Source organism: Notothenia rossii (assembly GCF_949606895.1).
Source record: "Notothenia rossii genome assembly, chromosome: 3".
Lineage (NCBI taxonomy): Eukaryota > Metazoa > Chordata > Actinopteri > Perciformes > Nototheniidae > Notothenia > Notothenia rossii.
In genome coordinates, this window is record NC_136901.1 from 73,462,474 (window position 1) to 73,534,562 (window position 72,089).

General features: G+C 36.9%; 4 long non-coding RNA genes across 4 annotated transcripts; all 4 read left to right on the forward strand.

Moving 5' to 3' along the window:
• Window positions 1–9,470: 9,470 nt before the first annotated feature.
• LOC307034238 lies at window positions 9,471–13,669 on the forward strand. Its single transcript, XR_013806837.1, has 4 exons — window positions 9,471–9,698; window positions 9,913–9,939; window positions 11,530–11,624; window positions 12,226–13,669. It is a non-coding gene; the product is annotated as an uncharacterized lncRNA (long non-coding RNA).
• Window positions 13,670–37,838: 24,169 nt separating this feature from the next.
• Window positions 37,839–40,953, forward strand: LOC307033930. The gene is made up of 4 exons (XR_013806718.1): window positions 37,839–38,062; window positions 38,274–38,300; window positions 39,862–39,956; window positions 40,560–40,953. It is a non-coding gene; the product is annotated as an uncharacterized lncRNA (long non-coding RNA).
• Window positions 40,954–50,540: 9,587 nt separating this feature from the next.
• On the forward strand, window positions 50,541–52,824 carry LOC307030908. Its single transcript, XR_013805820.1, has 2 exons — window positions 50,541–50,617; window positions 51,211–52,824. It is a non-coding gene; the product is annotated as an uncharacterized lncRNA (long non-coding RNA).
• A 9,390-nt stretch (window positions 52,825–62,214) lies between these two features.
• LOC307034488 lies at window positions 62,215–66,191 on the forward strand. Its single transcript, XR_013806935.1, has 4 exons — window positions 62,215–62,438; window positions 62,650–62,676; window positions 64,235–64,329; window positions 64,930–66,191. It is a non-coding gene; the product is annotated as an uncharacterized lncRNA (long non-coding RNA).
• The last annotated feature ends 5,898 nt before the right edge of the window (window positions 66,192–72,089 follow it).

Below are 72,089 nucleotides of genomic sequence, written 5' to 3' on the forward strand. Positions count from 1 at the left end.
CAGTTTCAATGGAGTCATATTCATGTTTTATTTTTGTATTTTACTGTAAGGGGTGCAAGAGCCAACACTATTGGGTGATGAACTTACTTAACATGAAATTACCAATCTGCAATTCAGCTATTGTTAAACCACTTTTGTTTTCTCTTGATTACCTCTTTTACAAGGTAGACTTGGACAAGAATAGCGTTTCAACAATTTACATAAAAGAACATAGATTTGGGTAACATTGATACGATCATCTAAAACACTTGCACACAGTAATCTTAGTAGCTTGTTAGTATGCAAACATTTACAAATGTAAATCCAGTGAATAGTACAGAAGCACCAACTGAAACAGCCATCCCTGAGGCAATTACATGTTCTTTGTGAAGTGTTTGAAGCTTCGTCACCTGGAAACAATTCTGGTCTAACCGCACCTATTGCACCACAACTATGCACCACACCACAATACTTTTTTTCATTGAATGAATATCTAACATAACTTAGATTGAAAGAAGGGAGCACGATTTCCTGTAAATGTGGATTGACACGGAATGGAATACAGCCACAGTTTAACTGACTGTGAGAATCCAAGTTCAGCTTGAAGCTCACACTCAAACTGTAACTTCAAAAAATCACACATTGTTGTCTTTTGTTTCATGATTTTCTAAGTAAAGTAAAAATATAATTATGTTAAAAATAATAAATAATAATTTGTATTAATGGGCCGGCTGGACTTCAAAACAGAGAGTAGCAAGTTCGAGTCCCACTGCAGTCAGCATGTCGTTGTTTCCCTGGCAAGACACTTCACCCCAATTTGCTCCTGTAGGGATTGTCCACAGTATTGAGTATGTAAGTCACTTTGGATAAAAGCATCTAACATGTAATTATAATTATATTATTTATTTATTGTATTCTTGTTTTATTCAGTCCTGTGTGAATTGGCTTCTACTGCTTTTAAAAGTTCATCAATCGCAAAGTCATATGTTACTTGGTTAACATTTTTATTTTTGTTCTTGGCTTTTGAAACACTTTCAAAAGCGAACCTTACCTTTTGTGCATAAAAAGTGCTACTGTATATAAAATAAAGTTTGAATGATTGATAGAAATATCAATATGTTTTACAGTTACAGAAATACTGCACTAGAAAGAAGGTTGTAAACTGGTTAAAACAGTTTGCAAAAGTACATGAAACAGCCAAGTGAATTCAGAGTGTTACGTTTAATACACCTCTCACTTTCGTTTCTTCAAAAGTATGATGCATAGTTGTGGTGCAACAATGGGTGCGGTTTGAATTTACTTAACAAAACGTACTGACTTACCCTGGCCAAGGTGAAAACTGTTTGGTCTTGGATTTAGTGTAAACATATCAATGAAACGCCAGGTCCTCTGGTCTTTCTTAGGCTGTTCAACAATCATGGGCTGTAATATTAAAGAGCCGCCTAACTGTGGGTATTTGATATATTAATAGTATATTTTGACAACATTTCTGTTTCCTTCTATCAGTCCTTTCCACTTCCTTTAACGCATTAACAAGCTTATTATATACACACCCAGTTTATTATGATGTATCTGTTTAAACTGGTTCACTGAACGTGTTTATATTATTTGTTGATTAAGTGTATTAGTATTTGGGGTGAGATTCCCCAGGTGGCAGTTGGTCACTAATGTATTCCCCCAATAATGAAATCTAATCAAATCCAACATTGACAAGCACAACAAAAGGAAAGAGATGATTGGCTCACAGTTGTTGTGGCAACATCTGATTTATTTGTTTAAAGAAGCAAACCTCATTTAGTCAGCTGCTTGATTTGGAAGTTGGAAAAGAAAAGGGATTGAAAATAATTAGAGTGATCGTGAAGATAGTCTATTTTGATTCGCATCTTTAGACTCAAATGCTTTTACATTATTGGTTTTCATTCATAAATATAACATTACTAATGAAAGGTTGTAAGGGTAATGTTAGGAAAATATCACTCGTCACCGGCTTGAGCTTCAATATCAGGATAAATGTATGTATTATCCTTGCAGGAATGGAAGTGGTCATCACACACAGAGCTGCGTGGGATAAAGAGTTCCTATAACAGAGCCCTTCAAATGCCTTAAATACAAGAGAGGGTGTGTTACAGTCACAAGATGCAGAATACCGGTTCAAAGCAGTATTCAGTGTTTAGTTCAGATTAGCTAAGGCCAGGGACGTGCACAGGTACGGGCTAATGTTGTCCGGGCAACAGCCCGTTTGCCATTTTTGTCTGACCTGCCCCTCTGGAGAGAGCAGTTTTTATTTTATTTTCTATTGTGGCCGAATCAACATGATAACACACCTTTTCAGCGCTGTCATCTGCCCCCAGTCACGTGACTTCGTTTACAATCTGACAGCTGGAATCAAAGGAAAGCCCTCCGGCCTCATATGGCTATGGTGATCACACCAAATGCCTGCCTGGCGTTAGAGTATAAAGGACAAATCAGGGGACTTTACTTCCTCTTCACAGCGTCGGTTATTTAAAAAAAAAAAACTAAATATACTTGTTATTGTGCTTCTGTCTTTCTGTGTCTTTTACTCTGCTCCGTAAACTCCCTCGATGGGGCCGCTCGCTCTCTTTTAATGATCACCCTCTCACGGAGAACACTTCACTGTCCCGCTTCATTGTAGGATTTCTGCCATGTCTCCCCTTCAGTTTGACCATCTCTTTTATTAAGTTATGGAATACTAAATAAATAAGTAATTAGATATCTTACCGTTACTGCGCTCATAAAGAATGATAAGAATAAGAATAATGCGTATTGAACTGGTTTCATTCATTAGTGAGTTTATTTAAGGTAATTAGTTAGAAGCCCTATTTTATCAGAATTTCTGCACAGCATTTAAACTACATTAAAACAGAATTGTCATCATTTTTTCTTTAATAGTTACTAACATTAGATATTTTAATGAGATATGGACCGCACAACTAAAAATGTGCCTGAATAACGAATTTAGCAGTGGACATAAAAGGTCAACTGAGTGTCACTTGCAATGACAGTATTCTGTTTTTATGTTATGAACCTTTTACATTAAAAACAAGTTAGAATTTTCAAAAGGTCTTGTGTTTTTTTTCCGGGGGGGGGAGAGAGGCCCTTTTTCCAGTTTAGAGCAATAAACCCTCCAAATGTCTGTGCACGTCCCTGGCTAAGGCCCACGTAAGCAATACACATGACAGTCATATGTCTATCTCCATGTCTATCAACTCTTAAATCAGACCTGGAGGACAATGAGGACAATGGCAAAATGCATGTTGTCCTTTATTGAGAGATTCTCTAAATGATAGCCATACTGTATGACAACCCACAGCATCATCACCATCAAAAAGATACAGATCAAATAGATAATTGCTCTTTCTCTTTCATTTCTGACAGTTTTGTACATTTCACTTGTTATGGGCAAGTTTGAAAGAAATGTGTTTGCAAGCTTCAACCATAGAGTGTATGATTTATGTGAGTGGAAGTCTACTCTAGGACAATGGCCAACTCCTTTGTTAGTAGGCAAGCTCTGTATGCAAACCTTTTGGCTGTTATTCAATCGCACGAACAAAGACATGCTTCAATATATGTATTCAATATCTTCTGTGTACTGTTACAGTGTAGAAAGTACCTGATCAGGTAAAACCTCTTCATGACGTATTGAAAGACTGTAAGACTATGGTTATCCAGGTGTTTCTCAGAATGTCAAGCCCTCTCTACTCCTACATTGTTTGTCTTTTGTTCACTGAAACGAAGACGGTGCTTCTCTTGTGAATAAACTGGAGAGGAGCTGACTACAGTCTACATGACTCTTTATGCAGTCACAATTTCCATTTGTACTTGCAATCATAATGTTCTTTTCGTCTCCCTACTACCACAACCTGTTTTTGTTTCCACACAATACTAAGCAATGCCAGAGAGTCTTCTGGATTTGACCCTTAATATATATTGCCCCACTGTGACTGGATGACATTAAGCTGAGGGTGATTTAAGAAAGCATCAAAACAAGTTGAGTCTTTTTCATTTACCAACATCGCAATCTTTATAAAATACCAGACTTAAGTATTCAACCTTTGACACAGTTCATCGTTTTATCCTTTCACTGTCTCTTTTCCAATGGCATAGGTTTACGGTCTTGGGTATTGCTGCTATCTCTCTTAACCTGTTCTACACCGCCCACCCGATATCGGGGGGGAAAACGCGTCATCTGCAGGAAACAGTATCTGAGGGCATCATAATAAACTATGAATGTTTTATATCCATGTAACGGGAAGAAACTCAGCTAACAGATTTTTTTTTTTTTTTAAACCCACAAAGTTAACGCTCTGCCTCTGAATTAGCCACGAGCGAAAAAATGCTAATGCATTACTGCACAGAAACTCACTCATAACACCCTTAATACTTATCGTAGCTGCACGTCCAACCCATCGATTCGCATCGTGTGAAGACACATAATCGATCGGTACCTACATTATCACTCCATGATAAAAAAAAGACATCAAAACATGTGGCGCTAGGTAGCTAAAAACTGCAAAATGGCTTATCTTTTGTCGTTGTCTGGTCAAAAGTGGTCTTCAATGGCATTAAAACGATAAAAACGCTGCTGAAGGTTAATCCATAGGTAAATCCAGTGTGCAAAATACCCCTCAATAATCGGGGGGATCCCCATCTTTCGAAGATCTCTCAATATGCAGTAGGCCTCCTATACAATATTACATGGATGCAAGCCAAGACAATCAGTAGTCTATAGCAGCATTTCTCAACCGGGGCGCCGTCTGGCGTCTTCAGGGGTGCCGTCAAAGAATTCTATATTCTGACGTTCATATGAATGAATGAATACGCGACTGTTAAAGAGCCGTCTGTTTTCGATTCTATGCGAGGAAATGCTTTTGCCAGCCAAAATAAAAGATATTTGTGAATACATGTTTTGAATTGTGAATACTGGACATAGTAAGCTTAAAAACATGTTAGTGACCATTGCAAGTGACTAATACATATTTTTAATTTGAGACCCCCGTCAAATTTAGCTGTTGAGCCTCAGGTGTTAATCAGGGGGGTCGAGCTCCCCCGGACCCCCCCGTATTTCGCACACTGGGTTAATCCAATGTGTCTGTGTCCCTTTGAAATGATTTCTGATAATCCATAAGTAATAAACCTGCTTTTCCGTTTCCAGATGTCAGAGCGAGAGATAGGTTCGCTCTCACGCAAAACTGTGTGCGCATAGCTCTCATTTCTCAATGGTAAGGTGTGGGTGTGTATGTGGAAATCTCCCTTCGATTCTATTGGCTCTAACGGTCAAAAAGAGATGTCAATCACCAAAATCGACCAATGGGTTCCAGAGAAACGGTAAAAACGGCCATTTCCACCCAAATCACCAGAGGTGGATTTTTTTTTGCTAAACCTCTCTAAAAAGTTCAAATGTCACTTGTTTTGCATCAATCTTGATACAGGGTACTTATTATATGTTGTACTTTGGATTCCTAAAGCTTTTAGTCTACTAACCCATCATCCAAGGGTAGTTTTCACTATAAGTAAAAGAGAATTTTTGGACGGACACTATAATTTAGTTTTTTACTATGTTCAATCTGAATTTTCTTTAAAATAAAAAACATCTATATTTATTCTGACTTTTCTACATCCAACTCACAGGTTTATCATTACTTTGAGAAAAAAGATTATTAATGTTCCCCTTTTAGAAGTGTAGTTATCTGTAGGTCTTTTGTTCTGGAAATGTCCTTTTCGAGCCTAAGACCTGAATAACAGGCTCAGTGCTTAACACGTTAAGGAGGGGAAGCTTGAGTGCATGGTTGTTGCCAGTCTGTGACAGAGCACAAGCTGCCAGGTAGTTTATTGTTCAGCAACGTAAGTTCCCTGGCGCACATTATTTTCTATGAACGACAGCTCTAGTTAGATTCAGGGTCCATATTTGTTTAGTCTCGCTGATGAGGAATGTTGTTAAACTGAAGTAGTTAAAACTTCGAAGTGCAGACGAGATCTTCAGAATTGGTTTGGCAACCGCTGTGACACTTCGTGGCTGCAGCACATGTCTTGTCAATTCTCCGGCCGTAACTCCATAAGAAACCATCAGTTTGCCATCAAGCTCTCTCAGTGTCTCTCTGAGTTTCGTCTCCATTGCTTCAGAAGTTTCCATCACAATGGCTGCCCCTGAAAAGCTTTGCTTTCAGTTTCAATGGAGTCATATTCATGTTTTATTTTTGTATTTTACTGTAAGGGGTGCAAGAGCCAACACTATTGGGTGATGAACTGGGTTCAATGTTCTGAAACTCAACCTACAGCCATTCCTTGCATAAGCGGAATAAATTATATAACTTTGATATGACATGAAATTACCAATCTGCAATTCAGCTATTGTTAAACCACTTTTGTTTTCTCTTGATTACCTCTTTTACAAGGTAGACTTGGACAAGAATAGCGTTTCAACAATTTACATAAAAGAACATAGATTTGGGTAACATTGATACGATCATCTAAAACACTTGCACACAGTAATCTTAGTAGCTTGTTAGTATGCAAACATTTACAAATGTAAACCCAGTGAATAGTACAGAAGCACCAACTGAAACAGCCATCCCTGAGGCAATTACATGTTCTTTGTGAAGTGTTTGAAGCTTCGTCACCTGGAAACAATTCTGGTCTAACCGCACCTATTGCACCACAACTATGCACCACACCACAATACTTTTTTTCATTGAATGAATATCTAACATAACTTAGATTGAAAGAAGGGAACACGATTTCCTGTAAATGTGGATTGACACGGAATGGAATACAGCCACAGTTTAACTGACTGTGAGAATCCAAGTTCAGCTTGAAGCTCACACTCAAACTGTAACTTCAAAAAATCACACATTGTTGTCTTTTGTTTCATGATTTTCTAAGTAAAGTAAAAATATAATTATGTTAAAAATAATAAATAATAATTTGTATTAATGGGCCGGCTGGACTTCAAAACAGAGAGTAGCAAGTTCGAGTCCCACTGCAGTCAGCATGTCGTTGTTTCCCTGGCAAGACACTTCACCCCAATTTGCTCCTGTAGGGATTGTCCACAGTATTGAGTATGTAAGTCACTTTGGATAAAAGCATCTAACATGTAATTATAATTATATTATTTATTTATTGTATTCTTGTTTTATTCAGTCCTGTGTGAATTGGCTTCTACTGCTTTTAAAAGTTCATCAATCACAAAGTCATATGTTACTTGGTTAACATTTTTATTTTTGTTCTTGGCTTTTGAAACACTTTCAAAAGCGAACCTTACCTTTTGTGCATAAAAAGTGCTACTGTATATAAAATAAAGTTTGAATGATTGATAGAAATATCAATATGTTTTACAGTTACAGAAATACTGCACTAGAAAGAAGGTTGTAAACTGGTTAAAACAGTTTGCAAAAGTGCATGAAACAGCCAAGTGAATTCAGAGTGTTACGTTTAATACACCTCTCACTTTAGTTTCTTCAAAAGTATGATGCATAGTTGTGGTGCAACAATGGGTGCGGTTTGAATTTACTTAACAAAACGTACTGACTTACCCTGGCCAAGGTGAAAACTGTTTGGTCTTGGATTTAGTGTAAACATATCAATGAAACGCCAGGTCCTCTGGTCTTTCTTAGGCTGTTCAACAATCATGGGCTGTAATATTAAAAGCCGCCTAACTGTGGGTATTTGATATATTAATAGTATATTTTAACAACATTTCTGTTTCCTTCCATCAGTCCTTTCCACTTCCTTTAACGCATTAACAAGCTTATTATATACACGCCCAGTTTATTATGATGTATCTGTTTAAACTGGTTCACTGAACGTGTTTATATTATTTGTTGATTAAGTGTATTGGTATTTGGGGTGAGATTCCCCAATGGCAGTTGGTCACTAATGTATTCCCCCAATGATGAAATCTAATCAAATCCAACATTGACAAGCACAACAAAAGGAAAGAGATGATTGGCTCACAGTTGTTGTGGCAACATCTGATTTATTTGTTTAAAGAAGCAAACCTCATTTAGTCAGCTGCTTGATTTGGAAGTTGGAAAAGAAAAGGGATTGAAAATAATTAGAGTGATCGTGAAGATAGTCTATTTTAATTCGCATCTTTAGACTCAAATGCTTTTACATTATTGGTTTTCATTCATAAATATAACATTACTAATGAAAGGTTGTAAGGGTAATGTTAGGAAAATATCACTCGTCACCGGCTTGAGCTTCAAGATCAGGATACATGTATGTATTATCCTTGCAGGAATGGAAGTGGTCATCACACACAGAGCTGCGTGGGACAAAGAGTTCCCAGAACAGAGTCCTTCAAATGCCTTAAATACAAGAGAGGGTGTGTTACAGTCACAAGATGCAGAATACCGGTTCAAAGCAGTATTCAATGTTTAGTTCAGATTAGCTAAGGACCACGTAAGCAATACACATGACAATCATACAGTATGTATATCTCCATAGAGGCTGAATCATCATGTTAATCGTTGTCACATAGCATCATACTGTATGTCTAAAACAGGTTAGAAGAGTACATTCAGTATTTTCCCAACAGGTAACACATTTTGAATATAATTGAATTGGACTTGGTTGTAAAAACAGTCAGTGGTGGAAAGTACCTAAGTACATTTACTCAAGTACTGAACTTAAGTACAATTGTGAAGTACTTGTACTTTACTTGAGTATTTCCATGTTTAGCTACTTCAGAGGTAAATCTTGTACTGTTACTCCACTACATGTATTTAATACCTTTAGTTACTTGACAGATTTGGATAAATAATGTGAAATATAATAACTCTTAAATCAGACCTGTAGTAAATACAGCTCTCCTGCAGCATACAAAGTCATTAAAACTAGCTGCATCTTTACCAGCGTTGATAAGGGTTATTATAATAAAAACATATCATATATATTACTCTGAAAAGGTCCAATCTGCATATTAAGTACTTTTAATTTTGATACTTTAAGTATATTTTGATGCTAACCCTTTTGTACTTTTACTTGAGTAACATTTTGAATGCAGGACTTTTATTTGTAACAGAGTATTCCTGCACTCTGGTTCTTCTACTTTTAATTAAAAACACAATCTGAGTACTTCTTCCAGCTCTGAAAACAGTCCTTATTTTTTCTGAAATATTGGGATTTTTGTTTGTAATTTTCTTTTTTAAGATATATCAGTTACTGGCAGGAAGTTAACATACTGTGAGTGCTTTGAAAGAGAAATACATTTACATAAATAAATACATTAAATGTATGTCGATTGTCTGCTTTGCCTTTGCCCCTTGGGATTCAGAAAAGTTTCATTTTACACACCTTTTGAAGAAAAACGAAAGTGAAACCTATAAGAAACATCAGGCTCCCTGCCACACATCTGCATACGTAAGCAAACTGGGCATGGCGACCAAAGATTGGCCACAACGATTGGCTAAGGGAGGGTTTATAAGCAGCCACTTCATACAGTTTCTTTCAGTAAAAAAATTCATGATAGTTTTGTTTGTCAACAGAAAGAAGAAGAGAAGGAGTAAAAGGAACATTTATAATTTATCCAAAGCAGGGGCTGGCTAATCTTGTTACTTTCATTAAAATAACATTGACTTAAATCTAATCGACCAGTTTCATTTAACTAAATTACATAACAAAAATATATATCAGGGGAATTTTTGTGTTGGTAACGATAACTGTCAGCCCCTGCTTTGCCGGGCTTGGACCCAACTCTGGTGAGTCAGATCATGTTCAATACATTTTCAGTGTTATCAACATATACTGTGTTTTGTTTGTAAACGTTGGGGTTGGGTTTAGAACTTTTAAAAAAACGATAACGTTGTGTTATGATAAGCATAAAACTAATAAAAACTTAAAAAGCCATAGGCCTACAAACTTTTACTTTTACATTTGTTACCATCTAACTGTTCTGTCTCTTTGTTTCTCCAGAGGAGTTTAGACCTTCTCACCATGCAGGTACTCGACACTATTGTATTTGTATATATACATTTATATATAAATATATATTAATGCTGTCAAAATTATCGCGTTAACGGCGGTAATTAATTTTTTGAATTAATTGCGTTAAAATATTTAACGCATGCGCAGAATGGCCCGCCCCATACATCCCACCAGTGGCAGCGCCAGGGTATGGCTGGGGTAGGCTACACATACCCATACCAAGAAATGGCTTAGCCCCACCATGAAAAATGATGTTAAAGTAAGCAAAATAAAGTCCGCCAACTCGTGCGGAGTAAATTGAACAGACAGCAGTTAGTAAGATTGATTTCAGTAGCCACTTGTCTGGAAATACCAAAGACTAGAAACGGTTTTGAAAACTTTTGTCACGTAGTGATCGTTTTCTTAATAGAACATCTTTGATAATGTCTTCTGGCCAATCAGAATCAAGATAACGGCGTGGTGTTGTTGCAGGAAGTCCCGACGGAAAATACTTTTGCTGTAGTACATCTCAATATACATCGATACAACATTACGTGTTGATAGAAATCAACACGTAATGAAATAAGACCCCACGGTTTGATGATTGATAGGTGTGTGGGCTGTCTTTCATTTTGACACACAGAACAATGTTATAATAAACATACATACATACATACATACATACATATATACATACATACATACATACATACATACATACATACATACATACATACATACATACATACATACATACATACATACATAGGCTACATACATACATACATACATAGGCTACATAGGCTACATACATACATACATACATACATACATACATACATACATACATACATACATACATACATACATAGGCCTACTGTGTGTTAAATGGATATATCCGCATTCTTTCATTTATCTTTCCATTCCCACAACAATATACATAAAGAAATTGAATATTTTGGACATAGTTCGTATGGTGATTAATCATGATTAATTCATTTTTAAGCTGTGATTAATCTGATTAAATGTTTTAATCGTTTGACAGCCCTAATATATATATATATTGAAATTACTGTACATCTGTTTAGCACATTCATTTTGTATTTACTTAAGCTTCTGCACTATTTTATGTCTTAAATTCAAATGTTTATTCATAGGTTATCTACTTTTATACATATTTGTTTGAGCACTGGTGGGAAGAGCTTGAAATCTAAGCATTTCATTGCCATCAAATGCTTTTCCTGTAACTGCTTATCAAACTTTACAGAAACATTTGAATAGAGGATAATTTCCGTTTTCCATGCCATGTTAATATACTGGACAAGTGAGACACATCTCTTTTTATTTGATTTCATTCCAGAAACAAAACTTTAAAAAAAAAATGTTACTGAACATTTGCAATTTGAACAGTATTGCTCAGCTTTACTTATTGACATACAGGGTTCAAACAAAAGGCTAAAATGCAGGATGGAAAAAGAAGCTTTAGAAAATGAAGCACTACCTCAAATGTGCATGCAGCAATACCACAGGCAAAGCATTCAGCCGTTCCTAACAGACATGTTTTCCACTAATGACAATAAAGACTTTAACATCAGAAGATGGTAACATTTTGTTTTCTCCACTCAGACGGACAGAAGCAGACAACAAGATCCACAAGTGCCTGAGAGTGAAGAGATGTCTTCATCCCCTTCCACCGAGCCAGAACCCTCCTCACCCCAAAGGTATCGTCTAAGAAATAAAATGCTGTATTAACTGAAACTAGTTAAGTAGTAGTTACTAGGTATTGGGTCCCATGGAACTGAGTCAAGTAAATGTAAAAATACAGCTTTCAGTGGGTCGAATGAGTCGATCATAGCCAACTTTAATATTTATTTTTCTCTAACATTGATCAGTCTGCATTCAAGTTACAGAAAGACACTTAACACGTCACCACAACTTGATATTCAACAGCTTGTTTTTATTTATCTTTGTCTAAACCTTCTTCAGATCTCAATATAAAATATAAACATGTGAAAGTAAACTTATGCAACTCATCATTCCGTTTTTCTTCTCCTCACTGTGTTATTGTACTGAACTCCAGTATATAGCATTATATATATATATAGTTTGTTTCTATTCACAACAAGAAGAGATCTTCAATCCAACACATCGCCCTTTAGCACACTTAACAAAGTTAAATCAGCCATTGACAATCTGTTAGCTTTTGACAATATGCTTTATGAATTCAGTACATGCAGCATTGTTGTGCTAAAAGTTAAATAACAATCTTAAGCATATTGTTTTGTCCTGTGAATAAAGTAAAACCTTTATATTTATTTTTAGGGAAGAAGACCAGCATCAGGAAGATCGTCCCCTTGCCATTGATAATAATTCAAAGATATCAACAACAGCAAATATCAGTCAAAGTCCAATTGAACTATATGGTATATATATAGAATTTCTAAATGTGTTGGTTGCAAATCTTCTACCAAATGACAGCCTCTTTAACTTCAGCTTTTTAAAACGGATTTTGTTTACACTAAAACATATTAAGCATTACATAATTGATCAAATTGAGCAACAAACAAATGTTTCTGACAAAAAGCTTTTTATAAAATTCATGAAGTATTTTTCAGAGATACAACCTGGTATTGATGTAGCGTGTAGACCCATGCCATATTTCCTAAAACACCGTCCTAAGGACCCCCATACACAACGTGCAATTGCTGGTGTTGTACTTAGAAACGGTAAAATAATGAAGTCTAAACCTGTTTATCCAGTTCATCGTAACAATACAGCCTCCTTCACCGAATTTACCAAACACAGTGAGGAAATCTTATTTAAAGAAATTAATAAATTATTGCAGGAATATGGAGCCAAAGTTCTATACATTTTTATATATACCTATTATAGTCCATGTTTAAAGAGAGGAAAGAAATATTGTAACTGTATGACTCAACTTTATCAGAATGCCTATCAATGGGACAGGAAATTTGGCATTTTGACTATACTGTACTTCTCAGAGCCTTGGGGATTAAGTGGACCACATACCTTAAAAGATTTAAAGTATTCTGACATCTCAAGTACCAGCAGTGCTCTTTATCCATATGATGAATTTACACTGGACATAAAAGAATTCAAAACAAGCAATGTATTTTCTTTTATTAAAGAAGTTGAAGATGTACTCAAAAAGCAACTAAGGGAAGACCTTTTGTCTGCTCACAAACATCTTCGCGGGTTGAGAGATAATTCTGAAGGATTTCTGAAAAGTCAGCATTTGATGCATGGATTGAAATACATAGACTCACTCCAATTTCCTGAAAAGGTCCATAAAGACATCATTGACGATTTGAAAAAGAATTGGAATGAATTGGTTAACGATTGTTCAATGTCTCCCATTATAAAAAAATGGACATCAGTCCACAACAATGCAATAGTCAAACCCTTTTTGGGTGACAGCGGCTTCTTACAGATTTACCCGGTCCCGCCGGGCGCTGAGGTGGAGGAGGGAGATTATGTTGAATTGAATGATACTTCATTTTGGTCAGAATGTATGTGACACGACATTTTATTTTATTGTCATTACTATATTTTGATATATTTATATATATGTAAAAAATATATATATTTGAATTTGACAAAACATTGACCTTAACCTTTCGATAGTTATTTTTAATTGTAATTAGTGCTCTAATTATTTTTGAACTCAAGTGTTTGTCTGGATGTTTGTTGTCTGCATCTGTCCTGAGCTCTTAAATAAAATAAATAATAAAAACTCACATTGAAACTGTGTTGGCTTTGTTCCCTCATTAGCAACTAAATGTCCCTGCCTGTTCAACAGGTGTGTGGACATGAGCGAGACACGTAAGTAGGCGAGGACAAAGAAATGGACAAAGAGATAGAGGGTGGATGGAGTAAAGGCAGGAAGGACATAATCCACATTTGACTATACCCGAAATCATCAACTGGATCTCCTACCAAAATGAGTTAAATAACATAATGCAGAATTTGACAGGACAAAGTAGTTTGAACTATACTTGTTCCTTTATGTTACCTAACAATATAGAAGAAGGGGAAAGGGAACAGCCATTCAGTCGTTGTGCGTCTTTGTCACAGGAATATCTCTCTGCCTCTAATACGCCTGCACAGGTGTGGGATTTCTGAGAAGTTTAGAGGTGTTTTCATTTTTAGTATAAAGTTGTTGTTTTTTTTTGTGTGATATTTGTTTACATATTATACTATGATATTGTTTTCTGACAAACTACACTCTAATTGTTTTATCTCATGCTGCTCTATGAGTTTTTGTATAAACACTAAACTTTGACTTTTTTTTACCTAATATACTATGTCTTTTTTCACATGCTCTATTTTCAAATACTTTACTATGAATTTTTTCAACATGATATACTTTTAAGGATATTTTGGACCTACTCTACAATTATTTTGTACATGTTTGACTAAAAACATGTGTCTTACTTATATATACTATGATGTTTTTATTTTTTTTCAGATACTACTCAGATATTTATTTTGGATACATTTCAAAATAAAATACCAGAGTTGTATATTTTTGCAAAAGCCTATATTTTTTTTATATACTATGATGTTTTAAAATATATATATTATACAATTTGCTATTATTGCACGTCGCTTTGGATAAAAGCGTCAGCTAAATAGAAAGTCATGCTATGACCTTTTCTCAGATATCTTATGAAACACGACAGTAACGTTTTCTATGATATCTTTCCACATACTATACTTAGACTTTCCTTTTTCCAACATACTATAATAGTATAGTATGTTGAAAAATGTGATGTATGATCATAGTATAGTATGATTTTTTATTAAGTTCACAGCATACTATACTATGATATTCTATGACATTGTACTACATACATTTTTTTTTTTTCGCAAAAACACACTTTGAATTATTTTATGATATTTTTCCACAGTATATATGGCTTTGACTTTTTTCGTCGAACCGGCTTGATTTTCAAGATATTTTTAGACACATTTTTTTTCAGATACTACTCAGATATTTATTTTGGATACATTTCAAAATAAAATACCATAGTTGTATATTTTTGCAAAAGCCTATATTTTGACTTTTTTTCAACACAATATGCTATGACTTGTTTTCTCATATTTTTCGACACACTAAACCGTTTTTTACGACAAACCCATTTGAATTGGGTTAAAGATACTATATTATATACCCTTTTATGGTATTTTATAGTTTTAGAAAATACTACACAATGATTTTCTATACTTTTGAGTTACTATCCTGTGTTTTTTGAAGTAAAGATACCTGTACTATGACTATGCCTTTTTTCAGAACCAAGTCATCCTCCAGCTGCTTTCACTTCAGCGCAACAACAGCGCAAAATCAGAGCATAACAAAAGTCGTATTTATTTGATTGTTTAATTTAGTTTTTTAAATAAAACAAGATATATGGAGGTTGCTCCTTCCTCCTCACAGGGATTGTTTTCAACAGCACAAAAGATAGTGACCCTCTGATTTGATTTCCTTTATTAGTAGTTTCATTACTGATACATGACCTTGTCAGATACCATTGTCTCAGCACACATTGTAATTATTTTTCACATGGAGCTTTAAGAATTGGCACAAACCATATACAAATAAAAATACCTGTTTACAGGATTGATTTAAAACAGAGGAAATAAATTAACACATTTCTGCAAATGGCATGGACACAAGATCAAAACAAAGGGTTGAATCCTGATAAGAAATCATGTCTTTTGTATGTTGTAAACATGTGTTGGTCCTAAATACGTAAGAACTGATCTGAGTAGAGTACTTAGCACGATATGTGCAAACATCAGTTTATACTGAGTCTGTTATTTCATACTTTGTGAGGAAGAGAAGTTAAAATTAACGAGAAAATACAAAATAACATGTTAAATATAGAAAAATTAAATACAAAAATCGAGACGTCTAACACCAGAAGTCCAGTTCCAGCTTCTTCAGGTTTCAAAACATAAGATTGGTCAAGAGTAAGAATTTAAAAAAGCAAACAAATTATTAAAACATTAAATGTGTTTAAGCCCAGAGAATGAGTAAGGCAAGCAAGCTTATACTGTTTCTACAGTGAAGATTATTATTTACATTGTGTTCACATCTTATTTATTAACTCTGCCCGCAGTCGAGGTGGGGTTTGTCTCCCCCTAGGGGTTCAAACTAGTGTTACTCCGCAGACAGCAGTGCTGAGTGCAGAAGTAGTATCATGCTTTTAAATCTCTCATTAGAGCTCTTGGAAGAAACCACCATAAAGGCAGTGGCTGGCCACCAGAAGAGCCCACCACAGAACACAAGTCCAGTATGTTGAGAAACACCTGGAGCCTGGTCTGACACTTCCTCCACATCTGGAACAACAGCACGGGGATTAGAAACAAATTCCTCTGTCTCCTGATGCTAATTGTGGTTCAATTATTTCCATATTGCTTTGCTTAATCCTGGTTATTATATACATATTACAACGAGGCAGAGTGTCACCACGCAGCTGGGGGAAAGGAGGGGGAAAGTGCAGAGCTACTCTGTGACTTTCTTGAACACAAACAATACACACACCTCAACTGTGATGAAAGCAGATGTTGCTCACATGACTATGTATTGAACGGGGGTTATAGCTTTATCCTAAGAGGCCTGGTTATGTACAACCAAACATACTTTTTACCAACATCTTATGACCAAAAGAACAGAAGTGTGTTAAATAACAGGGTGGAGTCTATATGCAGGATAACTAAGCCGACACTAAACAAACCACTCCGTCAGCAGTACTGTACGAGATGAAAGTCACATTAAAGCAGTGAGGAAGCAAGTTGCTGAGAGCGAGGCGTTAACTTAGCAGAGTCAGACTCACTCAGGAGATAAACAGGCCGCTGCAGGGAAGCTGAACTCTTCCACAAGCTGAGATGCCCAATATGCAAGAAGTTAAAATAGAGAACCAAAACAGTTTTGATCAAAGTCCTCCAGTAAAGCAAGACAATTGCATAAGCTAGGACATGGGGGGTGAGCAGAGCTGTAGTTATAAGTGGCGATCTTTACGTGTGAAACAGCAATGAGGATGTTTCAACCAACTTCTTTCCGCTCAGTTAAAAAGAAAAAAAACTCAGGCCCAGTAAACTTAAAGCCAACTGGTGATCACCAAAAACAACAACTCAGGATTTCTATCATGGTCAAGTGCAGATGAGGACCCTGACTTGAGAGTTCTTTTTTAAACCAGAACCATTCAGGAGTAACCCAGAAGACACAAAAGGGGGCCAATTGAAGTGAGGAAGGAGAAAGAATGTAGTATTTACTGGAGTTACTTCACCCAAAATCAATTATTTGTTGATTAAGTGTATTGGTATTTGGGGTGAGATTCCCCAGGTGGCAGTTGGTCACTAATGTATTCCCCCTATAATGAAATCTAATCAAATCCAACATTGACAAGCACAACAACAGGAAAGAGAGGATTGGCTTACAGTTGTTGTGGCAACATCTGATTTATTTGTTTAAAGAAGCAAACCTCATTTAGTCAGCTGCTTGATCTGGAAGTGGGAAAAGAAAAGGGATTGAAAATAATTAGAGTGATCGTGAAGATAGTCTATTTTGATTCACATCTTTAGACTCAAATGCTTTTACATTATTGGTTTTCATTCATAAATATAACATTACTAATGAAAGGTTGTAAGGGTAATGTTAGGAAAATATCACTCGTCACCGGCTTGACCTTCAATATCAGGATACATGTATGTATTATCCTTGCAAGAATGGAAGTGGTCATCACACACAGAGCTGCGTGGGACAAAGAGTTCCCAGAACAGAGTCCTTCAAATCACTTATATACAAGAGAGGATGTGTCACAGTCACAAGATGCAGAATACCAGTTCAAAGCAGTATTCAATGTTTAGTTCAGATTAGCTAAGACCCACGTAAGCAATAAACATGACAATCATACAGTATGTCTATCTCCATAGAGGCTGAATCATCATGTTAATCGTTGTCACATAGCATCATATGTCTAAAACAGTGTGTCCTGACGCTCTTCTAGGTAATCATACATCCTTTCATGTACACAGCTACGTATGGCCTTTCTTATCATGTACTACTCGGATATTAGAAGAGTACATTCAGTATTTTCCCAACAGGTAACACATTTTGAATATAATTGAATTGGACCTGGTTGTAAAAACAGTCAGTGGTGGAAAGTACCTAAGTACATTCACTCAAGTACTGAACTTAAGTACAATTGTGAAGTACTTGTACTTTACTTGAGTATTTCCATGTTTAGCTCCTTCAGAGGTAAATCTTGTACTGTTACTCCACTACATTTATGTAATACCTTTAGTTACTTGACAGATTTGGATAAATAATGTGAAATATAATAACTCTTAAATCAGACCTGGAGTAAATCCAGCTCTCCTGCAGCATACAAAGTCATTAAAACTAGCTGCACCTTTACCAGCGTTGATAAGGGTTATTATAATAAAAACGTATCATTTATTACTCTGAAAAGGTCCAATCTGCATATTAAGTACTTTTAATTTGGGTACTTTAAGTATATTTTGATGCTAACACTTTTGTACTTTTAATTGAGTAATATTTTGACTGCAGGACTTTTATTTGTAGCAGAGTATTCCTACACTCTGGTTATTCTACTTTTAATTAATAACACAATCTGGGTACTTCTTCCAGCTCTGAAAACAGTCCTTATATTTTCTGAAATATTGGGATTTTTTTTGTAATTTTCTTTTTTAAGTTGTATCAGTTACTGACAGGAAGTTAACATACTAAGTGGGTGCTTTGAAAGAGAAACACATTTACATAAATAAATAAATTAAATTGATGTCGATTGTCTGCTTTGCCTTTGACCCTTGGGATGCATTTTACACACCTTTTGAAGAGAAACGAAAGTGAAACCTATCAGAAACATCAGGCTCCCACACCACATACGTAAGCAAACTGGGCATGGCGAACAAAGATTGGCCACAACGATTGGCTAAGGGAGGGTTTATAAGCAGCCACTGTAAACAGTTTCTTTGAAAAAAAAATGGAAAAAGTAATTCTTACAAAACCGAATCGGTAACAGAAATTAGAAGAGAAGTAGTAAAAGGAAAATGTAAAATAGTTCCAAAGCAGGGGCTGGCAGAAGGTGATATTAAAATAAACACTAACTTAAATCAAATCGACCAGTTTGATGTAAATGTTTCTGTTGGACAAGACAACCGCCAGCCCCTGCTTTGGCTGGTCTCAGACCCAAATCTGGTGAGTCGGAACATTTTCAATACATTTTCTGCTTATCTACATGTATTGTGTTTTGTTTGTATACTCTCCGTGTTACTTTGAAAAACTGGCCTATAAAGTTCTGTTATGATAAGCATAAAACTAATACAATGTAAAAAACCATTACTAGCCATTACCTTTACTTTTACATTTTTTACCACCTAACTGTTCCGTCTCTTTGTTTCTCCAGAGGGGTTCAGACCTTCTCACCATGCCGGTATGGTTACTCTACATTATTTTATATATATATGTATTGATATTACTGTACATCTGTTTAGCACATTTATTTTACTTTACTTAATTTTATGTCTTAAATTCAAATTTCTAATAACGTTGTCTACTCTTATACATATTTGTTTGAGCACTGATGAAGAGCTTGAGAACTATTTCATTGCCATCAAATGCTTTTCCTGTAACTGCTAATCAAACTTTACGGAAACATTTTAATAGAAGATCATTTCCGTTTTCGTTTTCCATGTCATGTGACCCTTTGATACAAAAATGAAAACAGCATTGTATTAATATACTGGACAAGGGAGACACATCTCTTTTTATTTGATTTCATTCCAGAAACAAACAAAAAAAGTTTTAACTTTTACTGAACATTTTCAATTTGAACAGTATTGCTCAGCTTTACTTGTTGACATACAGGGCTCAAACAAAAGCACAGTGTTGTGCGAGACTGTTGCGCCTGCATACTGTAGGTTAGTCTTTGTTTAACTGAAACTAAAATGCAGGATGGAAAAAGAAGCTTTAGAAAATGAAGCACTACCTCAAATGTGCATGCAGCAATACCACAGGCAAAGCATTCAGCCGTTCCTAACAGACGTGTTTTCCACTAATGACAATAAAGACTTTAACATCAGAAGATGGTAACATTTTGTTTTCTCCACTCAGACGGACAGAAGCAGACAACAAGATCCACAAGTGCCTGAGAGTGAAGAGATGTCTTCATCCCCTCCCACCGAGCCAGAACCCTCCTCACTCCAAAGGTATCGTCTAAGAAATAAAATGCTGTATTAACTGAAACTAGTTAAGTAGTAGTTACTAGGTATTGGGTCCCATGGAGCTGAGTCAAGTAAATGTAAAAATACAGCTTTCAGTGGGTCGAATGAGTCGATCATAGCCAACTTTAATATTTATTTTTCTCTAACATTGATCACTCTGCATTCAAGTTACAGAAAGAGACTTAACACGTCACCACAACTTGATATTTAACAGCTTGTTTTTATTTATCTTTGTCTAAACCTTCTTCAGATCTCAATGCAAAATATTAACCCATGAAAGTAAACTTGCACAACTGATCATTTCGTTTTTTTGCCAGGCTGTGTTATTGTACTGAACTCCAGTATATAGCATTATATAGTTTGTTTCTATTCACAACAAGAAGAGATCTTCCATCCAACACATCGCCCTTTAGCACACTTAACAAAGTTAAATCAGCCATTGACAATCTGTTAGCTTTTGACAATATGCTTTATGAATTCAGTACATGCAGCATTGTTGTGCTAAAAGTTAAATAACAACCTTAAGCATATTGTTTTGTCCTGTGAATAAAGTAAAACCTTTATATTTATTTTTAGGGAAGAAGACCAGCATCTGGAAGATCATCACTCTGCCATTGATTCTAATTCGAAGATATCAACAACAGCAAATATCAGTCAAAGTCCAATTCAACTATATAGTATATATTTACTAAATGTGTTGGCTGCAAATCTTATACCAAATGACAGCCTCTTTAACTTCAGCATTTTAAATAGGAGACAGATTTCCTTTACACTAGCATATATTAAGCATTACATGGATAATATTGAGCAACAAACAAATGTTCCTGACAAAAAGCTTTTTACAAAATTCATGACATTTTTTTCAAAGATACAACCTGGATTCAGTGTTGATGCAGCGTTGGACGGTAGACCTTCTACTTCTTCATCTTTCTTAAAACACCGTCTTAAGGACCACCATAATCAATATGCATATGCTGAAGTTTTAATGAAAAATGGTGAAAGAATTAAGACTAAACTTGTTTATCCAGTTCATCGTAACAATTCAGCCTCCTCCACCAAATTGACCAAACACAGTGAAGAAATGTTATTGGAAGTAATCAATAGATTATTGAAGAAATATGGAGCCAAAGTTCTAAACATTTTTATATATACCTATTATAGTCCATGTTTAAAGAGAGGAAATAAATATTGTAACTGTATGACTCAACTTTATCAGAATGCCTATCAATGGTACAGGAAATTTGGCATTGTGACTATACTGTACTTCTCAGAGCCTTGGGGACTAAGGGGACCAGATATCTTTAAAGAGTTCTCGTATTCTGACATCTCAAGTACCAGCAGTGCTCTTTATCCATATGTTGACCAGAAAATCCACTTTGCACTGGACATAAAAAAATTAAAACAAAAAAATAAGACCATAATCCCTCATATCAAAAAGTTTAAAGATGACAGAGACGTACAAATAGCCTTTAAGTCTGCTCACAGTGCTCTTTGCGGGTTGGCAAACAGTTCTGAAAAATTTACAAAAAGTCAGCATTTGGAACGTGGATCGGAATGCATTGACTCAATCAAATTTCCCCCTGAGTTCCCTGATACAATCATTGCAATTTTGAGAGAAAATTGGATTGAATTGGTTAACTATTGTTCAATGTCTCCCATTATAAAACAATTGGCAACAGACTTCAATAATGCAGTAGTCAAACTCTTTATCAGTGATCTTAGGTTATTTTTGGGTAACAGCGGCTTCTTCCAGATATACCAGGTCCCGCCGGGCGCTGAGGTGGAGGAGGTAGATTATGTTGAATTGGATAATACTTCATTTTGGTCAGAATTTATGTGACACAACATTTAATTTGATTGTCATTACTATATTTTGATATATTTATATACACGTAAAATATATATATTTATATGTATATATTTGAATTTAATAAAACATTGACCTTAACCTTTTTTAGTTAAACAAAGGTTTTTGGGCTTTTTTTTAACACTAAAAGGCATTCAGACTGTGTTGAATTATTACTATTGGTACAGGTTTTGGAGGGATGCTTTTTTTTCATTGATAATATAATAACGTTGGGTTCCAATTGTAATTAGTGCGCTAATTATTTTTGAACTCAAGTTTTTGTCTGGATGTTTGTTGTCTGCATCTGTCTTGAGCTCTTAAATGAAATAAAGAATAAAAACTCACATTGAAACTGTGTTGGCTTTGTTCCCTCATTAGCAACTAAATGTCCCTGCCTGTTCAACAGGTGTGTGGACATGAGCGAGACACGTAAGTAGGCGAGGACAAAGAAATGGACAAAGAGATAGAGGGTGGATGGAGTAAAGGCAGGAAGGACATAATCCACATTTGACTATACCCCAAAATCATCAACTGGATCTCCTGCCAAAATGAGTTAAATAACATAATGCAGAATTTGACAGGACAAAGTAGTTTGAACTATACTTGTTCCTTTATGTTACCTAACAATATAGAAGAAGGGGAAAGGGAACAACCATTCAGTCGTTGTGCGTCTTTGTCACAGGAATATCTCTCTGCCTCTGATACGCCTGCACAGGTGTGGGATTTCTGAGAAGTTTAGAGGTGTTTTCATTTTTAGTATAAAGTTTTTTTTTTTTTTTTGGTGATATTTGTTTACATATTATACTATGATATTGTTTTCTGACAAACTATACTTTAATTGTTTTATCTCATGCTGTTCTATGAGTTTTTGTATAAACACTAAACTTTGACTTTTTTATACCTAATATACTATGTCTTTTTTCACATGCTCTATTTTCAAATACTTTACTATGAATTTTTTCAACATGATATACTTTTAAGGATATTTTTGACCTACTCTACAATTATTTTGTACATGTTTGACTAAAAACATGTGTCTTACTTATATATACTATGATGTTTTAAAAAATATATATTATACAATTTGCTATTATTGCACGTCGCTTTGGATAAAAGCGTCAGCTAAATAGAAAGTCATGCTATGACCTTTTCTCAGATATCTTATGAAACACGACAGTAACGTTTTTCTATGATATCTTTCCACATACTATACTTAGACTTTCCTTTTTCCAACATACTATAATAGTATAGTATGTTGAAAAATGTGATGTATGATCATAGTATAGTATGATTTTTTATTAAGTTCACAGCATACTATACTATGATATTCTATGACATTGTACTACATACATTTTTTTTTTTTCGCAAAAACACACTTTGAATTATTTTATGATATTTTTCCACAGTATATATGGCTTTGACTTTTTTCGTCGAACCGGCTTGATTTTCAAGATATTTTTAGACACATTTTTTTTCAGATACTACTCAGATATTTATTTTGGATACATTTCAAAATAAAATACCATAGTTGTATATTTTTGCAAAAGACTATATTTTGACTTTTTTTCAACACAATATGCTATGACTTGTTTTCTCATATTTTTCGACACACTAAACCGTTTTTTACGACAAACCCATTTGAATTTGGTTAAAGATACTATATTATATACCTTTTTATGGTATTTTATAGTTTTAGAAAATACTACACAATGATTTTCTATACTTTTGAGTTACTATCCTGTGTTTTTTGACGTAAAGATACCTGTACTATGACTATGCCTTTTTTCAGAACCAAGTCATTCTCCAGCTGCTTTCACATCAGCGCAACAACAGCGCAAAATCAGAGCATAACAAAAGTCGTATTTATTTGATTGTTTAATTTAGTTTTTTAAATAAAACAAGATATATGGAGGTTGCTCCTTCCTCAAGCTACACAGGGATTGTTTTCAACAGCACAAAAGATAGTGACCCTCTGATTTGATTTCCTTTATTAGTAGTTTCATTACTGATACATGACCTTGTCAGATACCATTGTCTCAGCACACATTGTAATTATTTTTCACATGGAGCTTTAAGAATTGGCACAAACCATATACAAATAAAAATACCTGTTTACAGGATTGATTTAAAACAGAGGAAATAAATTAACACATTTCTGCAAATGGCATGGACACAAGATCAAAACAAAGTGTTGAATCCTGATAAGAAATCATGTCTTTTGTATGTTGTAAACAAGTGTTGGTCCTAAATACGTAAGAACTGATCTGAGTAGAGTACTTAGCACGATATGTGCAAACATCAGTTTATACTGAGTCTGTTATTTCCTACTTTGTGAGGAAGAGAAGTTAAAATTAACGAGAAAATACAAAATAACATGTTAAATATACAAAAATTAAATACAAAAATCAAGACGTCTAACACCAGAAGTCCACACTGGAGTTCCAGCTTCTTCAGGTTTCAAAACATAAGATTGGTCAAGAGTAAGAATTTCAAAAAGCAAACAAATTATTAAAACATTAAATGTGTTTAAGCCCAGAGAATGAGTAAGGCAAGCAAGCTTATACTGTTTCTACAGTGAAGATTATTATTTACATTGTGTTCACATCTTATTTATTAACTCTGCCCGCAGTCGAGGTGGGGTTTGTCTCCCCCTAGGGGTTCAAACTAGTGTTACTCCGCAGACAGCAGTGCTGAGTGCAGAAGTAGTATCATGCTTTTAAATCTCTCATTAGAACTCTTGGAAGAAACCACCATAAAGGCAGTGGCTGGCCACCAGAAGAGCCCACCACAGAACACAAGTCCAGTATGTTGAGAAACACCTGGAGCCTGGTCTGACACTTCCTCCACATCTGGAACAACAGCACGGGGATCAGAAACAAATTCCTCTGTCTCCTGATGCTAATTGTGGTTCAATTATTTCCATATTGCTTTGCTTAATCCTGGTTATTATATACATATTACAACGAGGCAGAGTGTCACCACGCAGCTGGGGGAAAGGAGGGGAAAAGTGCAGAGCTACTCTGTGACTTTCTTGAACACAAACAATACACACACCTCAACTGTGATGAAAGCAGATGTTGCTCACATGACTATGTATTGAACGGGGGTTATAGCTTTATCCTAAGAGGCCTGGCTATGAACAACCAAACATACTTTTTACCAACATCTTATGACCAAAAGAACAGAAGTGTGTTAAATAACAGGGTGGAGTCTATATGCAGGATAACTAAGCCGACACTAAACAAACCACTCCGTCAGCAGTACTGTACGAGATGAAAGTCACATTAAAGCAGTGAGGAAGCAAGTTGCTGAGAGCGAGGCGTTAACTTAGCAGAGTCAGACTCACTCAGGAGATAAACAGGCCGCTGCAGGGAAGCTGAACTCTTCCACAAGCTGAGATGCCCAATATGCAAGAAGTTAAAATAGAGAACCAAAACAGTTTTGATCAAAGTCCTCCAGTAAAGCAAGACAATTGCATAAGCTAGGACATGGGGGGTGAGCAGAGCTGTAGTTATAAGTGGCGATCTTTACGTGTGAAACAGCAATGAGGATGTTTCAACCAACTTCTTTCCGCTCAGTTAAAAAGAAAAAAAAACTCAGGCCCAGTAAACTTAAAGCCAACTGGTGATCACCAAAAACAACAACTCAGGATTTCTATCATGGTCAAGTGCAGATGAGGACCCTGACTTGAGAGTTCTTTTTTAAACCAGAACCATTCAGGAGTAACCCAGAAGACACAAAAGGGGGCCAATTGAAGTGAGGAAGGAGAAAGAATGTAGTATTTACTGGAGTTACTTCACCCAAAATCAATTATTTGTTGATTAAGTGTATTGGTATTTGGGGTGAGATTCCCCAGGTGGCAGTTGGTCACTAATGTATTCCCCCTATAATGAAATCTAATCAAATCCAACATTGACAAGCACAACAACAGGAAAGAGAAGATTGGCTTACAGTTGTTGTGGCAACATCTGATTTATTTGTTTAAAGAAGCAAACCTCATTTAGTCAGCTGCTTGATTTGGAAGTGGGAAAAGAAAAGGGATTGAAAATAATTAGAGTGATCGTGAAGATAGTCTATTTTGATTCACATCTTTAGACTCAAATGCTTTTACATTATTGGTTTTCATTCATAAATATAACATTACTAATGAAAGGTTGTAAGGGTAATGTTAGGAAAATATCACTCGTCACCGGCTTGAGCTTCAATTCAGGATACATGTATGTATTATCCTTGCAAGAATGGAAGTGGTCATCACACACAGAGCTGCGTGGGACAAAGAGTTCCCAGAACAGAGTCCTTCAAATGCCTTATATACAAGAGAGGATGTGTCACAGTCACAAGATGCAGAATACCAGTTCAAAGCAGTATTCAATGTTTAGTTCAGATTAGCTAAGACCCACGTAAGCAATAAACATGACAATCATACAGTATGTCTATCTCCATAGAGGCTGAATCATCATGTTAATCGTTGTCACATAGCATCATATGTCTAAAACAGTGTGTCCTGACGCTCTTCTAGGTAATCATACATCCTTTCATGTACACAGCTACGTATGGCCTTTCTTATCATGTACTACTCGGATATTAGAAGAGTACATTCAGTATTTTCCCAACAGGTAACACATTTTGAATATAATTGAATTGGACTTGGTTGTAAAAACAGTCAGTGGTGGAAAGTTCCTAAGTACATTCACTCAAGTACTGAACTTAAGTACAATTGTGAAGTACTTGTACTTTACTTGAGTATTTCCATGTTTAGCTCCTTCAGAGGTAAATCTTGTACTGTTACTCCACTACATTTATGTAATACCTTTAGTTACTTGACAGATTTGGATAAATAATGTGAAATATAATAACTCTTAAATCAGACCTGGAGTAAATCCAGCTCTCCTGCAGCATACAAAGTCATTAAAACTAGCTGCACCTTTACCAGCGTTGATAAGGGTTATTATAATAAAAACATATCATATATATTACTCTGAAATGGTCCAATCTGCATATTAAGTACTTTGACTTTTGATACTTTAAGTATATTTTGATGCTAACATTTTTGTACTTTTACTTAACATTTTGAATGCAGGACTTTTATTTGTAACAGTGTATTCCTGCACTCTGGTTCTTCTACTTTTAATTAAAAACACAATCTGAGTACTTCTTCCAGCTCTGTGTTCTTATATTTTCTGAAATATTGGGATTTTTGTTTGTAATTTTCTTTTTTAAGTTATATCAGTTACTGGCAGGAAGTTAACATACTAAGTGAGTGCTTTGAAAGAGAAATACATTTACATAAATAAATAAATTAAATGTATGTCGATTGTCTGCTTTTTTTGCCCCTTGGGATTCAGGAAAGTTTCATTTTACACACCTTTTGAAGAAAAACGAAAGTGAAACCTATAAGAAACATCCGGCTCCCACGCATCTGCATATGTAAGCAAACTGGGCATGGCTACCAAAGATTGGCCACAACGATTGGCTAAGGGAGGGTTTATAAGCAGCCACTTCATACAGTTTCTTTGAGTTAGAAAACAAATGCTAGTTTTTTTTTTCAAAACCCTGTGTAGAAAGAAGAAAAGAGGATAATATTGAGCAACAAACAAATGTTCCTGACAAAAAGCTTTTTACAAAATTCATGACGTTTTTTTCAAAGATGCAACCTGGATTCAGTATTGATGCAGCATTGGATGGTAGACCTTGGCCATCTTTCCTAAAACACCGTCTTAAGGACCACCATAATCAATATGCCTATGCTGAAGTTTTAATGAAAAATGGTGAAAGAACTAAGTGTAAACTTGTTTATCCAGTTCATCCTAACAAATTAGCCTCCTCCCCCAAATTTACCAAACACAGTGAGGAAACTTTAATTGAAGAAATTGATAAATTATTAAAGGAATTTGGAATCAAAGTTCGAAAGATTTTTATATATACCTATTGTAGTCCATGTTTAAAGAGAGGAAAGAAATATTGTGACTGTATGACTCAACTTTATCAGAAAGCCCATCAATGGGACAGTACATTTGACATTGTGACTGTAGTGTACTTCTCAGAGCCTTGGGGGCTAAGTGGATCAGATATCCTTAAAGATTTCTCGTATTCTGACGTCTTAAGTATGATCAGTGCTCTTTATCCAGATGTTGAACAGGAAATCCGCTTTACACTGGACACAAAAAAATTAAGAGAAAAAAATGATGCTATACGCCCTCATATCAAAAAGTTTAAAGATGACAGAGACGTACAAATAGCCTTTAAGTCTGCTCACAGTGCTCTTTGCGGGTTGGCAAACAGTTCTGAAGGATTTCTGAAAAGTCAGCATTTGGAGCGTGGATCGGAATGCATTGACTCAATCAAATTTCCCCCAGAGTTCCCTGATACAATCCTTGCAATTTTGAGAGAAAATTGGATTGAATTAATTAAATATTGTTTAATAAAATAAATTACACCATATTTCAGCAATGCAGTAGTCAAACCCTTTTTGGGTGACAACGGCTTCATTCAGATTTGCCAGGTCCCGACGGGCGCTGAGGTGGAGGAGGGAGATTATGTTGAAGTGAACAATACTTCATTTTGGTAAGATGTATGTGACAGTTTAACTGACTGAGAATCCAAGTTCAGCTTGAAGCTCACACTCATGTAACTTCAAATAATCACACATTGTTGTCTTTTGTTTCATGATTTTCTCAGTAAAGTAAAAAAAAATGTATGTTAAAAATAATAAATAATCATTTGTATTAATTATAATCGTATTATTGTATTGTTTATTTATTGTATTCTTGTTTTATTCAGTCCTGTGTGAATTGGCTTCTACTGCTTTTAAAAGTTGATCAATCACAAAGTTATATGTTACTTGGTTAACATTTTTTATTTGTGTTCTTTGACGGCGTACTTACCTTTTGTGCATGAAAAGTGCTTCTGTATATAAAATAAAGTTTGAATGATTGATAGAAATATCAATATGTTTTACAGTTACAGAAATACTGCACTAGAAAGAAGGTTGTAAACTGGTTAAAACAGTTTACAAAAGTACATGAAACAGCCAAGTGAATTCAGAGTGTTACGTTTAATACACCTCTCACTTTCGTTTCCTCAAAAGTATGATGCATAGTTGTGGTGCAACAATGGGTGCAGTTCGAATTTACTTGGAAAAACGTACTGACTTACCCTGGCCAAGGTGAAAACTGTTTGGTCTTGGATTTAGTGTAAACATATCAATTAAAAACCAGGTCCTCTGGTCTTTTTTAGGCTGTTCAACAATCATGGGCTGTAATATTAAAAGCCGCCTAACTGTGGGTATTTGATATTTATAGTATATTTTAACAACATTTCTGTTTCCTTCTATCAGTCCTTTCCACTTCCTTGAAAGCATTAACAAGCTTATTATATACACACCCAGTTTATTATGATGTATCTGTTCAAACTGGTTCACTGAACGTGTTTATGTTATTTGTTGATTAAGTGTATTGGTATTTGGGGTGAGATTCCCCAGGTGGCAGTTGATCACTAATGTATTCCCCCAATAATGAAATCTAATCAAATCCAACATTGACAAGCACAACAACAGGAAAGAGATGATTGGCTCACAGTTGTTGTGGCAACATCTGATTTATTTGTTTAAAGAAGCAAACCTCATTTAGTCAGCTGCTTGATTTGGAAGTGGGAAAAGAAAAGGGATTGAAAATAATTAGAGTGATCGTGAAGATAGTCTATTTTGATTCACATCTTTAGACTCAAATGCTTTTACATTATTGGTTTTCATTCATAAATATAACATTACTAATGAAAGGTTGTAAGGGTAATGTTAGGAAAATATCACTCGTCACCGGCTTGAGCTTCAATATCAGGATAAATGTATGTATTATCCTTGCAGGAATGGAAGTGGTCATCACACACAGAGCTGCGTGGGATAAAGAGTTCCCATAACAGAGCCCTTCAAATGCCTTAAATACAAGAGAGGGTGTGTTACAGTCACAAGATGCAGAATACCGGTTCAAAGCAGTATTCAGTGTTTAGTTCAGATTAGCTAAGGCCAGGGACGTGCATAGGTACGGGCTAATGTTGTCCGGGCAACAGCCCGTTTGCCATTTTTGTCTGACCTGCCCCTCTGGAGAGAGCAGTTTTTATTTTATTTTCTATTGTGGCCGAATCAACATGATAACACACCTTTTCAGCGCTGTCATCTGCCCCCAGTCACGTGACTTCGTTTACAATCTGACAGCTGGAAGCAAAGGAAAGCCCTCCGGCCTCATATGGCTATGGTGATCACACCAAATGCCTGCCTGGCGTTAGAGTATAAAGGACAAATCAGGGGACTTTACTTCCTCTTCACACCGTCGGTTATTTAAAAAAAAAAAAACTAAATATACTTGTTATTGTGCTTCTTTCTTTCTGTGTCTTTTACTCTGCTCCGTAAACTCCCTCGATGGGGCCGCTCGCTCTCTTTTAATGATCACCCTCTCACGGAGAACACTTCACTGTCCCGCTTCATTGTAGGATTTCTGCCATGTCTCCCCTTCAGTTTGACCATCTCTTTTATTAAGTTATGGAATACTAAATAAATAAGTAATTAGATATCTTACCGTTACTGCGCTCATAAAGAATGATAAGAATAAGAATAATGCGTATTGAACTGGTTTCATTCATTAGTGAGTTTATTTAAGGTAATTAGTTAGAAGCCCTATTTTTATCAGAATTTCTGCACAGCATTTAAACTACATTAAAACAGAATTGTCATCATTCTTTCTTTAATAGTTACTAACATTAGATATTTTAATGAGATATGGACCGCACAACTAAAAAGGTGCCTGAATAACGAATTTAGCAGTGGACATAAAAGGTCAACTGAGTGTCACTTGCAATGACAGTGTTCTGTTTTTATGTTATGAACCTTTTACATTAAAAACAAGTTAGAATTTTCAAAAGGTCTTGTGTTTTTTTTCCGGGGGGGGGGAGAGAGGCCCTTTTTCCAGTTTAGAGCAATAGCCCCTCCAAATGTCTGTGCACGTCCCTGGCTAAGGCCCACGTAAGCAATACACATGACAGTCATATGTCTATCTCCATGTCTATCAACTCTTAAATCAGACCTGGAGTAAATGCAGCTCTCCTGCAGCATACAAAGTCATTAAAACTAGCTGCACCTTTACCAGCGTTGATAAGGGTTATTATAATAAAAAATATATCATATATATTACTCTGAAAAAATTACTTTTTCTTTTGGTACTTTAAGTATATTTTGATGCTAACACTTTTGTACTTTTACTTCAGTAACATTTTGAATGCAGGACTTTTATTTGTAACAGAGTATTCCTACACTCTGGTTCTTCTACTTTTAATTAAAAACACAATCTGAGTACTTCTTCCAGCTCTGTGTCCTTATATTTTCTGAAATATTGGGATTTTTGTTTGTAATTTTCTTTTTTAAGTTGTATCAGTTACTGGCAGGAAGTTAACATACTGTAGCGTTCGCGGCTCCGCCGCACGGGTGGCTAACTACTTAAATGAGGAGGACACGATGGCTGTAATTTATCCGGGTTTTATTACCCTACAAACAGACTAAACCCCGGGGTTGGAAGACTGCCCAAAACAACAAAGATAGGTAGCGGTATTGTCTCTTAGCTCTCCCAGGATCCCTCACTAGCTCTCCCGCCGTAGCTTGACCCTCTTCCGGTCACTTGTAAAACCCCACCCCCTTTTTCTCCCCGCCCTATCCGGCTAACTAGGGCAACGTCTTCCCCCCAACAATCCCCTTGTGAGTCTCTCCCAGTTCAGCACTGCAGGGTCGCTACATTGCCCCCCCCGGTAATTCCTCGTCCCCGAGGTAGAGCAACACTTTGAAAGCGAACCGGCATCCGTCGCTCCCTCTGCGACCTCCTTACTCCATGATTCACTTGTGGAGTAGTATTCCGTGGCACTATTGCTCCCAGCGGGGTCACCACCTCCCCTTGAAGGACATCCAGTGGCTGCATCGGTGGGTCTCTCCTTCGGCGGGGGGGCCCGCGCCGTGCTCTAGTAGGGGTCACAGGAAAGGCTGGCTGTTGGTCCCCTTTGTAAGGTGCCATCCTATCCCGGTGCAGTACCACTGTGCGCCCTCTGGGAACCAGTTTGACCCTATAAACCACCTCCCCCACTCTCTCGACCACGTAGCAAGGGCCAACCCATGTGCTATCCAGCTTGGGGCAACGGCCCTTCACTCTCTTTGGTCCATACACCCAGGCAAGGTCCCCAGCCTGGAAATCCTGACCTTTGACGTGCACGTCATAGACCCGCTTTTGGCGGACACCTGCCTGTTGAGACTGGTTTCTGGCGAAGCTGTGGGCCTTTTCTAGACGATCCTGCAGCCGCCTGGCATACTCCGGACCAGCCAAGGCATCAGGTGCATCCGGAGGCCGTCCATACATCAACTCCGGTGGCGTTCTGAGCTCCCGGCCCAACATCAACAACGCCGGAGTACAGCCGGTTGAGTCTTGGACTGCACTGCGGTAAGCCATGAGGATGAGGGGTATCTGCAGGTCCCAGTCACTTTGATCCGGGGCAGTGGTGATGGCCAGCTGAGCACCCAAGGTCCTCATGAACCGTTCCACTAAACCGTCGCTTTGTGGGTGAAGTGGGGTGGTCCTAGTTTTCTTAATGCCAAGCTGGCTACACATTGCTGCGAAAACCTGTGACTCAAAGTTCCGTCCTTGGTCGGAATGAAGCTCAGAGGGGGTGCCAAAGCGGCTGAACATCCCTTGCACCAAGGCCTCTGCTACGGTGGTTGCCTCTTGGTCAGGCAGGGGATACGCTTCCGGCCATTTTGTGAAGTAGTCAATGGCGACTAGCACATACCGATTCCCTCCAGTAGTACGGGGGAGTGGCCCCAGTATATCGACGGCTACTCGGTCCATCGGTGCCCCCACACAATGTTGCTGCAAGGGTGCACGGGACTGGCCCTGGGGTCCTTTACGAGCCGTACAGGCATCACAGCGGCGGCAGTAGTCCTCAACATCCCTCCGGCTCAGGCCCCAATAGAATGTCTGTCTTAGTCGCCGCAACGTCTTTGTTACTCCGAAGTGTCCAACTCCAGGGGATCCATGATGCACCTGGAGCACTTCTTTGCGGAGGTCTTTAGGTACAACGACTTGCCAGCGTTCCTCTCCGGTGGCGGGTTCCCACCAGCACCTCTTCAGGACTCCTTCCTGGAGTTCCACTCCCGGCCATTGAGACCAGAGTCCTCGGACGGTGGCAGAGAGGGCAACCACCTCATCCCAAGGCGGCCGCACGTCGGACTCCAGCCATCCCATGACCATTTTAAGGTCAGGGTCTTCAAGCTGCATCTCTCTCCACCTATTCGCATTGTTGGGTAAGAGGGCCCGACAGACCACCATCCCCGGGTTCAGGTTCACCGCTTCCCGCTCATCAGCACGGTCACAGTGGGAACAACCTGGGGCGCACGGCCGGCGAGAGAGACTGTCTGCGTTCGTGTGCATTTCTCCAGCCCTATGTTGTATGGTGAACTGAAAAGCCTGGAGCTGTTCGATCCACCTTGCTACTTGTCCTTCCGGTTCCTTAAAGGACATAAGCCACTTCAACGCAGCATGGTCGGTTCTGATGATGAATGGGAGGCCACAGAGGACATGCTTGAAATGCCCCACAGCATCAATCACCGCCAGCAGTTCTTTGCGAGTTACACAGTAGTTCTTCTCCGGTTTATCAAGGGTGCGACTGTGATACGCAACAACCCGCTCTCCTTCTAGGGTTAACTGCGAGAGTACAGCGCCAATGCCCGTGTTGCTGGCATTCGTGTCAAGGAGGAATGGCAGCTCTGGGTTAGGGGCAACCAGCACCGGGTCTTCGCATAATACGTGCTTCAGCTGTTGGAACGCTGCATCCTGGTCAGGTCCCCACTTAAAGGGTGTGTCCTTGCGCATCAAGCTGAACATAGGCGCAGCGACCGTCGAGAATCCCGCCACAAAACGCCGGTAGTAGGACGCTAATCCTAAAAAGGACCTCAGCTGGTGGATATCTGTGGGGGTGGGCCAGTCCCGGACGGCTCCAACCTTGTCCGGTTCCGTCCTGATGCCGGCTCCACTGACTCGGTGCCCCAGGAAGGAGACCTCACGTCGCAGCAACATGCACTTCCCAGGATGAAGCTTTAGGCCTGCACCCTTGATCCGCTCTAAAACCTCCCTCAGGTTCTCGAGCGCGGAGTCAAAGCTGGGTCCATGTGCGAGGAGATCATCCAAGTAGATGAGACAACGCTCCGGGGGCACACCAGCGAGGACCTTCTCCATTAGCCTTTCGAATGTTGCTGGGGCATTACACAACCCGAATGGCATGGTTGTAAACTGCCACAGGCCACGTCCTGTGGTGAAGGCAGTCTTGGCTTTGTCCTCTGGGGCCATGGCCACCTGCCAATAACCGCTCCGGAGGTCCAAAGAGGAAAACCATGCAGAGCCGGCCACATAGTCAAGAGACTCATCTATCCGAGGCAGTGGATAGGAGTCTTTTACAGTCTTGTCGTTCAACGGCCGATAGTCGACACAAAACCTCCAGCCTCCGGCCTTTCTTGGGGCCATTACGACCGAGGAAGCCCAGGGGCTTTCTGAAGGTTCGATAATGCCAGCCTCTTTCATCTCTTGTATCATTTGGTTAGCAGCTGCTTGGCGGGCGTAGGGGACTCGCCTAGGCCGTTGCCGGATTGGCTGTGCGTCCCCTGTTTTGATAGAGTGCTGGACCAAGTGTGTGCAGCCTACATCGTTGGGGTGGGTGGAAAAACTGTGTCGATACTTATACAAAAGGTCCCAGAGCTTATCCTGTTGATCTGAGGTCAGGCCCTCCCGATTCTCCTCCCAAAGGTCTGCGACCGTTGAATTCGCTGCGGCTTCCATTTCAGCCTCGGGGGTTACAGTTGCGGTCTGTACAATGGCCGGTACCGGTGGCTGGCCGTGTACCACCGAGTCTGATGGTGGGTGGTTTTCATCCAGTGGGGGAATAGGGCTCTCTGCGAAAGGGGGCCCCCACTGTGGAGGATCCAGCCAACCTGGTGGGTCTCCCTGCACTACAACGTCCCCGGCGCCCTCCTTGAGGAAGGGGATAGACTCCCCGCCTGGAAAGGTAATAGCTTGTGCATTAAAATCCAATGTTGCTCTTGCCCTAAACAGAAAGTCTTGTCCAATCACACAGTTCTCTCTGAGTTTTGCAACCCAGACCGGTTGCCGCACTGAATATGCTCCTACTTGGATGTGTGCTTCACACCTCCCCAGCATGGGAGCCTCTCCCCCGGTGATGGTAATGAGAGGGACCTCGGTGGCTTGGGGTTGAGTTCCGGCTGGCAGGAGATCCGGGTGTAGAACAGTTGCAGTGGAGCCTGAGTCCAGCAGGGCATGGGTCCCTTGACCATTGACCAGTACAGGTATTCTGCAGCAGTCTGTGGGGAAGGTGTCAAGGGAGCAAAGGGCGTGAGCAGAGGGGAGGTGGAGTATTCTAATCACCGGTTGAGTGTCACAGTCTCTGGGGGGCAAGGGTTGGCTCGGTCGACTCCCCTCTACACCGAGCCCCGCCCGTTTCCCGGCGCTGAACCCTCCGGAGCGGTGACAGGAGCTGGACAAAAGCGCCATGTATGGCCTTTTTGGTGGCAATTATAGCAGGCTTGACTCTGTCGACCCTCTGGGGGCAACGGTGGGCTCTCTGTGCCGAGCGGAGGAGGGTTGGGTCTAGGAGGCTTATACGTTTGAGCCTTAGGTCGTGTCAATGTCTGCGTGGAGCCATTTTCAAAACCCTCCAGGAAGATGTCCTCCACCACCAGTGCTTTCTCTAGAGCTGCTCCCAAGGTCTGTGGGTCTGCGAGCCGGACTTGCTGCCGTAATGGGATGGGCTGCAGGCCACGGATGAATGCCTCCTTCGTTAGCACAAAGCGGGTTGCATCATCGAAATCGGGGAATCCTCTTTGAGCCAGGTAGCGCAGTTCCGCTGCAAAAACTCCTAGCTTCTCTCCAGGACCCCGCATCCGCTCATTAAACCTCTGCCGCATCACAACTGCAGGGGCAGTGTTTCCAAAACGTCTCTCCAGTGCTCTGGAAATAGCTAGTGGGTTCTCAAGATCAGCAGCAGTCACATCAAGTAGTACTTTTCTAGCTTCACCCTCCAGGGCGGATATTAAATGGACTGCTCTCTTTGCAGGGGACCAGCCATTCGCAGTCGCTAGGAGGTTGAACTGGGCCCAGTACGTTTCCCATGAAGTGAGCCCATCATAGCGTCCGACCTTTAGCTGGCCTTCCCTGGGGAAAGGTGTCGGTCCCTGCACATTCATCAATGCCGTGGTGAGGGCGGTGGTCAGAGCAGCTACCACATCGCTGGTTTGGCTATTGGTAGTAGAGGGACTAGCCGAGCCCGCAGTCAGGGAGCTACCTTGGCCGAGTCCATTGGCGGTGTAGGTATTTGCTTTGGGGCATGTACTTGGGTGGGGGGTTGTTGTTGGACATGGGACATCAACAGTGATATGAGCATCCTTAACGTTAGCAGGTTCGGAGCTCACACTGGCATTGTCAGTAGCATGGTTAGAATTTACATTGCAATAGGGCTCATGAGGTTTAGCCCCAACATCTTGTGCTTCCCCTCCCCTCATGGATTTAATGTCACTTTTTGAGTTATTGAGAACATTTCCCAAAGCACGCTCCATTGCAATGCTCATTTTCTGCATAAAACGTTCCTCTAGACTTTCTGTAATGTCTTTCTCCAACTCAGGGATAGATTTTGGTTGGCCACCCCATTTCCCTGCCGTTATGTCTCCCTCCAACTCCGGGATAGATTTTTGTTGGCCACCCCATTTACTTGCCGTTATGTCTCTCTCCAACTCCGGGATAGATTTTGGTTGGGCATCCACCGGAGCCGGTCCACACGTGTCTTTGTTTAAATCTGCTCTTTCAGTCAGCAATCCGGTGGCTGCAGCAAACTTAACCGGACTTCCTTTTATTTCCTCCGGAAGGTCCGTCAGCAGTGTAGCAAGGGGTGAGTAGGTTGTTTTTTTTTCCTTTCTCCTTACCACCTGTGCATCGCTGGTTGGCTTCCTCCGTGGTGTTTCTGGGGGGGTGTATGGGGCATATAAGTCCGTGTTCTCACCGTGTTCAGCCATTTCGGTCCTCCGGCGGTGGCTAGCGATGCTAGCGTAGTTAGCCAACTGTAGTGCGGGGACTGGGGGCTGGGGAGATCCCACTTCTGACACCAATGTAGCGTTCGCGGCTCCGCCGCACGGGTGGCTAACTACTTAAATGAGGAGGACACGATGGCTGTAATTTATCCGGGTTTTATTACCCTACGAACAGACTAGACCCCGGGGTTGGAAGACTGCCCAAAACAACAAAGATAGGTAGCGGTATTGTCTCTTAGCTCTCCCAGGATCCCTCACTAGCTCTCCCGCCGTAGCTTGACCCTCTTCCGGTCACTTGTAAAACCCCACCCCCTTTTTCTCCCCGCCCTATCCGGCTAACTAGGGCAACGTCTTCCCCCCAACAATCCCCTTGTGAGTCTCTCCCAGTTCAGCACTGCAGGGTCGCTACAATACTAAGTGAGTGCTTTGAAAGAGAAATACATTTACATAAATAAATAAATTAAATGTATGTCGATTGTCTGCTTTGCCTTTGCCCCTTGGGATTCAGGAAAGTTTCATTTTACACACCTTTTCAAGAAAAACGAAAGTGAAACCTATAAGAAACAGCAGGCTCCCACACCTCTGCATACGTAAGCAAACTGGGCATGGCGACCAAAGATTGGCCACAACGATTGGCTAAGGGAGGGTTTATAAGCAGCAACTTCATACAGTTTCTTTGAAAACAAATGGTAGTTTGTTTTTCCCGTGCAGAAAGAAGAAGTGAAGGAGTAAAAGGAACATTTAGAATTTATCCAAAGCACGGGCTGGCAAATCGTGTTACTTTCATTAAAATAAACACTGACTTAAATCTAATCGACCAGTTTGATTTAACTAAATTACATAACAACAATTTGTATCAGTGGAATTTTTGTGTTGGTAACGACAACTGTCAGACCCTGCTTTGGCGGGTCTTGGACCCAACTCTGGTGAGTCAGATCATGTTCAATACATTTTCAGTGTTATCTACATCTACTGTGTTTTGTTTGTAAACGTTAGGGTTAGGTTTAGAACTTTTTAAAAAACGATAACGTTGTGTTATGATAAGCATAAAACTAATACAACTTAAAAAGCCATAGGTACAAACTTTTACTTTTACATTTGTTTCCACCTAACTGTTCTGTCTCTTTGTTTCTCCAGAGGAGTTTAGACCTTCTCACCATGCAGGTACTCGACACTATTGTATTTGTATATATACATTTATATATATAATATATAAATATATATTAATGCTGTCAAAATTATCGGGTTAACGGCGGTAATTAATTTTTGGAATTAATTGAGTTAAAATATTTAACGCATGCGCAGAATGGCCCGCCCCATACATCCCACCAGTGGCAGCGCCAGGGTATGGCTGGGGTAGGCAACACACATACCAAGAAATGGCTTAGCCCCACCATGAAAAATGATGTTAAAGTAAGCAAAATAAAGTCCGCCAACTCGCGCGGAGTAAATTGAACAGACAGCAGTTAGTAAGATTGATTTCAGTAGCCACTTGTCTGGAAATACCAAAGACTAGAAACGGTTTTGAAAACTTTTGTCACGTAGTGATCGTTTTCTTAATAGAACATCTTTGATAATGTCTTCTGGCCAATCAGAATCAAGATAACGGCGTGGTGTTGTTGCAGGAAGTCCCGACGGAAAATACTTTTGCTGTATTACATATACATCGATAGAACATTACGTGTTGATATAAATCAACACGTAATGAAATAAGACCCCACGGTTTGATGATTGATAGGTGTGTGGGCTGTCTTTCATTTTGACACACAGAACAATGTTATAATAAACATACATACATACATACATACATACATACATACATACATACATACATACATACACACATACATACATACATACATACATACATACATACATACATACATACATACATACATACATACATACATAGGCCTACTGTATGTTAAATGGATATATCCGCCTTCTTTCATTTATCTTTCCATTCCCACAACAATATACATAAAGAAATGGGATATTTTGGACATAGTTCGAATGGTGATTAATCATGATTAATTAATTTTTAAGCTGTGATTAATCTGATTAAATGTTTTAATCGTTTGACAGCCCTAATATATATATATATTGAAATTACTGTACATCTGTTTAGCACATTCATTTTGTATTTACTTAAGCTTCTGCACTATTTTATGTCTTAAATTCAAATGTTTATTCATAGGTTATCTACTTTTATACATATTTGTTTGAGCACTGGTGGGAAGAGCTTGAAATCTAAGCATTTAATTGCCATCAAATGCTTTTCCTGTAACTGCTTATCAAACTTTACAGAAACATTTGAATAGAGGATAATTTCCGTTTTCCATGCCATGTTAATATACTGGACAAGTGAGACACATCTCTTTTTATTTGATTTCATTCCAGAAACAAAACTTTAAAAAAAAATGTTACTGAACATTTGCAATTTGAACAGTATTGCTCAGCTTTACTTGTTGACATACAGGGCTCAAACAAAAGCACAGTGTTGTGCGAGACTGTTGCGCCTGCATACTGTAGGTTAGTCTTTGTTTGACTGAAACTAAAATGCAGGATGGAAAAAGAAGCTTTAGAAAATGAAGCACTACCTCAAATGTGCATGCAGCAATACCACAGGCAAAGCATTCAGCCGTTCCTAACAGACGTGTTTTCCACTAATGACAATAAAGACTTTAACATCAGAAGATGGTAACATTTTGTTTTCTCCACTCAGACGGACAGAAGCAGACAACAAGATCCACAAGTGCCTGAGAGTGAAGAGATGTCTTCATCCCCTCCCACCGAGCCAGAACCCTCCTCACCCCAAAGGTATCGTCTAAGAAATAAAATGCTGTATTAACTGAAACTAGTTAAGTAGTAGTTACTAGGTATTGGGTCCCATGAAACTGAGTCAAGTAAATGTAAAATTACAGCTTTCAGTGGGTCGAATGAGTCGATCATAGCCAACTTTAATATTTATTTCATCTAACATTGATCAGTCTGCATTCAAGTTACAGAAAGAGACTTAACACGTCACCACGACTTGATATTTAACAGCTTGTTTTTATTTATCTTTGTCTAAACCTTCTTCAGATCTCAATGTAAAATATAAACATGTGAAAGTAAACTTATGCAACTGATCATTTCGTTTTTTTCTCCTAGCTGTGTAATTGTACTGAACTCCAGTATATAGCATTATATATATATATAGTTTGTTTCTATTCACAACAAGAAGAGATCTTCAATCCAACACATCGCCCTTTAGCACACTTAACTAAGTTAAATCAGCCATTGACAATCTGTTAGCTTTTGACAATATGCTTTATGAATTCAGTACATGCAGCTTTTTTGTGCTAAACAGTTAAATAACAATCTTAAGCATATTGTTTTGTCCTGTGAATAAAGTAAAACCTTTATGTTTTTATTTTCCAGGGAAGAAGACAAGCATCCGGAAGATCGTCCCTGTGCCATTGATTCTAATTCAGGGACGTCAACAACAGCAAATAAACAAAATATGTCGTCTGCAAATCTCATACCAATCACCATGAATAATGAAGCTATAAATGTTTCTGACAAAAAGTCAAGTATTAATCGAGAAATGAAACGTAACTTAGGTATAGAAGAAACATCGGCCATGCCACCTTCCTTAAAAAGACGTCTTAAGGATCAGGGTAATCAATATGCTGCAGAAATGAAAAGTGGTGGAATTCAGATGTTCGATGAGGTTCAACAAAGCGATGTCACAACACAAACGGAGAGGATCTTATGTGAAAATATAAATGAAACTTTGCAGAGACGTCCAACTGAAGTTAAAAACAATGATTTAAACACCTATCATAGTCCATGTTTGATAAGCAAAGGTGATATTGATCCCACTGATCTAAATCCAATCGACCAGTTGGATGTAAATGTTTCTGTTGGACACGACGACTTCCAGTCCCTGCTTTGGCCAGTCTCAGACCCAAATCTGGTGAGTCAGAACACTTTCAATACATTTTCTGTTTCTCTACATGTATTGTGTTTTGTTTGTATATTCTCCGTGTAACTTTGAAAAACTGGCCTGTAAAGTTTTGTTATGAAAAGCATAAAACTAATACAACGTAAAAAGCCATACAAACTTTTACTTTGACATTTTTTTCCACCTAACTGTTCTGTCTCTTTGTTTCTCCAGAGGGGTTCAGACCCTCTCCCCATGCAGGTAAGGTTACTCCACATTATTTTATTTATATATATTGAAGTTACTGAACATCTGTTTATCACATTTATTTTAATTTACTTCAGCCTCTGCACTATTTTATGTCCTAAATTCTCATTTTTACTTAGGTTATCTACTCTTATACATATTTGTTTGAGCACTGATGAAGAGCTTGAGAACTAAGCATTTTATTCATCAAATGCTTTTCCTGTAACTGCTTATCAAACTTTACAGAAACATTTGAATAGAAGATCATTTCCGTTTCCGTTTTCCATGTCATGTGACCCATTGATAAAAAATGAAAACGGCTCTTTTTATTTGATTTAATTCCAGAAACAAACAAAAAGCATTTTAAGTTTTACAGAACATTTTCAATTTGAAGAGTATTGCTCAGCTTTACTTATTGACATACAGGGTTCAAACAAAAGGCTAAAATGCAGGATGGAAAAAGAAGATTTAGAAAATGAAGCACTACCTCAAATGTGCATGCAGCAATACCACAGGCAAAGCATTCAGCCGTTCCTAACAGACGTGTTTTCCACTAATGACAATAAAGACTTTAACATCAGAAGATGGTAACATTTTGTTTTCTCCACTCAGACGGACAGAAGCAGACAAGAAGATCCACAAGTGCCTGAGAGTGAAGAGATGTCTTCATCCCCTTCCACCGAGCCAGAACCCTCCTCACTCCAAAGGTATCGTCTAAGAAATAACATGCTGTATTAACTGAAACTAGTTAAGTAGTAGTTACTAGGTATTGGGTCCCATGGAACTGAGTCAAGTAAATGTAAAAATACAGCTTTCAGTGGGTCGAATGAGTCGATCATAGCCAACGTTAATATTTATTTTTCTCTAACATTGATCACTCTGCATTCAAGTTACAGAAAGAGACTTAACACGTCACCACAACTTGATATTCAACAGCTTGTTTTTATTTATCTTTGTCTAAACCTTCTTCAGATCTCGATGCAAAATATTAACCCATGAAAGTAAACTTATGCAACTGATCATTTAGTTTTTTTCTCCTCACTGTGTTATTGTACTGAACTCCAGTATATAGCATTATATATATATATAGTTTGTTTCTATTCACAACAAGAAGAGATCTTCAATCCAACACATCGCCCTTTAGCACACTTAACTAAGTTAAATCAGCCATTGACAATCTGTTAGCTTTTGACAATATGCTTTATGAATTCAGTACATGCAGCATTGTTGTGCTAAAAGTTAAATAACAACCTTAAGCATATTGTTTTGTCCTGTGAATAAAGTAAAACCTTTATATTTATTTTTAGGGAAGAAGACCAGCATCTGGAAGATCATCACTCTGCCATTGATTCTAATTCGAAGATATCAACAACAGCAAATATCAGTCAAAGTCCAATTCAACTATATAGTATATATTTACTAAATGTTTTGGCTGCAAATCTTATACCAAATGACAGCCTCTTTAACTTCAGCATTTTAAATAGGAGACAGATTTCCTTTACACTAGCATATATTAAGCATTACATGGATAATATTGAGCAACAAACAAATGTTCCTGACAAAAAGCTTTTTACAAAATTCATGACATGTTTTTCAAAGATACAACCTGGATTCAGTGTTGATGCAGCGTTGGACGGTAGACCTTCTACTTCTACATCTTTCTTAAAACACCGTCTTAAGGACCACCATAATCAATATGCATATGCTGAAGTTTTAATGAAAAATGGTGAAAGAATTAAGACTAAACTTGTTTATCCAGTTCATCGTAACAATTCAGCCTCCTCCACCAAATTGACCAAAAACAGTGAGGAAATGTTATTGGAAGTAATCAATAGATTATTGAAGAAATATGGAGCCAAAGTTCTAAACATTTTTATATATACCTATTATAGTCCATGTTTAAAGAGAGGAAATAAATATTGTAACTGTATGACTCAACTTTATCAGAATGCCTATCAATGGTACAGGAAATTTGGCATTGTGACTGTAGTGTACTTCTCAGAGCCTTGGGGACTAAGGGGACCAGATATCTTTAAAGAGTTCTCGTATTCTGACATCTCAAGTACCAGCAGTGCTCTTTATCCATATGTTGACCAGAAAATCCACTTTACACTGGACATAAAAAAATTAAAACAAAAAAATAGGGCCATAATCCCTCATATCAAAAAGTTTAAAGATGACAGAGACGTACAAATAGCCTTTAAGTCTGCTCACAGTGCTCTTTGCGGGTTGGCAAACAGTTCTGAAAAATTTACAAAAAGTCAGCATTTGGAACGTGGATCGGAATGCATTGACTCAATCAAATTTCCCCCTGAGTTCCCTGATACAATCATTGCAATTTTGAGAGAAAATTGGATTGAATTGGTTAACTATTGTTCAATGTCTCCCATTATAAAACAATTGGCATCAGACTTCAATAATGCAGTAGTCAAACTCTTTATCAGTGATCTTAGGTTATTTTTGGGTAACAGCGGCTTCTTCCAGATATACCAGGTCCTGCCGGGCGCTGAGGTGGAGGAGGTAGATTATGTTGAATTGGATAATACTTCATTTTGGTCAGAATTTATGTGACACAACATTTAATTTGATTGTCATTACTATATTTTGATATATTTATATACACGTAAAATATATATATTTATATGTATATATTTGAATTTAATAAAACATTGACCTTAACCTTTTTTAGTTAAACAAAGGTTTTTGGGCTTTTTTTTAACACTAAAAGGCATTCAGACTGTGTTGAATTATTACTATTGGTACAGGTTTTGGAGGGATGCTTTTTTTTCATTGATAATATAATAACGTTGGGTTCCAATTGTAATTAGTGCGCTAATTATTTTTGAACTCAAGTTTTTGTCTGGATGTTTGTTGTCTGCATCTGTCTTGAGCTCTTAAATGAAATAAAGAATAAAAACTCACATTGAAACTGTGTTGGCTTTGTTCCCTCATTAGCAACTAAATGTCCCTGCCTGTTCAACAGGTGTGTGGACATGAGCGAGACACGTAAGTAGGCGAGGACAAAGAAATGGACAAAGAGATAGAGGGTGGATGGAGTAAAGGCAGGAAGGACATAATCCACATTTGACTATACCCCAAAATCATCAACTGGATCTCCTGCCAAAATGAGTTAAATAACATAATGCAGAATTTGACAGGACAAAGTAGTTTGAACTATACTTGTTCCTTTATGTTACCTAACAATATAGAAGAAGGGGAAAGGGAACAGCCATTCAGTCGTTGTGCGTCTTTGTCACAGGAATATCTCTCTGCCTCTGATACGCCTGCACAGGTGTGGGATTTCTGAGAAGTTTAGAGGTGTTTTCATTTTTAGTATAAAGTTGTTGTTTTTTTTGTGTGATATTTGTTTACATATTATACTATGATATTGTTTTCTGACAAACTACACTCTAATTGTTTTATCTCATGCTGTTCTATGAGTTTTTGTATAAACACTAAACTTTGACTTTTTTTTACCTAATATACTATGTCTTTTTTCACATGCTCTATTTTCAAATACTTTGCTATGAATTTTTTCAACATGATATACTTTTAAGGATATTTTTGACCTACTCTACAATTATTTTGTACATGTTTGACTAAAAACATGTGTCTTACTTATATATACTATGATGTTTTAAAAAATATATATTATACAATTTGCTATTATTGCACGTCGCTTTGGATAAAAGCGTCAGCTAAATAGAAAGTCATGCTGTGACCTTTTCTCAGATATCTTATGAAACACGACAGTAACGTTTTCTATGATATCTTTCCACATACTATACTTAGACTTTCCTTTTTCCAACATACTATAATAGTATAGTATGTTGAAAAATGTGATGTATGATCATAGTATAGTATGATTTTTTATTAAGTTCACAGCATACTATACTATGATATTCTATGACATTGTACTACATACATTATTTTTTTTCTCGCAAAAACACACTTTGAATTATTTTATGATATTTTTCCACAGTATATATGGCTTTGACTTTTTTCGTCGAACCGGCTTGATTTTCAAGATATTTTTCGACACATTTTTTTTCAGATACTACTCAGATATTTATTTTGGATACATTTCAAAATAAAATACCATAGTTGTATATTTTTGCAAAAGCCTATATTTTGACTTTTTTTCAACACAATATGCTATGACTTGTTTTCTCATATTTTTCGACACACTAAACCGTTTTTTACGACAAACCCATTTGAATTTGGTTAAAGATACTATATTATATACCCTTTTATGGTATTTTATAGTTTTAGAAAATACTACACAATGATTTTCTATACTTTTGAGTTACTATCCTGTGTTTTTTGAAGTAAAGATACCTGTACTATGACTGTGCCTTTTTTCAGAACCAAGTCATTCTCCAGCTGCTTTCACTTCAGCGCAACAACAGCGCAAAATCAGAGCATAACAAAAGTCGTATTTATTTGATTGTTTAATTTAGTTTTTTAAACAAAACAAGATATATGGAGGTTGCTCCTTCCTCCAGCTACACAGGGATTGTTTTCAACAGCACAAAAGATAGTGACCCTCTGATTTGATTTCCTTTATTAGTAGTTTCATTACTGATACATGACCTTGTCAGAAACCATTGTCTCAGCACACATTGTAATTATTTTTCACATGGAGCTTTAAGAATTGGCACAAACCATATACAAATAAAAATACCTGTTTACAGGATTGATTTAAAACAGAGGAAATAAATTAACACATTTCTGCAAATGGCATGGACACAAGATCAAAACAAAGTGTTGAATCCTGATAAGAAATCATGTCTTTTGTATGTTGTAAACATGTGTTGGTCCTAAATACTTAAGAACCGATCTGAGTAGAGTACTTAGCACGATATGTGCAAACATCAGTTTATACTCAGTCTGTTATTTCCTACTTTGTGAGGAAGAGAAGTTAAAATTAACGAGAAAATACAAAATAACATGTTAAATATACAAAAATGAAATACAAAAATCGAGACGTCTAACACCAGAAGTCCAGTTCCAGCTTCTTCAGGTTTCAAAACATAAGATTGGTCAAGAGTAAGAATTTAAAAAAGCAAACAAATTATTAAAACATTAAATGTGTTTAAGCCCAGAGAATGAGTAAGGCAAGCAAGCTTATACTGTTTATACAGTGAAGATTATTATTTACATTGTGTTCAAATCTTATTTATTAACTCTGCCAGCAGTCGAGGTGGGGTTTGTCTCCCCCTAGGGGTTCAAACTAGTGTTACTCCGCAGACAGCAGTGCTGAGTGCAGAAGTAGTATCATGCTTTTAAATCTCTCATTAGAGCTCTTGGAAGAAACCACCATAAAGGCAGTGGCTGGCCACCAGAAGAGCCCACCACAGAACACAAGTCCAGTATGTTGAGAAACACCTGGAGCCTGGTCTGACACTTCCTCCACATCTGGAACAACAGCACGGGGATCAGAAACAAATTCCTCTGTCTCCTGATGCTAATTGTGGTTCAATTATTTCCATATTGCTTCGCTTAATCCTGGTTATTATATACATATTACAACGAGGCAGAGTGTCACCACGCAGCTGGGGGAAAGGAGGGGGAAAGTGCAGAACTACTCTGTGACTTTCTTGAACACAAACAATACACACATCTCAACTGTGATGAAAGCAGATGTTGCTCACATGACTATGTATTGAACGGGGGTTATAGCTTTATCCTAAGAGGCCTGGTTATGTACAACCAAACATACTTTTTACCAACATCTTATGACCAAAAGAACAGAAGTGTGTTAAATAACAGGGTGGAGTCTATATGCAGGATAACTAAGCCGACACTAAACAAACCACTCCGTCAGCAGTACTGTACGAGATGAAAGTCACATTAAAGCAGTGAGGAAGCAAGTTGCTGAGAGCGAGGCGTTAACTTAGCAGAGTCAGACTCACTCAGGAGATAAACAGGCCGCTGCAGGGAAGCTGAACTCTTCCACAAGCTGAGATGCCCAATATGCAAGAAGTTAAAATAGAGAACCAAAACAGTTTTGATCAAAGTCCTCCAGTAAAGCAAGACAATTGCATAAGCTAGGACATGGGGGGTGAGCAGAGCTGTAGTTATAAGTGGCGATCTTTACGTGTGAAACAGCAATGAGGATGTTTCAACCAACTTCTTTCCGCTCAGTGAAAAGAAAAAAAACTCAGGCCCAGTAAACTTAAAGCCAACTGGTGATCACCAAAAACAACAACTCAGGATTTCTATCATGGTCAAGTGCAGATGAGGACCCTGACTTGAGAGTTCTTTTTTAAACCAGAACCATTCAGGAGTAACCCAGAAGACACAAAAGGGGGCCAATTGAAGTGAGGAAGGAGAAAGAATGTAGTATTTACTGGAGTTACTTCACCCAAAATCAATTATTTGTTGATTAAGTGTATTGGTATTTGGGGTGAGATTCCCCAGGTGGCAGTTGGTCACTAATGTATTCCCCCTATAATGAAATCTAATCAAATCCAACATTGACAAGCACAACAACAGGAAAGAGAGGATTGGCTTACAGTTGTTGTGGCAACATCTGATTTATTTGTTTAAAGAAGCAAACCTCATTTAGTCAGCTGCTTGATCTGGAAGTGGGAAAAGAAAAGGGATTGAAAATAATTAGAGTGATCGTGAAGATAGTCTATTTTTATTCACATCTTTAGACTCAAATGCTTTTACATTATTGGTTTTCATTCATAAATATAACATTACTAATGAAAGGTTGTAAGGGTAATGTTAGGAAAATATCACTCGTCACCGGCTTGAGCTTCAATATCAGGATACATGTATGTATTATCCTTGCAAGAATGGAAGTGGTCATCACACACAGAGCTGCGTGGGACAAAGAGTTCCCAGAACAGAGTCCTTCAAATGCCTTATATACAAGAGAGGATGTGTCACAGTCACAAGATGCAGAATACCAGTTCAAAGCAGTATTCAATGTTTAGTTCAGATTAGCTAAGACCCACGTAAGCAATAAACATGACAATCATACAGTATCTATCTCCATAGAGGCTGAATCATCATGTTAATCGTTGTCACATAGCATCATATGTCTAAAACAGTGTGTCCTGACGCTCTTCTAGGTAATCATACATCCTTTCATGTACACACCTACGTATGGCCTTTCTTATCATGTACTACTCGGATATTAGAAGAGTACATTCAGTATTTTCCCAACAGGTAACACATTTTGAATATAATTGAATTGGACTTGGTTGTAAAAACAGTCAGTGGTGGAAAGTACCTAAGTACATTCACTCAAGTACTGAACTTAAGTACAATTGTGAAGTACTTGTACTTTACTTGAGTATTTCCATGTTTAGCTCCTTCAGAGGTAAATCTTGTACTGTTACTCCACTACATTTATGTAATACCTTTAGTTACTTGACAGATTTGGATAAATAATGTGAAATATAATAACTCTTAAATCAGACCTGGAGTAAATCCAGCTCTCCTGCAGCATACAAAGTCATTAAAACTAGCTGCACCTTTACCAGCGTTGATAAGGATTATTATAATAAAAACGTATCATTTATTACTCTGAAAAGGTCCAATCTGCATATTAAGTACTTTTAATTTGGGTACTTTAAGTATATTTTGATGCTAACACTTTTGTACTTTTACTTGAGTAATATTTTGACTGCAGGACTTTTATTTGTAGCAGAGTATTCCTACACTCTGGTTCTTCTACTTTTAATTAATAACACAATCTGGGTACTTCTTCCAGCTCTGAAAACAGTCCTTATATTTTCTGAAATATTGGGATTTTTTTTGTAATTTTCTTTTTTAAGTTGTATCAGTTACTGACAGGAAGTTAACATACTAAGTGGGTGCTTTGAAAGAGAAACACATTTACATAAATAAATAAATTAAATTGATGTCGATTGTCTGCTTTGCCTTTGACCCTTGGGATGCATTTTACACACCTTTTGAAGAGAAACGAAAGTGAAACCTATAAGAAACATCAGGCTCCCACACCACATACGTAAGCAAACTGGGCATGGCGAACAAAGATTGGCCACAACGATTGGCTAAGGGAGGGTTTATAAGCAGCCACTGTAAACAGTTTCTTTGAAAAAAAAATGAAAAGTAATTCTTACAAAACCGAATCGGTAACAGAAATTAGAAGAGAAGTAGTAAAAGGAAAATGTAAAATAGTTCCAAAGCAGGGGCTGGCAGAAGGTGATATTAAAATAAACACTAACTTAAATCAAATCGACCAGTTTGATGTAAATGTTTCTGTTGGACAAGACAACCGCCAGCCCCTGCTTTGGCTGGTCTCAGACCCAAATCTGGTGAGTCGGAACATTTTCAATACATTTTCTGCTTATCTACATGTATTGTGTTTTGTTTGTATACTCTCCGTGTAACTTTGAAAAACTGGCCTATAAAGTTCTGTTATGATAAGCATAAAACTAATACAATGTAAAAAACCATTACTAGCCATGACCTTTACTTTTACATTTTTTACCACCTAACTGTTCCGTCTCTTTTTTTCTCCAGAGGGGTTCAGACCTTCTCACCATGCCGGTATGGTTACTCTACATTATTTTATATATATATGTATTGATATTACTGTACATCTGTTTAGCACATTTATTTTACTTTACTTAATTTTATGTCTTAAATTCAAATTTCTAATAACGTTGTCTACTCTTATACATATTTGTTTGAGCACTGATGAAGAGCTTGAGAACTATTTCATTGCCATCAAATGCTTTTCCTGTAACTGCTAATCAAACTTTACGGAAACATTTTAATAGAAGATAATTTCCGTTTTCGTTTTCCATGTCATGTGACCCTTTGATACAAAAATGAAAACAGCATTGTATTAATATACTGGACAAGTGAGACACATCTCTTTTTATTTGATTTCATTCCAGAAACAAACAAAAAAAGTTTTAACTTTTACTGAACATTTTCAATTTGAACAGTATTGCTCAGCTTTACTTGTTGACATACAGGGCTCAAACAAAAGCACAGTGTTGTGCGAGACTGTTGCGCCTGCATACGGTAGGTTGGTCTTTGTTTAACTGAAAATAAAATGCAGGATGGAAAAAGAAGCTTTAGAAAATGAAGCACTACCTCAAATGTGCATGCAGCAATACCACAGGCAAAGCATTCAGCCGTTCCTAACAGACGTGTTTTCCACTAATGACAATAAAGACTTTATCATCAGAAGATGGTAACATTTTGTTTTCTCCACTCAGACGGACAGAAGCAGACAACAAGATCCACAAGTGCCTGAGAGTGAAGAGATGTCTTCATCCACTTCCACCGAGCCAGAACCCTCCTCACTCCAAAGGTATCGTCTAAGAAATAAAATGCTGTATTAACTGAAACTAGTTAAGTAGTAGTTACTAGGTATTGGGTCCCATGGAGCTGAGTCAAGTAAATGTAAAAATACAGCTTTCAGTGGGTCGAATGAGTCGATCATAGCCAACTTTAATATTTATTTTTCTCTAACATTGATCAGTCTGCATTCAAGTTACAGAAAGAGACTTAACACGTCACCACAACTTGATATTTAACAGCTTGTTTTTATTTATCTTTGTCTAAACCTTCTTCAGATCTCAATGCAAAATATAAAGATGCATAAGTAAACTTACGCAACTGATCATTTCGTTTTTTTCTCCTCACTGTTTTATTGTACTGAACTCCAGTATATAGCATATATATAGTTTGTTTCTATTCACAACAAGAAAAGATCTTCAACCCAACACATCGCCCTTTAGCACACTTAACTAAGTTAAATCAGCCATTGACAATCTGTTAGCTTTTGACAATATGCTTTATGAATTCAGTACATGCAGCATTGTTGTGCTAAAAGTTAAATAACAATCTTAAGCATATTGTTTTGTCCTGTGAATAAAGTAAAACCTTTATATTTATTTTTAGGGAAGAAGACGAGCATCCGGAAGATCGTCCCTGTGCCATTGATTCTAATTCAATGACAACAACAACAGCAAATATCAGTCAAAGTCCAATTCAACTATATAGTATATATTTACTAAATGTGTTGGCTGCAAATCTTATACCAAATGACAGCCTCTTTAACTTCAGCATTTTAAATAGGAGACAGATTTCCTTTACACTAGCATATATTAAGCATTACATGGATAATATTGAGCAACAAACAAATGTTCCTGACAAAAAGCTTTTTACAAAATTCATGACATGTTTTTCAAAGATACAACCTGGATTCAGTGTTGATGCAGCGTTGGACGGTAGACCTTCTACTTCTACATCTTTCTTAAAACACCGTCTTAAGGACCACCATAATCAATATGCATATGCTGAAGTTTTAATGAAAAATGGTGAAAGAATTAAGACTAAACTTGTTTATCCAGTTCATCGTAACAATTCAGCCTCCTCCACCAAATTGACCAAACACAGTGAGGAAATGTTATTGGAAGTAATCAATAGATTATTGAAGAAATATGGAGCCAAAGTTCTAAACATTTTTATATATACCTATTATAGTCCATGTTTAAAGAGAGGAAATAAATATTGTAACTGTATGACTCAACTTTATCAGAATGCCTATCAATGGTACAGTAAATTTGGCATTGTGACTGTAGTGTACTTCTCAGAGCCTTGGGGACTAAGGGGACCAGATATCTTTAAAGAGTTCTCGTATTCTGACATCTCAAGTACCAGCAGTGCTCTTTATCCATATGTTGACCAGAAAATCCACTTTACACTGGACATAAAAAAATTAAAACAAAAAAATAGGGCCATAATCCCTCATATCAAAAAGTTTAAAGATGACAGAGACGTACAAATAGCCTTTAAGTCTGCTCACAGTGCTCTTTGCGGGTTTGCAAACAGTTCTGAAGGATTTACAAAAAGTCAGCTTTTGGAACGTGGATCGGAATGCATTGACTCAATCAAATTTCCCCCTGAGTTCCCTGATACAATCATTGCAATTTTGAGAGAAAATTGAATTGAATTGGTTAACTATTGTTCAATGTCTCCCATTATAAAACAATTGGCATCAGACTTCAATAATGCAGTAGTCAAACTCTTTATCAGTGATCTTAGGTTATTTTTGGGTAACAGCGGCTTCTTCCAGATATACCAGGTCCTGCTGGGCGCTGAGGTGGAGGAGGTAGATTATGTTGAATTGGATAATACTTAATTTTGGTCAGAATTTATGTGACACAACATTTAATTTGATTGTCATTACTATATTTTGATATATTTATATACACGTAAAATATATATATTTATATGTATATATTTGAATTTAATAAAACATTGACCTTAACCTTTTTTAGTTAAACAAAGGTTTTTGGGCTTTTTTTTAACACTAAAAGGCATTCAGACTGTGTTGAATTATTACTATTGGTACAGGTTTTGGAGGGATGCTTTTTTTTCATTGATAATATAATAACGTTGGGTTCCAATTGTAATTAGTGCTCTAATTATTTTTGAACTCAAGTTTTTGTCTGGATGTTTGTTGTCTGCATCTGTCTTGAGCTCTTAAATAAAATAAAGAATAAAAACTCACATTGAAACTGTGTTGGCTTTGTTCCCTCATTAGCAACTAAATGTCCCTGCCTGTTCAACAGGTGTGTGGACATGAACGAGACACGTAAGTAGGCGAGGACAAAGAAATGGACAAAGAGACAGAGGGTGGATGGAGTAAAGGCAGGAAGGACATAATCCACATTTGACTATACCCAGAAATCATCAATTGGATCTCCTACCAAAATGAGTTAAATAACATAATGCAGAATTTGACAGGACAAAGTAGTTTGAACTATACTTGTTCCTTTATGTTACCTAACAATATAGAAGAAGGGGAAAGGGAACAGCCATTCAGTCGTTGTGCATCTTTGTCACAGGAATATCTCTCTGCCTCTGATACGCCTGCACAGGTGTGGGATTTCTGAGAAGTTTAGAGGTGTTTTCATTTTTAGTATAAAGTTTTTTTTTTTTTGGTGTGATATTTGTTTACATATTATACTATGATATTGTTTTCTGACAAACTACACTCTAATTGTTTTATCTCATGCTCTTCTATGAGTTTTTGTATAAACACTAAACTTTGACTTTTTTTTACCTAATATACTATGTCTTTTTTCACATGCTCTATTTTCAAATACTTTACTATGAATTTTTTCAACATGATATACTTTTAAGGATATTTTTGACCTACTCTACAATTATTTTGTACATGTTTGACTAAAAACATGTGTCTTACTTATATATACTATGATGTTTTAAAATATATATATTATACAATTTGCTATTATTGCACGTCGCTTTGGATAAAAGCGTCAGCTAAATAGAAAGTCATGCTGTGACCTTTTCTCAGATATCTTATGAAACACGACAGTAACGTTTTCTATGATATCTTTCCACATACTATACTTAGACTTTCCTTTTTCCAACATACTATAATAGTATAGTATGTTGAAAAATGTGATGTATGATCATAGTATAGTATGATTTTTTATTAAGTTCACAGCATACTATACTATGATATTCTATGACATTGTACTACATACATTCATTTTTTTTCGCAAAAACACACTTTGAATTATTTTATGATATTTTTCCACAGTATATATGGCTTTGACTTTTTTCGTCGAACCGGCTTGATTTTCAAGATATTTTTCGACACATTTTTTTTCAGATACTACTCAGATATTTATTTTGGATACATTTCAAAATAAAATACCATAGTTGTATATTTTTGCAAAAGACTATATTTTGACTTTTTTTCAACACAATATGCTATGACTTGTTTTCTCATATTTTTCGACACACTAAACCATTTTTTACGACAAACCCATTTGAATTTGGTTAAAGATACTATATTATATACCCTTGTATGGTATTTTATAGTTTTAGAAAATACTACACAATGATTTTCTATACTTTTGAGTTACTATCCTGTGTTATTTGAAGTAAAGATACCTGTACTATGACTATGCCTTTTTTCAGAACCAAGTCTTTCTCAAGCTGCTTTCACTTCAGCGTAACAACAGCGCAAAATCAGAGCATAACAAAAGTTGTATTTATTTGATTGTTTAATTTAGTTTTTTAAATAAAACAAGATATATGGAGGTTGCTCCTTCCTCCAGCTACACAGGGATTGTTTTCAACAGCACAAAAGATAGTGACCCTCTGATTTGATTTCCTTTATTAGTAGTTTCATTACTGATACATGACCTTGTCAGAAACCATTGTCTCAGCACACATTGTAATTATTTTTCACATGGAGCTTTAAGAATTGGCACAAACCATATACAAATAAAAATACCTGTTTACAGGATTGATTTAAAACAGAGGAAATAAATTAACACATTTCTGCAAATGGCATGGACACAAGATCAAAACAAAGTGTTGAATCCTGATAAGAAATCATGTCTTTTGTATGTTGTAAACAAGTGTTGGTCCTAAATACGTAAGAACTGATCTGAGTAGAGTACTTAGCACGATATGTGCAAACATCAGTTTATACTGAGTCTGTTATTTCCTACTTTGTGAGGAAGAGAAGTTAAAATTAACGAGAAAATATAAAATAACATGTTAAATATACAAAAATTAAATACAAAAATCAAGACGTCTAACACCAGAAGTCCACACTGGAGTTCCAGCTTCTTCAGGTTTCAAAACATAAGATTGGTCAAGAGTAAGAATTTAAAAAAGCAAACAAATTATTAAAACATTAAATGTGTTTAAGCCCAGAGAATGAGTAAGGCAAGCAAGCTTATACTGTTTATACAGTGAAGATTATTATTTACATTGTGTTCACATCTTATTTATTAACTCTGCCCGCAGTCGAGGTGGGGTTTGTCTCCCCCTAGGGGTTCAAACTAGTGTTACTCCGCAGACAGCAGTGCTGAGTGCAGAAGTAGTATCATGCTTTTAAATCTCTCATTAGAGCTCTTGGAAGAAACCACCATAAAGGCAGTGGCTGGCCACCAGAAGAGCCCACCACAGAACACAAGTCCAGTATGTTGAGAAACACCTGGAGCCTGGTCTGACACTTCCTCCACATCTGGAACAACAGCACGGGGATCAGAAACAAATTCCTCTGTCTCCTGATGCTAATTGTGGTTCAATTATTTCCATATTGCTTTGCTTAATCCTGGTTATTATATACATATTACAACGAGGCAGAGTGTCACCACGCAGCTGGGGGAAAGGAGGGGAAAAGTGCAGAGCTACTCTGTGACTTTCTTGAACACAAACAATACACACACCTCAACTGTGATGAAAGCAGATGTTGCTCACATGACTATGTATTGAACGGGGGTTATAGCTTTATCCTAAGAGGCCTGGCTATGAACAACCAAACATACTTTTTACCAACATCTTATGACCAAAAGAACAGAAGTGTGTTAAATAACAGGGTGGAGTCTATATGCAGGATAACTAAGCCGACACTAAACAAACCACTCCGTCAGCAGTACTGTACGAGATGAAAGTCACATTAAAGCAGTGAGGAAGCAAGTTGCTGAGAGCGAGGCGTTAACTTAGCAGAGTCAGACTCACTCAGGAGATAAACAGGCCGCTGCAGGGAAGCTGAACTCTTCCACAAGCTGAGATGCCCAATATGCAAGAAGTTAAAATAGAGAACCAAAACAGTTTTGATCAAAGTCCTCCAGTAAAGCAAGACAATTGCATAAGCTAGGACATGGGGGGTGAGCAGAGCTGTAGTTATAAGTGGCGACCTTTACGTGTGAAACAGCAATGAGGATGTTTCAACCAACTTCTTTCCGCTCAGTTAAAAAGAAAAAAAACTCAGGCCCAGTAAACTTAAAGCCAACTGGTGATCACCAAAAACAACAACTCAGGATTTCTATCATGGTCAAGTGCAGATGAGGACCCTGACTTGAGAGTTCTTTTTTAAACCAGAACCATTCAGGAGTAACCCAGAAGACACAAAAGGGGGCCAATTGAAGTAAGGAAGGAGAAAGAATGTAGTATTTACTGGAGTTACTTCACCCAAAATCAATTATTTGTTGATTAAGTGTATTGGTATTTGGGGTGAGATTCCCCAGGTGGCAGTTGGTCACTAATGTATTCCCCCTATAATGAAATCTAATCAAATCCAACATTGACAAGCACAACAACAGGAAAGAGAGGATTGGCTTACAGTTGTTGTGGCAACATCTGATTTATTTGTTTAAAGAAGCAAACCTCATTTAGTCAGCTGCTTGATTTGGAAGTGGGAAAAGAAAAGGGATTGAAAATAATTAGAGTGATCGTGAAGATAGTCTATTTTGATTCACATCTTTAGACTCAAATGCTTTTACATTATTGGTTTTCATTCATAAATATAACATTACTAATGAAAGGTTGTAAGGGTAATGTTAGGAAAATATCACTCGTCACCGGCTTGAGCTTCAATATCAGGATACATGTATGTATTATCCTTGCAAGAATGGAAGTGGTCATCACACACAGAGCTGCGTGGGACAAAGAGTTCCCAGAACAGAGTCCTTCAAATGCCTTATATACAAGAGAGGATGTGTCACAGTCACAAGATGCAGAATACCAGTTCAAAGCAGTATTCAATGTTTAGTTCAGATTAGCTAAGACCCACGTAAGCAATAAACATGACAATCATACAGTATGTCTATCTCCATAGAGGCTGAATCATCATGTTAATCGTTGTCACATAGCATCATATGTCTAAAACAGTGTGTCCTGACGCTCTTCTAGGTAATCATACATCCTTTCATGTACACAGCTACGTATGGCCTTTCTTATCATGTACTACTCGGATATTAGAAGAGTACATTCAGTATTTTCCCAACAGGTAACACATTTTGAATATAATTGAATTGGACTTGGTTGTAAAAACAGTCAGTGGTGGAAAGTTCCTAAGTACATTCACTCAAGTACTGAACTTAAGTACAATTGTGAAGTACTTGTACTTTACTTGAGTATTTCCATGTTTAGCTCCTTCAGAGGTAAATCTTGTACTGTTACTCCACTACATTTATGTAATACCTTTAGTTACTTGACAGATTTGGATAAATAATGTGAAATATAATAACTCTTAAATCAGACCTGGAGTAAATCCAGCTCTCCTGCAGCATACAAAGTCATTAAAACTAGCTGCACCTTTACCAGCGTTGATAAGGGTTATTATAATAAAAACATATCATATATATTACTCTGAAATGGTCCAATCTGCATATTAAGTACTTTTAATTTTGATACTTTAAGTATATTTTGATGCTAACATTTTTGTACTTTTACTTAACATTTTGAATGCAGGACTTTTATTTGTAACAGAGTATTCCTGCACTCTGGTTCTTCTACTTTTAATTAAAAACACAATCTGAGTACTTCTTCCAGCTCTGTGTCCTTATATTTTCTGAAATATTGGGATTTTTGTTTGTAATTTTCTTTTTTAAGTTATATCAGTTACTGGCAGGAAGTTAACATACTAAGTGAGTGCTTTGAAAGAGAAATACATTTACATAAATAAATAAATTAAATGTATGTCGATTGTCTGCTTTTTTTGCCCCTTGGGATTCAGGAAAGTTTCATTTTACACACCTTTTGAAGAAAAACGAAAGTGAAACCTATAAGAAACATCCGGCTCCCACGCATCTGCATATGTAAGCAAACTGGGCATGGCTACCAAAGATTGGCCACAACGATTGGCTAAGGGAGGGTTTATAAGCAGCCACTTCATACAGTTTCTTTGAGTTAGAAAACAAATGCTAGTTTTTTTTTTCAAAACCCTGTGTAGAAAGAAGAAAAGAGGATAATATTGAGCAACAAACAAATGTTCCTGACAAAAAGCTTTTTACAAAATTCATGACGTTTTTTTCAAAGATGCAACCTGGATTCAGTATTGATGCAGCATTGGATGGTAGACCTTGGCCATCTTTCCTAAAACACCGTCTTAAGGACCACCATAATCAATATGCCTATGCTGAAGTTTTAATGAAAAATGGTGAAAGAACTAAGTGTAAACTTGTTTATCCAGTTCATCCTAACAAATTAGCCTCCTCCCCCAAATTTACCAAACACAGTGAGGAAACTTTAATTGAAGAAATTGATAAATTATTAAAAGAATTTGGAATCAAAGTTCGAAAGATTTTTATATATACCTATTGTAGTCCATGTTTAAAGAGAGGAAAGAAATATTGTGACTGTATGACTCAACTTTATCAGAAAGCCCATCAATGGGACAGTACATTGGACATTGTGACTGTAGTGTACTTCTCAGAGCCTTGGGGGCTAAGTGGATCAGATATCCTTAAAGATTTCTCGTATTCTGACGTCTTAAGTATGATCAGTGCTCTTTATCCAGATGTTGAACAGGAAATCCGCTTTACACTGGACACAAAAAAATTAAGAGAAAAAAATGATGCTATACGCCCTCATATCAAAAAGTTTAAAGATGACAGAGACGTACAAATAGCCTTTAAGTCTGCTCACAGTGCTCTTTGCGGGTTGGCAAACAGTTCTGAAGGATTTCTGAAAAGTCAGCATTTGGAGCGTGGATCGGAATGCATTGACTCAATCAAATTTCCCCCAGAGTTCCCTGATACAATCCTTGCAATTTTGAGAGAAAATTGGATTGAATTAATTAAATATTGTTTAATAAAATAAATTACACCATATTTCAGCAATGCAGTAGTCAAACCCTTTTTGGGTGACAACGGCTTCATTCAGATTTGCCAGGTCCCGACGGGCGCTGAGGTGGAGGAGGGAGATTATGTTGAAGTGAACAATACTTCATTTTGGTAAGATGTATGTGACAGTTTAACTGACTGAGAATCCAAGTTCAGCTTGAAGCTCACACTCATGTAACTTCAAATAATCACACATTGTTGTCTTTTGTTTCATGATTTTCTCAGTAAAGTAAAAAAAAATGTATTTTAAAAATAATAAATAATCATTTGTATTAATTATAATCGTATTATTGTATTGTTTATTTATTGTATTCTTGTTTTATTCAGTCCTGTGTGAATTGGCTTCTACTGCTTTTAAAAGTTGATCAATCACAAAGTTATATGTTACTTGGTTAACATTTTTTATTTGTGTTCTTTGACGGCGTACTTACCTTTTGTGCATGAAAAGTGCTTCTGTATATAAAATAAAGTTTGAATGATTGATAGAAATATCAATATGTTTTACAGTTACAGAAATACTGCACTAGAAAGAAGGTTGTAAACTGGTTAAAACAGTTTACAAAAGTACATGAAACAGCCAAGTGAATTCAGAGTGTTACGTTTAATACACCTCTCACTTTCGTTTCCTCAAAAGTATGATGCATAGTTGTGGTGCAACAATGGGTGCAGTTCGAATTTACTTGGAAAAACGTACTGACTTACCCTGGCCAAGGTGAAAACTGTTTGGTCTTGGATTTAGTGTAAACATATCAATTAAAAACCAGGTCCTCTGGTCTTTTTTAGGCTGTTCAACAATCATGGGCTGTAATATTAAAAAGCCGCCTATCTGTGGGTATTTGATATTTATAGTATATTTTAACAACATTTCTGTTTCCTTCTATCAGTCCTTTCCACTTCCTTGAAAGCATTAACAAGCTTATTATATACACACCCAGTTTATTATGATGTATCTGTTCAAACTGGTTCACTGAACGTGTTTATGTTATTTGTTGATTAAGTGTATTGGTATTTGGGGTGAGATTCCCCAGGTGGCAGTTGATCACTAATGTATTCCCCCAATAATGAAATCTAATCAAATCCAACATTGACAAGCACAACAACAGGAAAGAGAGGATTGGCTCACAGTTGTTGTGGCAACATCTGATTTATTTGTTTAAAGAAGCAAACCTCATTTAGTCAGCTGCTTGATTTGGAAGTGGGAAAAGAAAAGGGATTGAAAATAATTAGAGTGATCGTGAAGATAGTCTATTTTGATTCACATCTTTAGACTCAAATGCTTTTACATTATTGGTTTTCATTCATAAATATAACATTACTAATGAAAGGTTGTAAGGGTAATGTTAGGAAAATATCACTCGTCACCGGCTTGAGCTTCAATATCAGGATAAATGTATGTATTATCCTTGCAGGAATGGAAGTGGTCATCACACACAGAGCTGCGTGGGATAAAGAGTTCCCATAACAGAGCCCTTCAAATGCCTTAAATACAAGAGAGGGTGTGTTACAGTCACAAGATGCAGAATACCGGTTCAAAGCAGTATTCAGTGTTTAGTTCAGATTAGCTAAGGCCAGGGACGTGCATAGGTACGGGCTAATGTTGTCCGGGCAACAGCCCGTTTGCCATTTTTGTCTGACCTGCCCCTCTGGAGAGAGCAGTTTTTATTTTATTTTCTATTGTGGCCGAATCAACATGATAACACACCTTTTCAGCGCTGTCATCTGCCCCCAGTCACGTGACTTCGTTTACAATCTGACAGCTGGAAGCAAAGGAAAGCCCTCCGGCCTCATATGGCTATGGTGATCACACCAAATGCCTGCCTGGCGTTAGAGTATAAAGGACAAATCAGGGGACTTTACTTCCTCTTCACACCGTCGGTTATTTAAAAAAAAAAAAACTAAATATACTTGTTATTGTGCTTCTTTCTTTCTGTGTCTTTTACTCTGCTCCGTAAACTCCCTCGATGGGGCCGCTCGCTCTCTTTTAATGATCACCCTCTCACGGAGAACACTTCACTGTCCCGCTTCATTGTAGGATTTCTGCCATGTCTCCCCTTCAGTTTGACCATCTCTTTTATTAAGTTATGGAATACTAAATAAATAAGTAATTAGATATCTTACCGTTACTGCGCTCATAAAGAATGATAAGAATAAGAATAATGCGTATTGAACTGGTTTCATTCATTAGTGAGTTTATTTAAGGTAATTAGTTAGAAGCCCTATTTTATCAGAATTTCTGCACAGCATTTAAACTACATTAAAACAGAATTGTCATCATTTTTTCTTTAATAGTTACTAACATTAGATATTTTAATGAGATATGGACCGCACAACTAAAAAGGTGCCTGAATAACGAATTTAGCAGTGGACATAAAAGGTCAACTGAGTGTCACTTGCAATGACAGTGTTCTGTTTTTATGTTATGAACCTTTTACATTAAAAACAAGTTAGAATTTTCAAAAGGTCTTGTGTTTTTTTTCCGGGGGGGGGAGAGAGGCCCTTTTTCCAGTTTAGAGCAATAGCCCCTCCAAATGTCTGTGCACGTCCCTGGCTAAGGCCCACGTAAGCAATACACATGACAGTCATATGTCTATCTCCATGTCTATCAACTCTTAAATCAGACCTGGAGTAAATGCAGCTCTCCTGCAGCATACAAAGTCATTAAAACTAGCTGCACCTTTACCAGCGTTGATAAGGGTTATTATAATAAAAAATATATCATATATATTACTCTGAAAAAATTACTTTTTCTTTTGGTACTTTAAGTATATTTTGATGCTAACACTTTTGTACTTTTACTTCAGTAACATTTTGAATGCAGGACTTTTATTTGTAACAGAGTATTCCTACACTCTGGTTCTTCTACTTTTAATTAAAAACACAATCTGAGTACTTCTTCCAGCTCTGTGTCCTTATATTTTCTGAAATATTGGGATTTTTGTTTGTAATTTTCTTTTTTAAGTTGTATCAGTTACTGGCAGGAAGTTAACATACTAAGTGAGTGCTTTGAAAGAGAAATACATTTACATAAATAAATAAATTAAATGTATGTCGATTGTCTGCTTTGCCTTTGCCCCTTGGGATTCAGGAAAGTTTCATTTTACACACCTTTTCAAGAAAAATGAAAGTGAAACCTATAAGAAACATCAGGCTCCCTGCCACACATCTGCATACGTAAGCAAACTGGGCATGGCGACCAAAGATTGGCCACAACGATTGGCTAAGGGAGGGTTTATAAGCAGCAACTTCATACAGTTTCTTTGAAAACAAATGGTAGTTTGTTTTTCCCGTGCAGAAAGAAGAAGTGAAGGAGTAAAAGGAACATTTAGAATTTATCCAAAGCACGGGCTGGCAAATCGTGTTACTTTCATTAAAATAAACACTGACTTAAATCTAATCGACCAGTTTGATTTAACTAAATTACATAACAACAATTTGTATCAGTGGAATTTTTGTGTTGGTAACGACAACTGTCAGACCCTGCTTTGGCGGGTCTTGGACCCAACTCTGGTGAGTCAGATCATGTTCAATACATTTTCAGTGTTATCTACATCTACTGTGTTTTGTTTGTAAACGTTAGGGTTAGGTTTAGAACTTTTTAAAAAACGATAACGTTGTGTTATGATAAGCATAAAACTAATAAAACTTAAAAAGCCATAGGTACAAACTTTTACTTTTACATTTGTTTCCACCTAACTGTTCTGTCTCTTTGTTTCTCCAGAGGAGTTTAGACCTTCTCACCATGCAGGTACTCGACACTATTGTATTTGTATATATACATTTATATATAAATATATATTAATGCTGTCAAAATTATCGGGTTAACGGCGGTAATTATTTTTTGGAATTAATTGAGTTAAAATATTTAACGCATGCGCAGAATGGCCCGCCCCATACATCCCACCAGTGGCAGCGCCAGGGTATGGCTGGGGTAGGCAACACACATACCAAGAAATGGCTTAGCCCCACCATGAAAAATGATGTTAAAGTAAGCAAAATAAAGTCCGCCAACTCGCGCGGAGTAAATTGAACAGACAGCAGTTAGTAAGATTGATTTCAGTAGCCACTTGTCTGGAAATACCAAAGACTAGAAACGGTTTTGAAAACTTTTGTCACGTAGTGATCGTTTTCTTAATAGAACATCTTTGATAATGTCTTCTGGCCAATCAGAATCAAGATAACGGCGTGGTGTTGTTGCAGGAAGTCCCGACGGAAAATACTTTTGCTGTATTACATATACATCGATAGAACATTACGTGTTGATATAAATCAACACGTAATGAAATAAGACCCCACGGTTTGATGATTGATAGGTGTGTGGGCTGTCTTTCATTTTGACACACAGAACAATGTTATAATAAACATACATACATACATACATACATACATACATGTATACATACATACAGACACATACATACATACATACATACATACATACATACATACATACATACATACATACATACATACATACATACATACATACATAGGCCTACTGTATGTTAAATGGATATATCCGCCTTCTTTCATTTATCTTTCCATTCCCACAACAATATACATAAAGAAATGGGATATTTTGGACATAGTTCGAATGGTGATTAATCATGATTAATTAATTTTTAAGCTGTGATTAATCTGATTAAATGTTTTAATCGTTTGACAGCCCTAATATATATATATATTGAAATTACTGTACATCTGTTTAGCACATTCATTTTGTATTTACTTAAGCTTCTGCACTATTTTATGTCTTAAATTCAAATGTTTATTCATAGGTTATCTACTTTTATACATATTTGTTTGAGCACTGGTGGGAAGAGCTTGAAATCTAAGCATTTAATTGCCATCAAATGCTTTTCCTGTAACTGCTTATCAAACTTTACAGAAACATTTGAATAGAGGATCATTTCCGTTTTCCATGCCATGTTAATATACTGGACAAGTGAGACACATCTCTTTTTATTTGATTTCATTCCAGAAACAAAACTTTAAAAAAAAATGTTACTGAACATTTGCAATTTGAACAGTATTGCTCAGCTTTACTTGTTGACATACAGGGCTGAAACAAAAGCACAGTGTTGTGCGAGACTTATGCGCCTGCATACTGTAGGTTAGTCTTTGTTTGACTGAAACTAAAATGCAGGATGGAAAAAGAAGCTTTAGAAAATGAAGCACTACCTCAAATGTGCATGCAGCAATACCACAGGCAAAGCATTCAGCCGTTCCTAACAGACGTGTTTTCCACTAATGACAATAAAGACTTTAACATCAGAAGATGGTAACATTTTGTTTTCTCCACTCAGACGGACAGAAGCAGACAACAAGATCCACAAGTGCCTGAGAGTGAAGAGATGTCTTCATCCCCTCCCACCGAGCCAGAACCCTCCTCACCCCAAAGGTATCGTCTAAGAAATAAAATGCTGTATTAACTGAAACTAGTTAAGTAGTAGTTACTAGGTATTGGGTCCCATGAAACTGAGTCAAGTAAATGTAAAATTACAGCTTTCAGTGGGTCGAATGAGTCGATCATAGCCAACTTTAATATTTATTTCATCTAACATTGATCAGTCTGCATTCAAGTTACAGAAAGAGACTTAACACGTCACCACAACTTGATATTTAACAGCTTGTTTTTATTTATCTTTGTCTAAACCTTCTTCAGATCTCAATGTAAAATATAAACATGTGAAAGTAAACTTATGCAACTGATCATTTCGTTTTTTTCTCCTAGCTGTGTAATTGTACTGAACTCCAGTATATAGCATTATATATATATATAGTTTGTTTCTATTCACAACAAGAAGAGATCTTCAATCCAACACATCGCCCTTTAGCACACTTAACTAAGTTAAATCAGCCATTGACAATCTGTTAGCTTTTGACAATATGCTTTATGAATTCAGTACATGCAGCTTTTTTGTGCTAAACAGTTAAATAACAATCTTAAGCATATTGTTTTGTCCTGTGAATAAAGTAAAACCTTTATATTTATTTTTAGGGAAGAAGACAAGCATCCGGAAGATCGTCCCTGTGCCATTGATTCTAATTCAGGGACGTCAACAACAGCAAATAAACAAAATATGTCGTCTGCAAATCTCATACCAATCACCATGAATAATGAAGCTATAAATGTTTCTGACAAAAAGTCAAGTATTAATCGAGAAATGAAACGTAACTTAGGTATAGAAGAAACATCGGCCATGCCACCTTCCTTAAAAAGACGTCTTAAGGATCAGGGTAATCAATATGCTGCAGAAATGAAAAGTGGTGGAATTCAGATGTTCGATGAGGTTCAACAAAGCGATGTCACAACACAAACGGAGAGGATCTTATGTGAAAATATAAATGAAACTTTGCAGAGACGTCCAACTGAAGTTAAAAACAATGATTTAAACACCCATCATAGTCCATGTTTGATAAGCGAAGGTGATATTGATCCCACTGATCTAAATCCAATCGACCAGTTGGATGTAAATGTTTCTGTTGGACAAGACGACTGCCAGTCCCTGCTTTGGCCGGTCTCAGACCCAAATCTGGTGAGTCAGAACACTTTCAATACATTTTCTGTTTCTCTACATGTATTGTGTTTTGTTTGTATATTCTCCGTGTAACTTTGAAAAACTGGCCTGTAAAGTTTTGTTATGAAAAGCATAAAACTAATACAACGTAAAAAGCCATACAAACTTTTACTTTGACATTTTTTTCCACCTAACTGTTCTGTCTCTTTGTTTCTCCAGAGGGGTTCAGACCCTCTCCCCATGCAGGTAAGGTTACTCCACATTATTTTATTTATATATATTGAAGTTACTGAACATCTGTTTATCACATTTATTTTAATTTACTTCAGCCTCTGCACTATTTTATGTCCTAAATTCTCATTTTTACTTAGGTTATCTACTCTTATACATATTTGTTTGAGCACTGATGAAGAGCTTGAGAACTAAGCATTTTATTCATCAAATGCTTTTCCTGTAACTGCTTATCAAACTTTACAGAAACATTTGAATAGAAGATCATTTCCGTTTCCGTTTTCCATGTCATGTGACCCATTGATAAAAAATGAAAACGGCTCTTTTTATTTGATTTAATTCCAGAAACAAACAAAAAGCATTTGAAGTTTTACAGAACATTTTCAATTTGAAGAGTATTGCTCAGCTTTACTTATTGACATACAGGGTTCAAACAAAAGGCTAAAATGCAGGATGGAAAAAGAAGCTTTAGAAAATGAAGCACTACCTCAAATGTGCATGCAGCAATACCACAGGCAAAGCATTCAGCCGTTCCTAACAGACATGTTTTCCACTAATGACAATAAAGACTTTATCATCAGAAGATGGTAACATTTTGTTTTCTCCACTCAGACGGACAGAAGCAGACAACAAGATCCACAAGTGCCTGAGAGTGAAGAGATGTCTTCATCCCCTCCCACCGAGCCAGAACCCTCCTCACCCCAAAGGTATCGTCTAAGAAATAAAATGCTGTATTAACTGAAACTAGTTAAGTAGTAGTTACTAGGTATTGGGTCCCATGAAACTGAGTCAAGTAAATGTAAAAATACAGCTTTCAGTGGGTCGAATGAGTCGATCATAGCCAACTTTAATATTTATTTTTCTCTAACATTGATCAGTCTGCATTCAAGTTACAGGAAGAGACTTAACAGGTCACCACAACTTGATATTTAACAGCTTGTTTTTATTTATCTTTGTCTAAACCTTCTTCAGATCTCAATGTAAAATATTAACCCATGAAAGTAAACTTGCACAACTGATCATTTAGTTTTTTTCTCCTCACTGTGTTATTGTACTGAACTCCAGTATATAGCATTATATATATATATATAGTTTGTTTCTATTCACAACAAGAAGAGATCTTCAATCCAACACATCGCCCTTTAGCACACTTAACTAAGTTAAATCAGCCATTGACAATCTGTTAGCTTTTGACAATATGCTTTATGAATTCAGTACATGCAGCATTGTTGTGCTAAAAGTTAAATAACAATCTTAAGCATATTGTTTTGTCCTGTGAATAAAGTAAAACCTTTATATTTATTTTTAGGGAAGAAGACCAGCATCTGGAAGATCATCACTCTGCCATTGATTCTAATTCGAAGATATCAACAACAGCAAATATCAGTCAAAGTCCAATTCAACTATATAGTATATATTTACTAAATGTGTTGGCTGCAAATCTTATACCAAATGACAGCCTCTTTAACTTCAGTATTTTAAATAGGAGACAGATTTCCTTTACACTAGCATATATTAAGCATTACATGGATAATATTGAGCAACAAACAAATGTTCCTGACAAAAACCTTTTTACAAAATTCATGACATGTTTTTCAAAGATACAACCTGGTTTCAGTGTTGATGCAGCGTTGGACGGTAGACCTTCTACTTCTTCATCTTTCTTAAAACACCGTCTTAAGGACCACCATAATCAATATGCATATGCTGAAGTTTTAATGAAAAATGGTGAAAGAATTAAGACTAAACTTGTTTATCCAGTTCATCGTAACAATGCAGCCTCCTCCACCAAATTGACCAAACACAGTGAGGAAATGTTATTGGAAGTAATCAATAGATTATTGAAGAAATATGGAGCCAAAGTTCTAAACATTTTTATATATACCTATTATAGTCCATGTTTAAAGAGAGGAAATAAATATTGTAACTGTATGACTCAACTTTATCAGAATGCCTATCAATGGTACAGGAAATTTGGCATTGTGACTGTAGTGTACTTCTCAGAGCCTTGGGGACTAAGGGGACCAGATATCTTTAAAGAGTTCTCGTATTCTGACATCTCAAGTACCAGCAGTGCTCTTTATCCATATGTTGACCAGAAAATCCACTTTACACTGGACATAAAAAAATTAAAACAAAAAAATAAGACCATAATCCCTCATATCAAAAAGTTTAAAGATGACAGAGACGTACAAATAGCCTTTAAGTCTGCTCACAGTGCTCTTTTAGGGTTGGCAAACAGTTCTGAAGGATTTCTGAAAAGTCAGCATTTGGAACGTGGATCGAAATGCATTGACTCAATCAAATTTCCCCCTGAGTTCCCTGATACAATCATTGCAATTTTGAGAGAAAATTGGATTGAATTGGTTAACTATTGTTCAATGTCTCCCATTATAAAACAATTGGCATCAGACTTCAATAATGCAGTAGTCAAACTCTTTATCAGTGATCTTAGGTTATTTTTGGGTAACAGCGGCTTCTTCCAGATATACCAGGTCCTGCCGGGCGCTGAGGTGGAGGAGGTAGATTATGTTGAATTGGATAATACTTAATTCTGGTCAGAATTTATGTGACACAACATTTAATTTGATTGTCATTACTATATTTTGATATATTTATATACACGTAAAATATATATATTTATATGTATATATTTGAATTTAATAAAACATTGACCTTAACCTTTTTTAGTTAAACAAAGGTTTTTGGGCTTTTTTTTTAACACTAAAAGGCATTCAGACTGTGTTGAATTATTACTATTGGTACAGGTTTTGGAGGGATGCTTTTTTTTCATTGATAATATAATAACGTTGGGTTCCAATTGTAATTAGTGCGCTAATTATTTTTGAACTCAAGTTTTTGTCTGGATGTTTGTTGTCTGCATCTGTCTTGAGCTCTTAAATGAAATAAAGAATAAAAACTCACATTGAAACTGTGTTGGCTTTGTTCCCTCATTAGCAACTAAATGTCCCTGCCTGTTCAACAGGTGTGTGGACATGAACGAGACACGTAAGTAGGCGAGGACAAAGAAATGGACAAAGAGATAGAGGGTGGATGGAGTAAAGGCAGGAAGGACATAATCCACATTTGACTATACCCCGAAATCATCAATTGGATCTCCTACCAAAATGAGTTAAATAACATAATGCAGAATTTGACAGGACAAAGTAGTTTGAACTATACTTGTTCCTTTATGTTACCTAACAATATAGAAGAAGGGGAAAGGGAACAGCCATTCAGTCGTTGTGCGTCTTTGTCACAGGAATATCTCTCTGCCTCTGCGCCTGCACAGGTGTGGGATTTCTGAGAAGTTTAGAGGTGTTTTCATTTTTAGTATAAAGTTGTTGTTTTTTTTTGTGTGATATTTGTTTACATATTATACTATGATATTGTTTTCTGACAAACTATACTCTAATTGTTTTATCTCATGCTCTTCTATGAGTTTTTGTATAAACACTAAACTTTGACTTTTTTTTACCTAATATACTATGTCTTTTTTCACATGCTCTATTTTCAAATACTTTACTATGAATTTTTTCAACATGATATACTTTTAAGGATATTTTTGACCTACTCTACAATTATTTTGTACATGTTTGACTAAAAACATGTGTCTTACTTATATATACTATGATGTTTTAAAAAATATATATTATACAATTTGCTATTATTGCACGTCGCTTTGGATAAAAGCGACAGCTAAATAGAAAGTCATGCTATGACCTTTTCTCAGATATCTTATGAAACACGACAGTAACGTTTTCTATGATATCTTTCCACATACTATACTTAGACTTTCCTTTTTCCAACATACTATAATAGTATAGTATGTTGAAAAATGTGATGTATGATCATAGTATAGTATGATTTTTTATTAAGTTCACAGCATACTATACTATGATATTCTATGACATTGTACTACATACATTATTTTTTTTTTCGCAAAATCACACTTTGAATTATTTTATGATATTTTTCCACAGTATATATGGCTTTGACTTTTTTCCTCGAACCGGCTTGATTTTCAAGATATTTTTAGACACATTTTTTTTCAGATACTACTCAGATATTTATTTTGGATACATTTCAAAATAAAATACCATAGTTGTATATTTTTGCAAAAGCCTATATTTTGACTTTTTTTCAACACAATATGCTATGACTTGTTTTCTCATATTTTTCGACACACTAAACCGTTTTTTACGACAAACCCATTTGAATTTGGTTAAAGATACTTTATTATATACCCTTTTATGGTATTTTATAGTTTTAGAAAATACTACACAATGATTTTCTATACTTTTGAGTTACTATCCTGTGTTTTTTGAAGTAAAGATACCTGTACTATGACTATGCCTTTTTTCAGAAACAAGTCATTCTCCAGCTGCTTTCACTTCAGCGCAACAACAGCGCAAAATCAGAGTATAACTAAAGTCGTATTTATTTGATTGTTTTCATTTAGTTTTTTTAATAACCAAGATGTATGGAGGTTGCTCCTTCCTCCAGCTACACAGGGATTGTTTTCAACAGCACAAAAGATAGTGACCCTCTGATTTGATTTCCTTTATTAGTAGTTTCATTACTGATACATGACCTTGTCAGATACCATTGTCTCAGCACACATTGTAATTATTTTTCACATGGAGCTTTAAGAATTGGCACAAACCATATACAAATAAAAATACCTGTTTACAGGATTGATTTAAAACAGAGGAAATAAATTAACACATTTATGCAAATGGCATGGACACAAGATCAAAACAAAGGGTTGAATCCTGATAAGAAATCATGTCTTTTGTATGTTGTAAACAAGTGTTGGTCCTAAATACGTAAGAACTGATCTGAGTAGAGTACTTAGCACGATATGTGCAAACATCAGTTTATACTGAGTCTGTTATTTCCTACTTTGTGTGGAAGAGAAGTTAAAACTAACAAGGAAATACAGAAAAACATGTTAAATATACAAAAATTAAATACAAAAATCGAGACGTCTAACACCAGAAGTCCAGTTCCAGCTTCTTCAGGTTTCAAAACATAAGATTGGTCAAGAGTAAGAATTAAAAAAAGCAAACAAACTATTAAAACATTAAATGTGTTTAAGCCCAGAGAATGAGTAAGGCAAGCAAGCTTATACTGTTTCTACAGTGAAGATTATTATTTACATTGTGTTCACATCTTATTTATTAACTCTGCCCGCAGTCGATGTGGGGTTTGTCTCCCCCTAGGGGTTCAAACTAGTGTTACTCCGCAGACAGCAGTGCTGAGTGCAGAAGTAGTATCATGCTTTTAAATCTCTCATTAGAGCTCTTGGAAGAAACCACCATAAAGGCAGTGGCTGGCCACCAGAAGAGCCCACCACAGAACACAAGTCCAGTATGTTGAGAAACACCTGGAGCCTGGTCTGACACTTCCTCCACATCTGGAACAACAGCACGGGGATCAGAAACAAAATTCCTGTGTCTCCTGATGCTAATTGTGGTTCAATTATTTCCATATTGCTTTGCTTAATCCTGGTTATTATATACATATTACAACGAGGCAGAGTGTCACCACGCAGCTGGGGGAAAGGAGGGGAAAAGTGCAGAACTACTCTGTGACTTTCTTGAACACAAACAATACACACACCTCAACTGTGATGAAAGCAGATGTTGCTCACATGACTATGTATTGAACGGGGGTTATAGCTTTATCCTAAGAGGCCTGGTTATGAACAACCAAACATACTTTTTACCAACATCTTATGACCAAAAGAACAGAAGTGTGTTAAATAACAGGGTGGAGTCTATATGCAGGATAACTAAGCCGACACTAAACAAACCACTCCGTCAGCAGTACTGTACGAGATGAAAGTCACATTAAAGCAGTGAGGAAGCAAGTTGCTGAGAGCGAGGCGTTAACTTAGCAGAGTCAGACTCACTCAGGAGATAAACAGGCCGCTGCAGGGAAGCTGAACTCTTCCACAAGCTGAGATGCCCAATATGCAAGAAGTTAAAATAGAGAACCAAAACAGTTTTGATCAAAGTCCTCCAGTAAAGCAAGACAATTGCATAAGCTAGGACATGGGGGGTGAGCAGAGCTGTAGTTATAAGTGGCGATCTTTACGTGTGAAACAGCAATGAGGATGTTTCAACCAACTTCTTTCAGCTCAGTTAAAAAGAAAAAAAACTCAGGCCCAGTAAACTTAAAGCCAACTGGTGATCACCAAAAACAACAACTCAGGATTTCTATCATGGTCAAGTGCAGATGAGGACCCTGACTTGAGAGTTCTTTTTTAAACCAGAACCATTCAGGAGTAACCCAGAAGACACAAAAGGGGGCCAATTGAAGTAAGGAAGGAGAAAGAATGTAGTATTTACTGGAGTTACTTCACCCAAAATCAATTATTTGTTGATTAAGTGTATTGGTATTT